We start from the raw sequence: 72,089 nt of genomic DNA, 5'->3' as shown, positions 1-72,089 counted from the left end.
TCTTCTGTGTACTCTTGCCATCTCTTCTTAATATCTTCTGCTTCTGTTAGGTCCATACCATTTCTGTCCTTTATCGAGCCCATCTTTGCATGAAATGTTCCCTTGGTATCTCTAATTTTCTTGAAGAGATCTCTAGTCTTTCCCATTCTGTTGTTTTCCCCCTATTTCTTTGCATTGATCACTGAGAAAGGCTTTCTTATCTCTCCCTGCTTTCCTTTGGAACTCTCCATTCAGCTGCTTATATCTTTCCTTTTCTCCTTTGCTTTTCGCTTCTCTTCTTTTCACAGCTATTTTACAAATACAGGTCTCCCCAGACAGCCATTTTGCTTTTTTTGCATTTCTTTTCCATGGGGATGGTCTTGATCCCTGTCTCCTGTACAATGTCATGAACCTCTGTCCATAGTTCATCAGGCACTCTATGACATTTAGTGCCTTAAATCTATTTCTCACTTCCACTGTATAATCATAAGGGATTTGATTTAAGTCATTCCTGAATGGTCTAGTAGTTTTCCCTACTTTCTTCAATTTCAGTCTGAATTTGGCAATAAGGAGTTCATGGTCTGAGCCACAGTCAGCTCCTGGTTTTGTTTTTTTTTTTGACTGTATAGAGTTTCTCCATCTTTGGCTGCAAAAAATATAATCAGTCTGATTTCAGTGTTGACCATCTGGTGATGTTCATGTGTAGAGTCTTCTCTTGCTTTGTTGGAAGAGGGTGTTTGCTATGACAGGTGCGTTCTCTTGGCAAAACTCTATTAGCCTTTGCCCTGCTTCATTCCGTATTCCAAGGCCAAATTTGCCTGTTACCCCAGGTGTTTCTTGACTTCCTACTTTTGCATTCCAGTCCCCTATAATGAAAAGGACATCTTTTTTGGGTGTTAGTTCTAAAAGGTCTTGTAGGTATTCATAGAACCGTTCAACTTCTTTGGCATTATGGGTCAGGGCATAGACTTGGATCACTGTGATATTGAATGGTTTGCCTTGGAAACGAACAGAGATCATTCTGTTGATTTGAGATTGCATCCAAGTTCTGCATTTTGGACTCTTTTGTTGACCATGATGGCTACTCCATTTCTTGTAAGGGATTCCTGCCTGCAGTAGTAGATACAATGGTCATCCGAGTTAAATTCACCCATTCCAGTCCATTTTAGTTAGCTGATTCCTAGAATGTTGACATTCACTCTTCCCATCTCTTTTTTGACCACTTTCAATTTGCCTTGATTCATGGACCTAACATTCCAGGTTCCTATGCAACATTGTTATTTATAGCATAGGACCTTGCTTCTATCACCAGTCACATTCACAACTGGGTATTGTTTATGCTTTGGCTCCATCCCTTCATTCTTTCTGGAGTTATTTCTCCACTGATCTCCAGTAGCATATTGGGCACCTACCGACCCGGGGAGTTCCTCTTTCAGTATCCTATCATTTTCCCTTTTCATACTGTTCATACCACGCCTGAGGTCAGGGGCGGCGGCCAAGAGGAACTACCCCAGGTCCAAGGAGCAGCGGTTGCACAGGCGCAGGAGGGCTGAGAGGAGCTACTCCACATTCAAGGTCAGGAGGGGTGGCTGTGAGGAGATACCCCTCGTCCAAGGTAAGGAGCAGTGGCTGCGCTTTGCTGGAGCAGCCGTGAATAGATACCCCATGTCCAAGATAAGAGAAACCCAAGTAAGATGGTAGGTGTTGTGAGAGGGCGTCAGAGGGCAGACACACTGAAACCACAATCACAGACAACTAGCCAATCTGATCACATGGACCACAGCCTTGTCTAACTCAATGAAACTAAGCCATGCTGTGTGGGGCCACCCAAGATGGACAGGTTATGGTGGAGAGGTCTGACAGAATGTGGTCCACTGGAGAAGGGAATGGCAAACCACTTCAGTATTCTTGCCTTGAGAACCCTTGAACAGCTACAGAATAGAAAATCTCATAGCTGCAATCTAGATTTTGTTCTGTGGCAACATATTATTCTACAACTTGTATTACAGTCATTCACCTCTTTTTGTTTCAGTGTTATTCTTTTCAATGTGTTGCTCAGGGAGTCAGGGAGCTGGCACCTTTGGCTCATTCTTTTTTCATGCTGTCCATGTAATTAATAAATTCCCTCCATCTAAAAGTGACTCATTGTATCTGTACTAGCTGAAATTGTCAGACTTCCCTTTGTTTTGTATTTGTGAACCTTTATGATGCTCTCTCAAATGTAATATTTTGTGTAAATCTATTTTTGTCAAAATTGGTGTTATTCCAAATGAATATACAACCAGATATAAATTCTATGTCATTAGTTTGTGTTTTTTATTAGAAATGCCTGTCATCCAGAATTGATATCCTTGTAATATAGAGAGTTTCAATCCATGGACATTGTTCCTCTTTCCTCGTATAGCCCTTCTTTAATTTCTTTTAATTGTAATTGTTGCTTTGAATGTAGAGGTCTTGCATTATTTAATCAAAATTTCCCACAGTACTTTGTATTTTGATGTTATTTAATTTTTTTTTTCAGTTTCCATCTGCTTATTTCTGTTATTTAGAAACATAATCTACTGTTTTATATTTGCTTTGTATTCAGCTACTGTACTACATCATGGCTTCCCTGGTGACTCAGTGGTAAAGAATCTTCCCTGGTGACTTAGTGGTAAAGAATGCAGGAAACGTGGGTTCCATCCCTGGGTCAGGAAGATCACCTGGAGAAGGAAATGGCAACCCACTCCAGTATTCTTGTTGAGAAATCCCATGGACAGTGGAGACTGGCAGGCTCTGGGTCACAAGAGGTGGACACAACTTAGTGATGAAAAAACAAACAAAAACTGCTACATCTAGCTACCTTGTTAAGAATCGGTATTTTCAGTGTACACAATCATGCCACTGATAGCTTAATTTCTTGCTTTGCAAACTAATGTTTTTTGTCCTTGATATTTTATATTACTAAGATTCTGATATTATGCTTTCTACAAGCAGTGATAGCATGCATCTATGTCCTGTCCTTGATTTCCAGCAAAAATACCTTTAAATAATTCAATAGTAATTATGATATATGCTGTCTTTTTAAAAATACACCCTTATTAGATTAAGAAAGTTTCTTTCTTTCTTTTTTTTTTTCACTTTACAATATTGTATTGGTTTTGCCATACATCAACATGAATCTGCCACAGGTGTACATGTGTTCCCTATCCTGAACTCCCCCCATTCCACTGACTACTATCTCATAATATAAATTTGAAAATACTAAACCTGTTATAATGATGGTAGGAAACCATTAAAGTGAATCTATGTATGTGCCTGTGTGACACAAAATATATATGTGTAAGACTGAAGCATAATGATTGTGAATTTATAATATGTTAAGCTTAACATGTCAAACTTTTAAAGTTTTATTGTTTTCATTTATTAAAATGTTATAAAAACTTCAATTAATTATAAAGATTGAATGAGACACTATGCCTGAAGTTTTAACATCAGTTTTGGCACATCATACATACCCAATAAAATTGATCTTTAATTTACTATTGAGTGTATTCTAAGCATGGCTTTAAATCCAAACATCAGAAAAAGGTTTTTCTTTTGTTGAATATGAAGAATTCTAATAACATGTAGCTTTCTCCAGAATGAGTAATGTTTGAATATAGACAGTATAATTAGTCATGGTAAAGTGTCTCTTTTCAGGTATAGGAAATGCACATTTAGTTGTGTTTCCAAAACTCAGACAGTCCCTCGATGAATCTCAGCTTAAGCTATAAAGGCTTTGGGAGGATCTGGGGAATTGAACTCAGAAATTTAGCCCTGTTTTTCTCTTTAGTGCCACTGGTCCAAATGTGAAGCATGGTTAGGAACAGAGTTGAAAAGGAGACAAAACCAGCAGAGAGACATTAACTTTTTTGTTACTGTCCACAGTATGGACAAAAAACAGAAGTGGTGTGGGTGTATAGACATTTAAAAATCAAAATATTATCTTCAAGTTTATTTAAATATATGGAGATATATTCATGTTCAATATTGTTCAATCACTAAGTTGTGTCTGACTCTTTTCGACCCCATGGACTGCAGCCCACCAGGCTTCCCTGTCCTTCACCATCTCCTGGAGCTTGCTCAAACTCATGTCCATTGAGTCAGTGATGCCATTCAGCCATCTCATCCTCTGTTGCACATCCTTCTACTCTGCCGTTTTAGAGGCAGCAGTCCATGTTCAATATAAATTATCTTTTTTTCTATATGCATCAGGTTTCATTGATTTTCTTAACTCTACCTTAAGGTAGATTGAATTCATTAAGCCCCAAATGGATTAGGGAATATGGTAAAGTGTTTGACGATAATAACTTTTCAGAGATTTCAATTTAAACATCACCTAGTCCCAACACCTGTGATGGTAAGTGAGGAAATGGTGGTACAGAGAGGTTAGCGCTTCTTGCAAGGTTGCATATCATTAACCACTAATAGAATCATTAGAAAAGAAAAGTCACCACTATTTTAAAAATCATACTTAGAAAATTGAAACCTGGATTTAGTCTTGGAAATTGTCTTGTCATCTCTTCTCATTTTATAGGTAAAATAACTAAGGTTCAGGGATTCCAGGGAGGTGGCTCAGACGGCAAAGAATCTGCCTGCAATGCGGGAGACCTGTGTGTGATCCCTGGGTTGGGAAGATCCCCTGGAGGAGGGCATGGCTATCCATTCCAGTGTTCTTGCCTGGCCTGGAGAATCCCCAGGGACAGAGGAGCCTGGTGGGTACAGTCTATAGTGTTGCAAAGAGCTGGACAGGACTGAAGCGACTTTCATTTTCAATTTTCAGCTGACCTGGGATCTGGAACCACACCTGTGACCACCAGTTCCCTCTTCCATCCATGCTGTGTTGCCCCGACTTCCTCAGATGTATCTGTGACACATCACTTTAACTGGAAATATAATTTTTTAGGGGGGAATATAATTTATTTGGTATAGTACATGACATAACTGTATATCCACAGTTGTTTTATTAGTATTATTGTTTTAGAGAATTAAATAGTAAACAGTATTTTATGAAGATATTTTAACTAAAGAACCACTTCTAAACTTACTTCTTTGATTGGCAAGTATATTCTCCTTTTTTGTCCAACCTTTTTAAAATATTTCTGTTCTTCACCTTACTCTTCCTTTGAGAAATTCCCCTTTATATGGTTACCATGGAAATTGCTCTCTTCCCCTTCAATTTTTCCAGTCATTTGAAGCAATTTATTTTATGGGATATATACTGAGCATCTTCAATACTTCAGAGAAAAATACACCTTATGTGTTAATAGTGAATTTCTATTTTCCTGTTTCCTGTTATTTTAATACATTTTCCTTAAACTAAAAGCTTACCACACCCAGAGAATCTTGATTTTAGCTATATATCATTCATTACACACAATCTCCGATAGATGTCAGCATACACCATATATTTTAAATGAGAACCCTTAAATGCCTTTTACTCAACAAATAGATTTTTTGACAAAAGTATGTTGCATTATGGCTCATCAGATATGACACTCTGTGGTTCCACAGATAATAAGGTCTAAGTTGATGTTGTAGAAAATTTGCAATGACATTAACAAAACAAATGACTAACGTGGCAATCCTCGCTGTCTAAGTAACGTATACACTGCCTTTTATCCTGATACTGTACAAGGCAGCCAAATTAGAGTAAAGAAATAAAGGAAGTTAAAAAACTATTTAAAACAGGGATGCTCAGTATTTGACTTCCAATGGGCATGTGCCTCTTTTATAATCTCACTGGATTATTTCAAAATAAGATTCTGAAAGCAAAGTGCTGGTCATGTCATTTTCAGTGACTGGTGAGTGTCCTATAGCTTTCATTCACGTTATAGATTTAAAAGAATGATTTCTACGTGAAATTGTGGAAGATATGTTGAAGATCTCATTTAGACACTTCATCATAGGATTGAGAAACTAATGTTAAAGATGACAAACAACCTGGCCAAAGCCACAATGGAGAATACTGCCAGAACTAAGATTTCTGTCTCATTAGTGCTTTCCTATTTGTCTGACAATTGAAGAGCTAAGCTGACTAGCTTTATTAAGAAGCTAGAACAGATAGGAAGGAAGATGTGCACAGCAAGCCTTGTACAACAATGATGTTGGCAAACAACACCATAAAAACATCTACCATTATGAAACACTTTATATGATTGCTGTATATGGATAATCTTTATATTTCATGCTCCTATTTTTCTACTTTAAGAATGAAGTTATGTGGTGGTAGTTACAAAGCATTGTTGCTATGGTAGTGAGAGAAATTATGAACGTTCAGAGAAACAGAATAATAATAATGATAATGGCATTGTGTGTACATGCTAAGTCACTTCAGTCGTGTCCAACTCTTTGTGAACCCATGGACTGTAGCCCACCAGACTCCTTTGTCCCTGGGATTCTCTAGGCAAGAATACTGGAGTGAGTTGCCATGCCCTCCTCCTGGGGATCTTCTCAACCCAGGGATTGGATCCATGTCTCCTGCATTGGCAGGCAGGTTATTTACCACTAGTGCCAACCAGGAAGCCCCAATAGAAGCACTAGTAATATTTATTGAACAGGCCATGGCTTAGCAGTAAAGAGTCTACCTGCAATGGAAGAGGCCTGGGAGACATGGATTCAAACCCTGAGTTGGGAAGATCCTCTGGAGGAGGAAATAGCAACCCACTCCAGTATTCTTGCAGAGATAATCTCATGAACAGAGGAAGCCTGGTGGGCTACCGCCTAGTGGGGTTGCAAAGAGTTGGACACAACTGAGTATGCATGCAGTATTTACTGAATACCTACTATAGGGCAGGCAAAAATAATAAGTAACATTTATTGAGCACATACTATATGCCAGATGTTGTGCTAGATCTTTACACAGTCACATATGTCTGTTATCCTTAAAGCTGCTCTGAAAAATAATACTATTAGTATTATTATATAGAGAGTATTAAACTGGGAGAAAAAAGAGAGTTAAGAAGGCAAGTAAATTGTGTAAAGTTAGGTAGCCACTAAGGGCTGGAGCTAACATTTTAATCCAAAATCTAGGATGGCACTAGGCTTTCAAGAAATGTGGGGCAGTGGGTATATATTAAACGCTGGGCTGGAAGAAGCACAAGCTGGAATCAAGATTGCCGGGAGAAATATCAATAACCTCAGATATGCAGATGATACCACCCTTATGGCAGAAAGTGAAGAGGAACTAAAAAGCCTCTGGATGAAAGTGAAAGAGGAGAGTGAAAAAGTTGGCTTAAAGCTCAACATTCAGAAAACGAAGATCATGGCATCTGGTCCCATCATTTCATGGCAAACAGATGGGGAAAGAGTGGAAACAGTGTCAGACTTTATTTTTGGGGGCTCCAAAATCACTGCAGATGGTGATTGCAGCCATGAAATTAAAAGACACTTACTCCTTGGAAGAAAAGTTATGACCAACCTAGATAGCATATTGAAAAGCAGAGACATTACTTTGCCAACAAAGGTCTGTCTGGTCAAGGCTATGGTTTTTCCAGTGGTCATGTATGGATGTGAGAGTTGGACTGTGAAGAAAGCTGAGCACCAAAGAACTGATGCTTTTGAACTGTGGTGTTGGAGAAGACTCTTGAGAGTCCCTTGGACTGCAAGGAGATCCAACCAGTCCATTCTGAAGGAGATCAGCCCTGGGATTTCTTTGGAAGGAATGATGCTAAAGCTGAAACTCCAGTACTTTGGCCACCTCATGCAAAGAGTTGACTCATTGGGAAAGACTCTGATGCTGGAAAGGATTGGGGGCAGGAGGAGAAGGGGACAAAAGAGGATGAGATGGCTGGATGGCATCACTGACTTGATGGACGTGAGTTTGAGTGAACTCCAGGAGATGGTGATGGACAGGGAGGCCTGGAGTGCTGTGATTAATGGGGTCACAAAGAGTTGGACACAACTGAGTGACTGCACTGACTGACTGACACATACACATGCCTCCCTTGTGGCTCTGCCTGCAATGCGGGAGACCTGGGTTCGATCCCTGGGTTGGGAAGATCCCCTGGAGAAGGGAAAGGCTACCCACTCCAGTATTCTGGCCTGGAGAATCCCATGGACTGTATAGTTCATGGGCTTGTAAACAGTCAGACAAGACTGAGCAGCTTTCATTACCAGTACTACTGCACATAGACATATACACACATAGAAAATGTATACATATACATATATTCACATGTATAAACACATACACACACATACTAGAAAACAAAATTTAATATGTAAGTTAATAATTCTAGAACCAGGGAGTGATTTGTTAGAAAAGAAGTACAAATTATCAACTAAGCATGTTAACCCAGAATTTCTGTCTTGGTTCTAGACATGAAACACTTTTAAAAAACAAAGTAAAGGAAGTAAAGAAAAGAATGATTCCTCCCTAAGAAATAATCTTGTAAAAGCCTTTCATCCCTCAGTGGAGGATAACAATGAATGTGGGAGGGGAAACAGGAATGGAGGAAGAGCTATCTCAAAGTCCATCTTTTACTCTGCTATAACAAAAGTGAGGATTCTAGAGCCTCTGGGCAAAAGTCAAAGTTGATTAAAGTTTAAAGGTTAACAAACAGTGACAAAGTGCTTATTTTATGTCAGCCATCTCAGTATCCTAGACTAAGTCAACTGTATCACAAATCACCCCACAGCACAAATGGTTAATGTCACTTAAAGCTACGTTTTGGAAAATCAGTCCTTTTCAGTTTTATGTTCCTTGATCAGTTTAGTTAATGTTCTTTTTAGGACTCCATTTCCTCATCCATAAAGTGAGGTTGAGGGATAAAATTTTCTCTAGTGTCTCTTCCAAACCTAGAATTTTAAATGGTATTGTTACAGCTGTTATTTAATGTAATGAAATTATGGCTATTGAAAGATTGATTTAAGCCACTGTCCTCCATTTGTCTAAATCCCAAAGCAACTGGTTCCTACTCCCTTTGAAGTATTGATTTGCAGGATTTTAAATGTTGTGAAGATGTGTCATTGTTTGGACTCGGTCATCAGAAACTACCACAGCACTGAAACAAAGGAGCGGATTAGGACAATTCAAAAGCACAGCAAAAGTTTTTGACAAACTTCATTGAAATGCTAATATGTAGCCTCAGAATACACTAAAGAAAAACTTTAGAACTCTGTACTTGGCTTACTTCTGAGTTCTGCTACTTATTAATTTTAATCACATCAACATTTTGTGCTTCCTTTTCCTCCTTATTAAAATGTTAATATTGAAAGTATCTAGTCCATAGAATTGTTGTTGACGATCTAGTTTGGTAAAGATTTAGAACAATGCCATGTGATCATCCTTAACATTATCATTATCTTAAATATTTTTTATCAATATTACTGCTGGCTAACTCATACTGCTTCTATCTGGATATGAAGTGGCTATTCTTAAAACTAATCTTTGATATCCAATAGCAACGATCTCATTTTGTCCTAGTGTGTTTGCTTTTTCTTTTTTCTTTTTCTTTGTTTCTTCTGGAGTCATAATCTCTAGCAACTGAAACTTTTAAAAATCTTATGGAAGCACATGCAAGAAAATGATGCTACACTTGATTAGATTTATTCTGTATTTTTAGACAGTACTTTATTTGTACTTTATGCTGCTAATACATATTCATTTTAATATAGTTCATTTGCGAAAGCCCATTATTCCTGTACTATGCCAAATTGATCTAAATATTTTAATATTTTTCTAGAAACACATTTCCTCACAGAAGTGGGCGTTATGGAAATCTCTGTCCTTTTTCTATTATTGTAAAGTGATTGTGCATCTCCAGTTTTTCTTCTCCCCTCTCTCCTATCTTTCTTCCTCTCCTGCTTCTCTTCTCCTCTTTTTTTCCTATCAAAGCTTATCACTATATTTGGGTCAAAGGCACATCTCCCACACTGCAGGCCATCTCATCAGAGGACAAATCAGGTAGCTGTTTCTATTTAATTTCTGGAGTTACCCCCCTCCCCCCACCAAAAAAAATGATCTCTATCCCCACCCAAGTAAATCTCTTTCCCTCTTCCTAAAGAAATTCCAGGATTAGAAATCCATTTCTCTGTGTAAATCAATAACCTCTCCAGGCAATCTCTTTCAAAATGAAGATACTCAAGGGAGTGTTCATCATTAAGCTTTTAACACCTCTGTGTGAAGGATTTTCATCAGCTTTTTCCCACTGTGAAAGGACAGCTTGACCCTGCAAGCCAGACTTGGGTTGTGTGGGGCCATACAGGCACCTAGGCTGGAAAGAAAGGGTGGGGGGGGTGGTCAGCTTTAGAAATGAAGGTGGGGACAGATTTGCATATAGTTCAAATGCTTCTAGAGCAGCCTCCAGAGAACACTCTTAGGCATACGGAGCATACCTCTTCTAACCAATGTGTACTAAGTGAAAGTCACAGTATTATTCACTCAGTTGTCCCACTCTTTGAGATCTCTTGGACTGTAGACGGCCAGGCTCCTCTCTCCGTGGGATTCTCCAGGCAAGAATACTGGAGTGGGTTGCCATTCCCTTCTCCAGGGAATCTTCCCAACCAGGAATGAACCCACATCTCCCACACTGCAGGCAGATTCTTTACCAGCTGAGCCACTAGGGAAGGCCAAAGCATCCTAAGGTGCAAACTAAAGAAAAAGTTAGAGAGTACAATTTGTCCCCACCAGCTGCTCCAATAGTTCCCTCAGGGCAAATAAATCAGGGGGCAAAAACTGGTGGTGACTGATGTATTGGGGCCAGATATGAAGACAGTAGGTGAGTGATGAGTCCCAGGTGTGGGTACCATATTGGGGATGGTGACTGGGTGAACAAACAGGAATCCAGGTTCCTGGATTCTAAATCTTCAGGAGATACTCAAGAGAGGAAAGTTTTAGCCACAAATGTGTAGATGGTTTTTAGAAACCAACAGGTGCAACCCAAACATAAGCTACTCTGAAAGCTGAGTGCCCACGCTGCAAGGGAACACTTAAAGAAATAGCCACAACTGTCTCTTTCTACCTCTACTGTATTCTAACATGACTGTATTCCTTTTCTGAATGCTACAAAACTCACCCTGTTTTCAGATTTTCACAAAAACAAGGTAGGAATACTAGCATTATAGTTTCTAGGAGATAACTTATCTATCTATTGTCCCCTTGTTTTCGCTCCAAGGAATCCAAAGTGCACAAACAACGAGCCACTCTGCTTTCCCTTTGATCTGCATCAACCATGCAAATCAGCATTCTCTCAATTTCTCAGGGCCTGAAACAAAGCCAAGCCAACGGGAGGCTGGAGGACTGTACATCTGCCTCTTTTTCCATTGTGCTCTTGGTTGTTTTTCCTGAGAACTTTGAGATAAGGCTGTTAGATGCAGACACATACCTCTGTTCTCTTAGCTGTTGCATGCAGAGAAATAAAACTGGGCAAAATAAGGAAACACCAGGTACATTTGATTTTCATCTGGTGAAAATATTCTCAAACCAACAAAACAAAAATTTTGCTTTTCGCATTTGTTCTAAATTCAAACATTTTAAGCCCTTGTTTGTTGTTGTTTAGTCACTAAGTGGAAGTGTTAGTCACTCAGTCATGTCCAACTCTTTTGTGACCCCATGAACTGTAGCCCACCAGGCTCCTCTTTCCATGGGATTCTCCAGGTAAGAATACTGGAGTGGGTGGCCATTCCCATCTCCAGCGTATCTTCCTGACCCAAGGGATTGAACCCGGGTCTCCCACATTGCAGGCAGATTCTTTACCATCTGAGCCACCAGGGAAGCCTTAGTCACTAAGTCATGTCCAAATCTTCTGTGACCCCATGGACTGTAGCCCAGGCTTACCAAGTGGCTCAGTGGTACAGAATATGACTGCCAATGCAGGAGATTCAGGAGATGTAAGTTTGATCTCTAGGTGGGAAGATCCCCTACAGAAGGAAATGGCGACCCACTCCAGTATTCTTGCCTGGAAAATCCCATGGACAGAGAAGCCTGGTAGGCTACAGTCCATGAAGTCGCAAGGAGTCAGACATGACTTAGTGACTGAACACGCATATATGGACTGTAGCCCACCAGACTCCTTGGTCCATGGGATTTCCCAGGCAAGAATACTGGAGTGGGTTGCCATTGCCTACTCCACAGGATCTTCCTGACCCAGAGATTGAACCCAGGTCTCCTGCATTGGCAGGCAGATTCTTTACCACTGAGCCACCAGGGAAGTCCAACCCCTTCTTTAGGATGTTACAATTTGAAGCAAGGTTAAAATCTTACCTCCAAGAGATACCATTTGTCTCCTAATGACATTTGTAATGACATTTGTGCACAAACTCTGTAGAAGCCATGCTAAGGGCTTATGCAAGTACTGTAGGAGTTCTTTTCATATATACTATCCATTTCTGAGTATTCATAGGAGGCTTTTCAGAAAAAAATAAGCTCATCATTTGAGATTTCAGCATCACTTGTGAGCCCAGTTTTGTTTTGTTTTGTTTTGGTCTCTCTATTGTGTGTAGATGAGTACTTTATATTATGGACCTAATCTTGCCCCATTTACCTTGAGTGTGTAATGTCCAAGAGGTTGGATCTCTGGGCAAATGAAACACCCCATTGAAACAATGAGAGTTACAGTCCAATCAACCTGTGCTGTCAAAGAATAAAAACACTGGGAAAAGACTGTATCCTGTAAGATTTTTTGAAATGCTGCAGCTGCTGCTGCTAAGTTGCTTCAGTTGTGTCCGACTCTTAGCAACCCCATAGACTGCAGCCCACCAGGCTCCTCAGTCCATGGGATTTTCCAGGCAAGAGTACTGGAGTGGGTTGCCATTGCCTTCTCCGTTTGAAATGCTACTTGAGCGTAAGTAATACAATAGTATCAAGTCATGTTCAAACGTACATTCCTCAATTCTGACTCTGAAAAGGTATGTGTGTGTGTGTGCTAAGTTGCTTCAGTCATGTCTGACTCTTTGCGACCCTATGGACCATGGACCATCAGGCTCTCCTGTCCATGGGATTCTCCAGGGATGGATACTGGAGTGGGTTCCCATGCCCTCCTCCAGGGGATCTTCCTGACCAAGGAACTGAACCCACGTGTCTTGTGTCTCCTGCATTGGCAGGCAGGTTCTTTACCAGTAGCGCCACCTGGGAAGCCCTAGCAAGAGTATAAAAATATTTCAAATTAAAGCTAGTCTCATTTTCCTGCTAGATTGGGCAAAATTTGGGCAAGAGAATCATTGGCAAGAGATGTTTTTAGATCGTCTCCTCCTTTGGGGCCTCTTTAAAAAAAAAGTTTAAGGGCAATAAATTTTTTTTTTTAATCTAATCACTAAGTCTAATTCATGTGGTCCAAAACTAAGAACAAATATTTTTTCCACATTTTTCTTTGGAGATTCACAAAAAGACTCTCATTCAAGCAGAAAGAAAATGGATAGTATGTCTGTGTATCACCAGATAGTTTGCCAATGACTTACATGCTATGTTTCTCAACTCTCTGAAGTTGGCAGGGTAGAATAGGTACAGCACTGTGTTCTCCAGCTTATAGCAGGAAATAAAACAGAGGTTCAAGGAGATGACATGACAGGCACAAGGACATGTAGCTAGTAACTGGCATGGTCAGACTTGAACGCTGTGTCTTGAATGTCTCCCAAGATCTGGTGAGTATGTAAATGCTGTTTCATTTAAAGAATATAAACATTCGTCTGAAAAAGCTGTCTCGCATTGAGCTGCTTTCTATAGCTAAGTTGCTAACTTTCAAATGTGACAACAGTGTCATGATTTTATCCTCTGGCTGGAAGACCAAAAGTATTTTATTCTACATAATGTAGAAGAGAGAGTACCTGGGAATTATGGTATTCCAGAGTAGTGGCACAGAGCTTGCTGAGACCTTTCAGTGAACTTGAGCCTGTGCAGCAGGTTGGGGAGCCCCAGAGTGGTCAGGTGACCACATTACCATCTGCAGTTCTGGACTGGTCATCTGGCCAGTGCTGACCTTTTGGAACATGATCCAGTGAAATTCAAACCCTGAGAGTGGCTGGCAGGCAAAATCTGCTCCTCAATGTCAGTTTCACTGCTGAGTCGTTTAATTGTCCACTACAACTTGTAGAGGGCCCATTAGGCTCAGGTCATGAACCTCCCATTTAGTATTAATGGATAATCAAATCCTATTCGATTATAAATGCTTTGGTCTTAACTGTATTTCCTTCATAATTATAAATACCTAACACTTTAGTAACATAAACATTAACAGAGCATAAAGTTTATAAGACTATTTTTGAAGCTGCTCCATCAAAAAATGTAATATTATTGTTTATATCCCCAAACTAAATAATAATAATATATATTGCAATGTTATTGCAGTATATTAATACAGTAGATTTTAATAATTTATTCATTGGAAATATTTTATGAAACAAAGTGTATATTGTTTTTCTCGCATGAAACAGATCTCTTTTATCTCAAATATCCTGAAAGTTTTCCAGACCTTTACACAATGGTAATGTATTCATGCATTCTTACCAGGTGCTATATAGTGCTAAGTACAGGACCACAAAGATGAATAAGGCCCTGTTCATGAGAAGCTTGAAATTTAGCTGGAATAAAAGACCTATAAAGGTATAATTATAAGACACTTTGCTGACAAAGCTCCATCAGTCAAACTTATGGTTTTTCCAGTAGTCTTATATGGATGTGAGAGTTACACCATAAAGAAAGCTGAGCACCAAAGAATTGATGTTTTTGAACTATGGTGTTGGAGAAGACTCTTGAGAGTCCCTTGGACTGCAAGGAGATCCAACCAGTCCATCCTAAAGGAAATCAGTCCTGAATATTCATTGGAAGGACTGATGCTGAAGCTGAAACTCCAATACTTTGGCCACCTGATGCGAAGAACTGACTCATAGGAAAAGACCCTGATGCTGTGAAAGATTGAAGGCAGGAGGAGAAGGGGACAAGAGAGGATGAGATGATTGGATCTCATCACCAAATCAATTGACATGAGTTTGAGCAAGCTTCGGGGTTGGTGATGGACAGGGAAGCCTGGCGTGCTGCAGTCCACGGGGTCAGAAAGAGTCAGACATGACTGAATGACTGAACCGAACTGAACTGATAAGACAATATGAAAAAGAAACAGACTCTGGGGTATTTAGGATAATATGGTGTATGAGGTTGATACCTTCAACGGTAAAGAAATTAAGGAAAGCTTAAAATAGTTGAATTTGAGCTGCTAATGAAAATCCAGGAAGAAATTACTAGAAGGTAAACCTCAGGAGTAAGGTTAAGCTATTGTTATGTATATAGGAATGAGCGTCACATAATCAATAACTGAAGCCATGGACGTTTATGACAGAAAGAAAGGAAGAAGTTCAAGAGGAGACCATTGAGGAAAACCTTCATTTAAGGTATATAAGGAGTTAGAAATAGAGTAATAAAATGCAAACCCTGACAGCACACTATCATTGCCACTAAGGGAGGGAAGAGATAAAATGTAGGGAAATGTAGCAAAGTTACTGTGATATTTGAATGGTTAATAGTAATAACATTAACCAAAAACCATGTATGTTGGAAAATCCATTGGTTTTGATTTGAAGCTGAGTAGCTGGGATAAAAAGTACTGTCCAATATGAATTTCCTTTGGGTCCAGAAGCAATAGTTAATTCAGTTCAGACCTAACCCCAGATCTAAAATCAAGATGGGATGTAAAAGTTATAACTACCTCCCTTTTCATGAGGTATCTGGGTAAGAGAAAACTGAAGTCTCCCTAAAAAAGCTTATTTGTAAATTTAAGATGTGTCATTTTTCTAAATGGCCCATATCTATAAGACTAAGACTATTGGAAGCTAAAATCCTTATCTAAATAGCCAGCAATTATTTAATTATGTGACAGTCTGTAAGTTATATATATCTGCACATAACATGTTCTTTAAAAACATGTGCCACATAACTCTAAGGTAATTCTACAAAGAGGCTATTATTCTGTTGTGTCACAGGATATTATGTTATTAATAATACACAGATGAAAGAAAATTGTCCAGTTAATGTGGTTAGCTAGAGCCACAAATTGAGAGTCAAGATTCATTGGTTCTATTTTGAGCTCCACCACTAACTCTGAGCTTTCATAAGTCACATATTCTTCAAAATAATATTGATCCCACACCAGCGTACAGGATTTTAAAACCAGATAATTTTAAAATTCTTTGAGAGCTTCTGAAGCAGCAGCATTATTATTTTTTCAATTAGCAAAGGATATTAAAAGTTTTCAAAAGTATATGTCAAGTGTGTTCTATTATGTACCCACATTGCAATGAAGGGCTTTGAAATATTTTACATTTAGACAGAGGAATTTTTAAAATATAAATTTACTAAATGAGCCATGAATTAAAATATCATGAACATGATCTAATTTGTACAAGGGCTAGGGTTTGAAGATATTTAAGCAACAGTTATATTAAAAGGTAATAAATACGAATATGTTTTAAAAGAAATGTGCATATTAAATTCAAACTTTTGTAAAATATGAAACTTGCTACTTTAATTTTGAGACAGCTTATAGTATTAGACTGGTGTCCTTATTTTCAAATTTAATCAGGAACGCAGTATATAGAACTTGAATGACTGACAAATTCCCTGTGAAGGCTGCCAATTAGAGTCTTGTACCAGTGGGCCAAGGCTCCAGGAGTTTTCGTTTTACTTCTGTTTCTCTGTTGGAGTTCCTTTCAAGCTGTCGGAGTTTGGGAAAGAACCTGAGCTCTAGTTTTTTTAAACACCTTTCATTTTCCTATATGTAGTCAAGTTTTGAAAATTTAAACATGATAAAACTCCATGGGACATGACATGATTCAGTTAATGTTTTGACTGGGTAATAATCTACAACTTAATACTAATAAGAAATTAAAATAGAAAAAATGATTATTACCAGGAAAAATATTACAGTGTGAGGTATGGATAGCCAAAGAATGACACCTCTCTTTATTTGTCTTAGGGTATCTTAAAATTGCTTCAGAGGAAATGGACGATAATCTATTTTGTGACTCATATTAGGGAGTGTTACCAACACTAATAGTGCACATAAAATTAAAATTATACATTACATAACATATAACAGATATATATATATATAGTTACATCTATATAACTATGCTGTTGCTAAGTCGCTTCAGTCGTGTCCAACTCTGTGTGACCCCATAGACGGCAGCCCACCAGGCTCCCCCATCCCTGGGATTCTCCAGGCAAGAACACTGGAGTGGGTTGCCATTTCCTTCTCCAATGCATGAAAGTGAAAAGTGAAAGTGAAGTTGCTCAGTCGTGTCCGACTCTTCACGACCGCATGGACTGCAGCCCACCAGGCCACTCCATCCATGGGATTTTCTATGCAAGAGTACTGGAGTGGGGCACCATTGCCTTCTCCATATAACTATATATAGATGTTTTATATAATCATAATCATAATTCATAACAATGTATAATGTTTTATATAACCATATATAAAATTATAGGTGAATAAATAGATCACAATTGTCTTTTCTCTTGAACCAAAAATGATTTACATATTATTAGGTTTAGAGTCTATCAAGAAAGTTTGGTGAGAAAAGACAAGCAATATGAACACAATATCATCTACAAGATTATTATGGCAGCAATGCTAGTGATACATTGGATATAACCTGTATCCATCTATATGAGATGGGTTAAACAATGGCATAGACTGGAATACTATTCAATTTTAAATGGAATTCTCATAATATGGAATTAAGGTAAAGACTGGTATATATAATATGTGACTTTTTATATACTAAAAGGGCTGTGACTTTTTATATACTAAAAGGGTTAAACTCTTAAATCACATTAATATTTTCTTGCATTTGCATAAATGAGAAGGTAAGAAACAAACTAATAAAATCAATCATTTAAGGGAGTAGATAGGGATGGCACAGTAGTGAGAATAACTTATTTTTGAGCCATGTGAATATATTACCTTTTAATAAAAATACAGAGAAGAACTTAACAAATTCTTGTTGAATGAATAAATGGTTGAATGAATTAAATTAAAAAACTCAAAGTGAGTTAGCTATGTTGACAAATTAAAAATAGCTTATTTAATTTCCCTAGCTATCACCACTGTACTCTGAATCATTACTTCCTTAAAACTCATTGCACCAAGTTCACATTAAAATACACTGTGCATTCAGAGTTTTACCTGGTTCTGAAGCATCTTTAATGCCTGTACTTTATTTGTATTCTTTAAATAGAACTGAAGCTACTGCAGAGTGGAGATAATCACTTGTGTTTATTTTTATTCTTTCTCCATCATCTCATCTGAGGCCATGATGATAACTAACATTCAATAAATCATCACCCTCTATAAATTCCACTAATGTGTCATATAAGTGATGCTTATTATAGGACATAAAATTTAGACCTCTTTTATCTTCATTCAAATTAATTTAGTCATATCATTTTACAATGATATGAGTCTTGGTGATATGTCATATATTCAGAAATAGTGGCTTTTGGATGTGTTCCAGGTTACAATAAATCCCTAAGTTCCTTTAGATGACCAATTCAAATATGTGGAGATAATTAATAGTACTTTGGTGTGTCTTAGAGTCCTCATACATCTGTTATGGATTTTCTTTAAGAGTTATGTGCTTTAATTTTCCTTCCTTTCTCTTCATGAGACTTCAAGTGTTTCCCTGTCACCTAGAAGCTTCACTTCACCACTCATCATGACCAAAAACACCTAAGCAAAAAACAAAAAACTTGACTACCTCTCGCCAACTACTGAAATTCCTTACTCATATAAAATGTAGTATTTATTTTATGAAAAGTTTCTGCTGGGTTTCTCTTTAAGTTCTTTGCTCTGCCACTTGTCCCAGGGGCTTTCTTTCAAGCTTAGGATCCAGATTCATGAGAACACCTCATCATAAGGTTTTGTTTTAATTTTATCATTGGCAAAGTTCCTTTTTTTATTCACTTACTTTAAACATTCTGACTATGGCTCTAAAATTAAGAGAGATGCACACAGTACTTGCTTTTAATAACAGTAATGTTAAACAAGTAATAGGCACTCAATAATGAATAAATAATAAGGTTTAAATATTTCAATTTATATATGAAGGCTATGCTATGCTATGCTATGCTATGCTATGCTATGCTAAGTCTCTTAAGTCGTGTCCGACTCTGTGTGACCCCATAGACGGCAGCCCACCAGGCTCCCCGGTCCCTGGGATTCTCCAGGCAAAAACACTGGAGTGTGTTGCCATTTCCTTTTCCAGGGCATGAAAGTGAAAAGTGAAAGTGAAGTTTCTCAGTCGTGTCCAACTCCTAGAGACCCCATGGACTGCAGCCTACCAGGCTCCTCTGTCCATGGGATTTTCCAGGCAAGAGTACTGGAGTGGGGTGCCATTGCCTTCTCTGATATGAAGGCTAATTGTATATAATACACTTAGTGATAAACAAAATTATTATTGAAAGTGTTATCTTCATTTATTTAAGCTAAAGCCTTAATAGAAATATGTTAAGAACATGAAAAATGTCTTTAGTAATGTGTTAAATATATGGAGATGGGAAGCTGTTTGGGAGAAGTACCTGAAAAGAGTACATTTTCAGACATTTGGAGAATAAAATTCTCAAATGCTTTACGAGAGACAAGATTTTGACAAATCTTATAAGAATTTGACAAATTTTATAAGGATATGACAACAGGAAATATAAAATGACAGTTATATAGGGTTTTCTGTAGGTTCATCTGACCTTTTAAATGAGTCAAATGGAAAGCCGCACTGGAGCTGACAAACAGAAGCATGAGACAGAGGGCACACATGAGAACCATATATAAAATAGACGATATAAACCTGAAGCCACTGGTGTTTCATTAGGCTCACAGTGCATTAGCTCCAAGCCCTACAAACTGGAGATTTCACATATGAACCCTATTTCATCTTCTTTTTACAAAGCACTGGGCAGCCTGGGCGGAGAAGGCGATGGCACCCGACTCCAGTACTCTTGGCGTAGAAAATCTCACGGACGGAGGAGCCTGGTGGGCTGCTGTCTATGGGGTCGCACAGAGTCGGACACGACTGAAGTGATTTAGCAGCAGCAGCAGCAGCAGGGCAGCCTGGGAAGCTTCCCTCCTGACAACTACAGCTGATTAAAGGCTATCTATTTCACATGGGCAGAGGTGGGGGCGGGGGTGGGGGGGCTTCCCTGGTGACTCAGTGGTAAAGAATCTACCTGCCAATGCGGAAGTGACAGGTTTATCTTGGGTCTCAAAGATCCTCTGGAGAAGGAAACGGCAACCCACTCCAGTATTCTTCCTGGAAAATCCCATGGACAGAGAACTCTAGGGGGCTATAGTCCATGGGGTCTCAAAAGAGTTGGACATGACTTAGCAACTAAAACAAAAATAAACGCATTTTACGATGGGGTGTGTTTGCTAGAGTTCCTCTTAATTCCTATTTGGCCAATTTTTAAAATTTACATTACTTGTGTGTGCCCTATAGACACTTGAGTTTACCAGTCCTGATGTGAAAGACTTTATTTTTCATCAACTAGATTGTACCAATATCCCTTTCTGTGTGAATCTATATAATTTCTGAGTCATGATAGTAAGCAGTTTCTAAACCAAGATAAATATCATTACCACCAGGAGAGCTTGTTAAAAATGTGGATTCCAGTCTTTCCCTTCAGTAGATTTAGTGGGGAGTATGAGAAAGACATAATTTAACAAGTGTCCAGATGATTCTAATGAGTCTATTTCCTGACACTTTGGAAATCACTGAATAGGGTAAAACAGCAGGTACATTTAGTCAGTTCTTGAGTGTGAGAAACTGAGCCTAAGCTGTTTCTAATTTATTCACAAATGTGACTGTAATAGCTTTGGCTCCTTGCCAGTGGCCCTGGGAATCTTGAGTTATCCCATTGGGTACTCTGATAATGGATGTTATATGAATACTAAATATAAATTTAAAAAACCTTTATTATCATTTTTAAAAATACCTATCCTCTTTGCACTTAAAGACAAATATCAGAGGAGAGGCATATCATTGTAATTAACCACCACTGTCTATTAAGTCCCTGTCATTAAGAATTTTCAAGATGGAGGAGATCTAGTCTCAGTTTTTCAAGTGAGGAAATTAAGGCCCAAGGAATTAAAGAACTGATTCAGGGTCACACAATTCCATAGTGGTACGGCTGGTCTAGAACTCCAAGCTTCCAGTCTTTTGTTATTTGTTACACCACAGTATACACTGGGTACATAGGATAAATGATGACATGTATGTTCTAGGGAGGACCAGGGTTGTTTAGGGAGGATTGAGTTCAGTTACAGTGGTGTGCATGACAGGTGCTTTAATGCTTTCTTCTGCCTTCCACCCCTTTCAGGCATAAGAAGAACCCAGGTTTGCAACTTAGCCAACTTTTACTAACTGAAAATATGAACTTAAAACTTGTATATGTTAGGCAATAAAACATATAACATATTAGTTTTCTCCATAAGGCATTATTTGAATATATGAGCAAATATTGAAAATAATTAGGACTAATTTACTAGTACAGAGGCAACAGTGTTACTAAAATACAAATATATTTAAAGGTTAAAACTGGTAGATTACTGTAACATACTTGGGCCACCTGATGCCAAGAACTGCCTCATTGGAAAAGACCCTGATGTTGGGGAAAACTGAAGGTAGGAGGATAAGGGGACGACAGAGGACAAGATGGTTGGATGGCATCACCGACTCGATGGATATGAGTTTGAGCAAGCTCAGGGAGTTGGTGATGGACAAGGAAGCCTGGTGTGCTGCAGTCCATGGGGTCGCAAAGAGTTGGACATGACTGAGTGACTGAACTGAACTGAACTGTAACATTCCCTATGAGCCACCAGATGTCACTCTTATAGGCATTATGCATCAGCTTATAGTAAGATTAGCTTCAAATAATACTAACAATTTTGTGTTCATGATCATTGAGTATATTTTGCAAAATATTTTCCTATTTTTATAAAGTACATTCCATTATTGCTTTATAACTCTTGATATATAGAAAGAAACTGAAATCACAAAATAAAAAAGATTGTCCTCAGTCTATATACATATGAACCTGTGTAAAATCATTTGAGAAAGATAAAACTCCTGTGAAAGTCCATTCTATCCCCCAAAACTGATAACTTAAAAAAAGTATGTCTTATTTCAGAACTGGAACTCTAATGCAGTGTTATTTTACAATGATTAATTCAATTACAATTTTACAATTGGTCATAATTTGCAGGAGTGTAAGTGTTCGCTAAAATGAATAAATATGAACAGGACATGAAAGACTCTATTGAGTTGAAAATCTACTGGAGACACAAAAGCTAAACTAAGGTAAACTTTTAAGAATATGGAAATGGAAGGAAGGTGCATCATTTAAGTCTGTGCATCCATCATAAGAGCCTTTATAAGTTAGATAATGAAAAATTGGAGTTTTTTTTTTTTTTTTTAAGAAAAACAAGGTAAGGAAGAAAAAGAACATTAAAAAGATACTGTTGTGCAAGTTCACATTACGTTCAAGCAGGCAACTGTATGACTGAAGAGTAGGAAGTGTGCTGAGCAGTAGTAGGTCCTGAGTCTGGGAAGGTAACCTAGGTCTCATTGATGATTTTAAAAGGACATACTGGTCTTTAATTTTCAAATCATAGGGATCTACCTTATTAACAATTTTTGATAGAGGGAATCATATGATCTAATTATTATTTTGCAGTCTCTGGCCATATGACTGTACATGCACACATTTGGAGGCATGAGAGATCAGAGTTAGGGAAGTCATTATTACAATAATGAATGTCCTGGGTGGGAAAAAAAGGGAATATAGAGAAAGTGTATCCCAATAAGAGTTATAGAGGCTATGGAACCATTGTGCAAATTTTTAAAACTTTTGTCACCAGTCATTTTGGGAGGGAGTTTTCAGTAAGCTTGCTAAAGAGAGAGATGGAACTGGGGACTTTTTTTAATTAAAAAAGTCTAGGTATTTAAAGGGCTTAAATCCTCTAAAGACATATGTGATTATTATTGCTACTGTTTTATTAATGAAATATCTGCAGTTTTAGAACATCTAAAACTGTCCTATAGAGATAGTATTAGAGCACTGTGATTCTAATAAAGTGGCACCAAATGCTACGAATCAATTACAGCCAGCATCCAAATGCAGTCAACAAAGTTGATTGATGCCAATTCTTAGGGAAAAAGTGAAATACCTCTCTTCCTCAAAACCTATCCAGCTGTCCTTCCACCATGCCTGAAATACCCACTTCCCACCCCATTAAAGATTTGGTTTCTTAATTAAGGTATTACATTTCTAGGACTGCATTCATCCGTGCAACAAACATTGATTGCTGACTGTGTGTCAGGACTCTGCAGGTTCCTGGGAATACAAAGACAAATGAAATGAGATCCCTGTATTCAAGGACCCCACAGCTTTATGAGATAGACATTTAAATAAATAATTTTCATACCACATGAAGTAGACTCCTGTTTCTTTGGGAACACAAAGGAAGAACGTACTAACTTTGGAGGAATGAGGCAACTAGGAAAAGGTACCAGGAAAAGTGATGCTTAAGATATCTTGAAAAATGAAGCAAATCCTCAAAATTAGGATAAGCCTAGTGAGCTGGCACCATATAAGGGGACCATATAAGTAAGGGGACCATAAGAAGCTATGAAAGCAGCTCACTAGTTTATTGCTGAGATAAATAGACTGACTATCCATTAGTTTCCCTGAGACTTTATGCCCCCCTTTCACTTTTAAAAAAGTGCTCATTTTTATAATACCTTTACTTGTATGACAAAATATACAAATAAAGCCATAGCAAAGGCAGCTGTGATTGTCACCAATTGTCATCAAGGCTGGTAGGGCAGGTAGATTCAAGAGGTATGACACCATTATAATGACAGAATTGGCAAAGAACCAGTGGCTAGGAAAGCCAAAAGAAATGGAATAAGGATCAAGGTACTGAAAATAACCACTCACCTGAAACATGAAGGAAGTGTTGGCATATTTTTCTAATGATATACAGAGAAAAAAGAAAGATTTTTAAGTAATAAAATGCAGTGTTTAAGTTTGGAGAGGGCCTTAGATACCTTCCTAGGATTATAAAATAATAGATAATATTCACTCAGTGTCTACTGTGCCCAACGTATTGTACAACCACTTGATAAGAAATAACTTCATTAATACTTACAATGACCACATGAGGCATATGGTAATCATTAGGATGCTTCACTGAATATTTCAGATTCCCCAACTTCTGGACACAGGGTAAGGTTTTCTTTTATTATCTCCTGGGGTCAAGTAGGGTCATAAGACCAGTTACGGCCAAGAACTTTTATGCAGAATTATAGTTGTTACTTGTGGACTTAGTGTTGAATCCCATGTGTAAGACTCCAGAGCTCTCTTTTCCCTCCATCTCAGCAGTCAGGAATCTATATGGTGGTCAGTGGTCAGTTTATCAACCTAGGCCATGCAGTGCAGATGAAAGCAACATGGAGCAAAGCTCGCAGCTGAACTGAGAAACATTAGCTTGAACAAAAGATCTCTTCAATGGTTTTAATCTCTCAAGATTTGCGGTTGATTTGTGATAGCAACTCAGTATAACCTCTCTGGATTAGTAAAAGAAAGGTATTTTGTGTGTATTCATATTACAGATGAAGTAACCAATGCTCACAAGGTGAAATAACTTTCCTAAATTTAGAGATAGTGAGTGGATTAGCCAAGATTAGCGCTCAGCAGGGGGCTTCCCAGGCAAAGAATCTGACTGCCAATGCAGAAATCACAAGACACAAGGATTCGATCCCTCCTGAGTCAGGAAGATCTCTTGGAGCAGGTAATGGCACCCCACTCCAGTATTCTTGCCTGGAGAATCCCATAGGCAGAGAAGCCTGGCAGGCTACAGACCATGGGGTCACACAGAGTCACACATGACTGAGTATCTGAGCAAACACTCGCATAGCACTCAGCAGGTCCAGAGAGATGAAAGCCTGTGGACCAATATCATTACTATACAGTATTGAATCTAAAAGACTTTAGTTTTAATCTTGTTTATTGCAAATGACTTAGAATTCTGATCACACCCTTTCTCCTTTTGTTTTTATCCTTAAATTAGGTCATCATATTCCCTTTATCCAGCACAGACACAGAAAAACATCTCCAAGAGCAAACAGAAAAAGAAGAAAGAAACTTTAGGGTATTTATTTTTCTTTACTCAGAAGTGAAACTCAGACCTCTAATAAATAGGCAAATGTGGTAGGTATACATCAAGAGCATTTTGGAACAGTTAAAAATAATGAGCAGGTGCTATACCTAAAAAAAAAAAAAAAAGGATTGATGCTAGAAACATAGAAGATTCAAGTAGAAAACAGAGTTATGTAGTGGTATCAGTTATATTAAAATACATGCACATAACAGAATACACAGTTTGCAAGAACACAATATAATAAAAAGTTACACATCCATATGGTTGCCCATTCAGGGAGTGATGGGAGTGATTAAGGGATTAAAAAAAAGAAATTTTTTAAAAATCAACAAATCAACAACCAACCAATTTACCAAGATAGGGGATTTGTTTACACACAGGATGATAATGTTTTGTGAACTGGTAATATGAATGGCTCAGCTTTGTTTAAATCTCAAGTTTAAAAACAGAAACAAAAGGAACACTTTCTAAGATCTGGAACACTAACCCTCCCCACACCCACCAGTTTCTTCTTCACACAACAATTATTTTGGAATAATTTCAAAGTAGTGTCAGGGGAGTGTGTAATTTCCTCAATTCTGTCTCGTCACAACAAAAATTTTAAACAACTGACGTTAAAGCCCTCAGCGTGTCACGGCTCTCGGACAAACTGTGTCTCAGCTCTCGGACAGACCATGTCACAGCTCTCAGACAGATCAGCATTACAGCTCCGTGTTACAGCTCAGTTTTATTTAGAAAATAAAGGAAAATACATCCTCAAGGTGTGAGGGCATACAGACGCGAAGAGAAGAGAGAGAGATACCCGGCCCTTTGGCTCCTCTTTTTATGTTTTTCCTCCTCCCCCCTGGGCCGGCCCTATGTAAATTGGGCTAGCCAGGAGTGCTGTTTGTTCTACCTGAGGTCCTCACTCTGGTCCTCGAACCTTCCTTTGTCTTATTTTCACGGGCTTTCCCCTTCCTTGTCTTTTAGCCACCGCCATTCTGGACTCCTTTTTCCTGTTCTAATTACCTAACAGTAGCATACTATTTTACAAATACAACATTTCTATGAGAACAAGAAGCATAGATACACAGAACAAAGAGTGGAAAATCTTGGCAAGTTCAAACTACCTCTCCAACTTTTCAAACTGGCTGGGACCCTAGTTGCCTTCTTACAGATCAGACGGTCTGAAGAGCATAAGAAGCTCCAAAGAAGTCATTATTTAATCCCAGAAATGAATGCATCCATTCCTTCTGCCTTAGTGTGCTTCATTTATGTCCATAATTTGTCTTTCTTTTGATGTTAATTATTTGAGGTTCTGTAGGAGTCTGGCAAATTTAAACATCAGGGAATTGAAGTGAAGAGTCTCAGTGGCATTGGGGAGTTTTTGCTTTAAGGGGATACGAAACTTTGACAGGAGCTGTGACTCAGGCTGTTTGTCTGGCCAAACCTGGAGATTTGGGAGGCTGGTACCTGCTTTTATTTATTCATATGGAGGGTTATGGAATACAGATGCCTGTGCTGACTCTGAGTTAAAGAGAAGAGAGGATAAGAGCTTTGGCTTAACCTATAGGGGACCTGAGGAATAAAGAGCCCCAGAGTCCAGTGTGGAGAAGAGAGAAGAAAGGGGAGGAAGAAAAAAGACTGAGAGAGATCAGGCTTAATGAACCTTTTCCTCAAGTCAATGAAAATGAGGGAAGTGAAGCCTCAGAGAGCAAGACCATCCCCAAACAAAGCAGGGATAAAGTGGATCAGCCACAGTGTCACCAAATTTGTTAAGAGTTCAGAAACCAGAAAATAAAGATCTGCAGTGAGAAAAACACTCATGTGGAGCCATACAGTATCGTTATCATCAAGGTGAGGTTGTGATAGGAAGTACATGGCCCGTACACATGCACACACATAGACTTATATTTGATGCTCACTCTGAGAAATCTGAGTACAGATTTTATTATACTGAGGGGAGATAGTCTAACCTTATGTAAAAAAGAAAATGTGGCCAGATATTTTCTTTTTATTTCTATGACTGAAGAAGCTGAAAATGATGAAAAGACTTTATCCTATTATGAAGGAGTTAACAATAAAACCAGAGGCCCATTGATAGCCTTCTTTCCTGGAAAGTGTTGAGGAGTCAAGTTACAGAAACTGTCAGGCTTGGGAGTTACCTCAGGAGAGCAGAAGCTGAAGGGAACTTGGGTAGTACAAGTAAAAAAGCTCAATATTTACTGTAAGTGTGAAGTAAATGTATTCATTCACCAAAAGCTAGCTCAAACGACCTTACTTCCTGTGAAATTTTGATTATTGGGAATTGCCAGCATACCACAAGCAATTTTACTTCGGGTAAGTGTATCTTCTTGTCATATTTTATTTGTAAGCAAACATTGTTTGGCTTTTTTATGAATATAGCATTATGACTGAATAACTTATCTTCCAGCTACATTTGTATTGTAAAAACAAAAAAAATGACCGTTTGACTCTCCACACTCTTACTCTACAAAGTATGACTCACTGTGGAAATAAAATGCCTTTTGCTTTTTTCCCCTACAGTCTCCTTTTCCTAAATTGTTTCTCTAAGTCTTTACATCTGATTAAATGTTGTGCTGGCCAAGAATGACACATTTTTAAAAAATATAAACTAGAATTAAAATGTTTCCTCTTAGAAATATTCTAATATCAAAGAGGCACACAACTTTAAAACACACACAGTGTTGCATCAATAATGGCTTATGTGAATCTGTTGGGAGACAGAACAGAAGCAGCAAGCCCGGTCACACAGACGCCAAGAGAGATTTTGGAGATGCCCATATCTGAGTTGAACTTTCCCTGAGTTACTTGCTCTCTCAAGTCACACTAATCCTGGAGGACAATGAGTTTTATTTGCTTCACAGTTATGTGCTTAAATATAGCCCAGCTGAAGACACCTAGTGCAGTATAAAGGAAGACCTATATTCCAATCCTCACCATTTTCATTTCGCAAATCAGCTGAAGGAAATCACCCCATCCCTTGAAAATTGTTATCTCAACTATGAAATGATTTCTAACAATGGTCATTTTTAGATTTAATAGTCAATGGTTTTAGTTCTCCTCTATTTCTTTGCATGTCGATGATAATTTCAAAAGTTTAAATTTATATTAAGAAAATTTTCAAAAATCATGCCAAAGTAATCTGTCTCCTGTGATTCCGTGTGTTAGAAAATGGAAGTTTGTGATTGCATTGGTGCCCTGGATATCACACACTTTGAATTAAATACTTGGACTTTTATATTTGGTAGAAATCACCTTTATGTTGTATACCATTCCTTCTCCCCATCCCATCATAACATTTTCCTAGTGTAAGAGAAGCCTGTCATAAATTTCAATGGGAAAGAGAATAGAAGAGAGAGGAAATTTCCCATCATAGGCAGAGACATTCAGAAAAATGCCTGGTGCAGTCTTCAGCCAGTTCTCTTCCATCTGCATGAAAATCCTTAAGTGTATGGAGACCAGAAATACTAATGGTATCCCAGGAAGTCTGTGCATTCATCATAAGAGCCTTTATATTTGGAGGCTAAAAGAATCCTTGTACCTTAGGAAAGTAAACATCTATTTGTAGCTGCTATTGTTTAAAGAGCTAAATAATATTTGGAATAACTGAATTAGAAAATGGAAATGGGGGATTGATAAATTGGCTTTGAGTATTTGCTATGATGATAGTAAAAAATATGATGATCATAGCTGCCATTTAATAGCTTCTATATGCAGGATCTCCAGAGAAGGAAATGGCAACCCACTCCAATACTTTTGCTTGGAAAATCCCATGGATGAAGGAGCCTGGTAGGCTACAGTCCATGGGGTTGCAAAGAGTTGGACACGACTGAGCAACTTCACTTCACTCACTTCCACTCACTGCATACTTTATCACTGGAGAAGGAAATGGCAACCCACTCCAGTATTTTTGCCTGGAGAATCCCATGGACAGAGGAACCTGGCGGGCCATGGTCCACAGGGTCGCAGAGAGTCGGACATGACAGAAGTAACTGAGCATGAGCATATGCAGGATCTAGACTCTTCAGAAATATTATTTTAGAAATATTTAATAATATTTAGCAATATTATTTCTATCCTCATTGAAACCCAATAAGACATAAATTTTGCCCATTTTATAAAAGGCAAACCTGAAACTCAGAGAAATTCAATAACTTGCCCAAGTTTACAGAGTTGATAGAAATTAAACCTGGATTTAAATCTGCTTTTTTCTGATTCTGGAGTCTATCCATGGTTTTTCTATTATTCCACATTTCCTTCTCCACACAAAATTACAACTATATTTTATGAATAATACCTTTGTGGCAGAACCTTAATAATCTAATGTTAATATGATAGATCATCACTTCAATTTTTTTTTACTAGTACAGATTAGCTGCCTTCAAAATAATAGCAAGTGCATTTCATTTATTTCTTCACTTATTCAACTAATAGTGACTACCTGCTCTGTGCAATATGCTACTATAGCCATAGTGGGAATATCAAATAGGAAGTGAGCAGAGCCTGGAGTATTGCAATAAAAACTAAACATTATTACAGCAGTTATAAATAATAGGTAGGAGGTTATATGGAATTTCATAAAAATGAGCAAACAAAAAATCAAAATAGGAATTTAGGGGAAAATGCCTCAATACAAAAGATAAACAGCAGGGTTCTGAGGATGGGTAAATTACTAACATGGATTGACTAAAATAAACTAAATTACTCACTTTCAATTAAATAGTACAAACTATGCTCTGAGATACAGTACTTTGAGAAGAAAATGTTAGGAAGAGACTACCAAAAACACAATAGACAAACTAAAACCACAATTGGAGCAATAATTAGATGGCTAGCATATACCTAGCTGCAATGTTAACTAACCTCTTTCATCAAAAATATTTTTATAGTTATTGCTAATTGCTTTCCATGAAAACTGATGGGAAAATATAAAAACTAAAAATCATATTTTTGTAGCTTTTTCTATTTTTGTAAATTAAGATGCCATCACTTTTCCTTCTTTGGAGTATTCTAATGGTATGTAGAAATTTTTTATTTTATATGCATAAATACAAATATCAAATCTAAATATTACATTCAAGAGGTATGAAACAAACATTTCCTAATAAGAGCTAAATGTTCTCATGTTACTAGATAGACAAGGGAAATTTCTATAACCAACCACTTCTCTTGACTATCTCCGCACTTCTATTGTGTGAATGCCATTTCTGTAAGTATTAGTTAGTACGAATTATAGCAAACAAAATGATTATTTTCAAAAGGAATAAATGAGTACTTAGGATGTGGTTTAGAGGCACAGGCACTTCTCTTGTTGTATGCCACAATAGAGAGAAAGAATGTTTCAAAATTTGGAAGATTTAGAAAGCTGTTAGAACCCAGGGGTGTAGGTAGAGAAAGGCATCGCCTGCATTTTAGGTTATAATGTTCTGACATCTACAAGCATCTGACTTAGCAGACTTTTTAAAGTGGTGCTTAAAAGTGTTGGTGTGGAACATAAGTAGATAATGCAAATATGTTACCGACCCCTACCAATAGTTGCAATTATGCAAATTTTAAAACCTTCATCTTTTATAATTAGGTGTAGTGGGCTTATGTAGTTAAGTTCTCCACTGGCTAGTTCAAATTCCCTAATCTGTTGAGCAGCTTTCCTCCTAAAAATAATGTATTTCAAACAGACAATAATATGTATTCTGCAAAGGAATGACAGAAATGTTTATGATGAAAAGGAAAGACGTGACACCCTGAATAATTGTTAGTGACAAATGCCTTGTTTGTCATTTAAAAAATGTACTTTTATAAAGAGCTAAGACTCGTTGACAATAATTAAGTGTATTGTTGAATTGGTCATAAGAGTAATGATTTTTTAATTAATACACTCCAACTCACTAAAAATAAAACATTTTTGATGAGTGCTAGAGGGAAGAATGTTGCCTATAGTAAAACTTACATAGAATCAAAAATTATCCTTATTAGACAGATAATATGCTTTAGTTATTTCCTAGTGGACACTATAAAAATGTCATTATCCATGCTGCTGAAGATATAGAATGTATAATACGATTATCTATACATCCTGAAACCACAGAAGTACAAAATTTTCAGTAGAATTATATACATATGTTATATACATGTCTATATATACTTTATACATACACTAAAACCTAACATTTTAAGTTTACATGTCATTAAACATTGTAATATATATCGTGTACATGTACTTTGTGCTCAGTCGTGTCCGACTCTTTGTGACCTCATGGACTGTAGCCTGCCAGGCTCTTCAGTCTGTGGGATTTCCCAGCAAGAATATTAGAGTGGGCTGCCATTTCCCCCTCCAGGGGATTTTCCTGACCCAGGGATCGAACCCACGTCTCCTGCATTGTCAGGCAGATTTTTTTTTAATCACTGAGCCACTTTTGTGTGTATTATTGGCTTCTCTGGTGGTTCTGACAGTAAAGAATCTACTTGCAATACAGGAGACCAGGGTTCGATCCCTGGGTTGAGAAGATCCCCTGGAGAAGGTAATGGCTACCCACTCCAGTATTCTTGCCTGGAGAATCCCATGAATGAAGGAGTCTGGTGCCCAGTTCATAGGGTCACAAAGAGTTGGAAAAGACTGAACGGCTAGGTACACACACAATACCACACACATATGTGTATGTATGTGTGTGTGTATACATGACATTAACCCTTTTGTTTCTCTATAAAAAATAAAAGACTCCAGAGTCATGTTGATTGTGTCTAAGTTTGTAATTAAGTGGTTTAAGTGAATTAAGTTAGAATCTGAGGAGTCTACTTTTTTTTTTTTCAGGGACAGGTCTTGTATTTTGATAGATTACATTCTAAATAAATTACATATGCTACCTTTATTTCCTAATTTAATAACAGGCTTTGTTTAAGGACATAAAGGTCACCCCACAAGAGGAAAAAGAAAGTACAAAAAGCCAATTCAAGCTTATTTTCCCTTAAATGAATCAGTCATTGTGACAGGGAAGATAGGAAAGAAACAATTGCTATGCTATTCTAGGAAGAAAAAGTGTTCAATGGAAGGCATCCCCAGACTTGTAGGCCATGAGACAATTCTGGAGAGTAGCTTTAGAAACAGGGCTTGCAGTTTATTGTTCATAATCTTCCTCAAGTGTTTTATATACTAGGTCCCCAGAAATTCATGGAAGATCTCTCATTTGGACAGCGATTAAAAAATAGTACTCAACCGTTGGTTCAAATAATGAAGGCTGAGATGAAATGAGACTTGCTAAAGACAGATTTGATCAGTCGCTATTTCAATTATTTCCAAAACAGTGAATTCAAAGTTTTTTTAATTACAGTTATCAGTAGCCTGTAACCATTAAAAAAAGAGTTAAAAAAATAGAAACTACCCAATGAAAATTAATTACAGTGTTTTGTTAGATGTGCATACCCTCATCATGTACCTTCTTTGGTTGCAAATTCTTTAAAACAACACACTTTGATTAGTTCTGCCCTTAGATTCTGTACAGAATCCATCTGTTCCCAATACTCCTTTCTAAGACCCCAGTGGATTGACCACATTTTAGTAAAAAAAAAACAAAACAAAGCAATAATTTGTGACAGTGCAGGCAGAGAAGTTGACTAGTAGACAAGAATTATTTTTAAGTATGTATTTGCTACATATTTCAGTAATTTGCTAATCTGAAATTAGGGCAAAATCACCCATATTAACTTCTGTATGTGGTTTAGCACCAAGAAGTCTTTAAAAACAAATACAAAAGCATGTATAATCATTATAGGATTGATTTACGAATTACAAAATACCCAAAGTAGAATTTCTGTAATACCTAGTGGGGTTTGGGTTTTGTTTTTAATGACTACTTGCAAGCTGTCACTGTTAAATTCACACACATCAGATTAATCTGAAAAACCATGTTATTCTTGGTTATAGTAGGACTCCTGCTATGGTTTGCAATAAGTGATGTAATCTCTGCCTGAGTTTTAGTTTGTAAAATAAATACTAATATTAACCTACCTCAAAACTTGTTGAGGATCTGTGAAATACTGAGTAAGTGCCCAAAATAAAATATTGTTGTCTTTTTATTAAAAGTAAGTTTCCTCATTAAACCAGCCTGCCTTCTGTAAAGTCACAATGATTGAAATCTCAGGATTTTCCATCAGGAGAGACCGGTCATGTAGGACTTGTAGGTTTAAGTAATTGCTTAGTCTCCATTATTGGTGCTTGGGATAGAGGTCATACATTTTTATATTTCTGTTCTGCTTCTTAGCTCAGTTTATTGAAGGTATAGTTGCAGGCTGTGTCACCATTGCTTGAGTGAAGATTTTTGAATAAGATGGGCTTCATCAAACATTTCTATGGTTTCAGAATTGTGGTTTGAGAAATGACCAATTTAAATCATTGTCCTTATTGTAAATGTATGTTGGCATAAACAAGTTGGAGAAAAATACTTAAATGAAAACCAGCTAAAATAAATTACCTGTTTCATGTCCAGTAGCTCCTATTTGATAGTACAGTTCTTAGAAACATTTCATTTTTAAAGACTGTATCTGAGTAAAACAATTCTAGTTATTGGCATGTTGGGATAGAATTGTTGGATTGTTTGGATGAACTGGAAGGCGCATGTTTGCAGTCTCTTTACAAGTTACTCAATATTCTTGTGCTGCTCACCTAAAAAAACATTTTAACTGTTCATCAAGGCCTGTATATGTTCTTACTTCACTTGGAATTTGTTCCTCATTTTATTTGATGTAACAGAACTATACCTCTAAATGTTTATTGATACTTTTTACTAAATCAGACAGGTATTCTTTCTCAGTCCAAATTAGTGAAGTCTCATCAACACTGAAATGTGAGCTCTACTTGAATTGTGCCCCAAACTCTGGTGATTCAGGGGCAGGTATCCTGTAGGAAGGGCATGTCTGAGTGGCAACAAAGAGTTTCCCTGGTGGCCTTTCTATGTTTCCCCAACATTCAGACACATTTCTTCATTTTTCATTTTCCTTTTCCACCTCATTTTCCTTCACTTCTCCCCCATTTCCATCCCTGCTTATCTCTTAAGCCCCCTCATGGCCTTCAGTAAATGATTTTTGATAAATTATCAGTCCTTTGATATTCTCCCCAATATACCACAACTATAGACCCATTTAAAATTTTCTAAAACACTATCCTTATCTGGAAGTGACAGCTTTGAGCCACTGTCCTACTTCTGCAATTCAGCATGCACTGCCAGCCTTCCCCCATGTCCCTTCTCCCACCTTATCCCTTCTCCTCCTGACACACCACACCATACCTTGTAAAATTGGGATCAAAGAAGTTTCATTCTGAGATTGATAATCTAAGGATAAAAATGCTGATTTTAATAACTTTCACTAGTTCCTGCCTTTTAAAGTAGGTAGGCCTATGGGTTTTATTCTGGAAATCACTGATGGGTCACACCATTATGTTTGTATTATGTTATTTATCAACTAAACAGCATTTGAAAGAAAAATCCAATTTCTTTAATATGCCCTCTGATCTTTTACAGCATCTCTTATTTGTGATGCAATAGGACACTTGCCTGTATTAAAAGGGCCAAAAGTAAATGCCTTTTTTTGTTGAACATGTCTATAGAGTTGGCAGTTAATGCTGAAATTTGTCAAGTAGCCCTTCCAAAATTAAACTTGTAAAATACACAAAAAATAAATGTCTACCTAGTATCGAAAAAAAAAAATAAATAAATAAAAATAAAAACAAATACAAAAAAACCCAAACAGGTTATCAACACAAGGTGGCGCTGTGGGCCAGCCTCTTCGGGGTGTTTGTGTTTAAGTATTTTTCTCTCTTACTTCTTCAAGATTGATTTATATAATTCACCTTCTTATAAAAATTTTGTATCTAATTTTTTTCTTACAATCTGGTAATTAAGTATGGAATAACGCTTCCTTAATTTGAAGAAAATGCAAATTTGGAGCCTACTGACTAATGGTTGTTGTTTAGTCGCTAAGTCGTGTCCGACTCTTTTGTGACCCCATGGAGTGCAGGCCGCCAAGCTCCTCTCTCAATGGATATTTGTATATAATTAGTTATTATAAATTAAACCTCTAAGCTATCCCTATTGTCCTGACAACATATACACTTTTGTCCAAGATGGACACCCTACACCTATTCCTCTTATCATCTCGTGAATGGACTGCATTATACTGATATGACCATCTCCCTATACTGTTTCACCAAGGATCTGATTTCTTCCTATTTTAGTTCATATACACCCAGTCAAAGGAATCATTTTACTTAAGGCCATTTTCATGTCATCACCATTTCTGTAAAGTATTTTCTATCAATCAACATTTTCCATGGACATCCCATTATGTATTAGTTTAAATATAAATCTTAATTTGATATTCAAATCCATCCCCATCTTAATTTCAAGACACTGGCATATGTACACACACACGCACAGTGACTTCTTTTCTCTCCACCCAAACAAGTGCCTTTATTTATCATATAAAGACATTACGGGAATTCCTGTTACTTGCAAGCCCCTTTTCCTAATACTTGTAATATCTGCCCCTCGAGAACGATTGTTCATGGGTGTTAATCAATTTCTTTAAATTCTTTCCCAGGAATTATCCTCTTGAATGAGTCTAAATCTATGTTCTTCCATCACATAAGTCTGTATTTTGTGGCACATTCATAAACACTAGTTTTACACAAAATATTTGTAAAATATCTAATGATAAGGTTGTTATTTACAAAGCATGGTCTACAGTTGCTGAGGGACCTGTTTTTCTTTTTATAAGAATATTAGAGCTTTATTATTTAGTGCTTTCCAAACATTTCAAGCCTATGGTGTAACACGTTTATTATTTGACACAAGTTCAGAGAACAAATGTGTGAGCCCAATTCTTCTAAGAGCTTAAAACTGGGAATACTGAAGAATATACACACACAACTACAAACATATATTATATATATATGCACACACATATGAAAAATCTTAATTGTGAAATAAGTATACATTAATATAAATAAATGTATACTCATTTAATGCAAGTTTCAAAAGTATATTTAAAGGTAGAGTACAAGAGTCAATATTATCACTTATTATTTATTAAGGTTCTTAAAATATAAGCAGTACTCAGTGGAACAGAGAATGAGATAAAAATATAGTGGAGCAAATTTCCTAATTTCATTTCTACTGTTCAAACAATGAGAGCAGCAGCTAAAGATAATAACTTCTAAGTGTTAAATATTTAAGATCATACACACAATTCTACATATCATAAACTATATAATAAACACATATAAGAAGAAAAAATTTTGGATATAAGCTTTTAAGATTACAAATAGAAAGTCAGATGTCTATTTGCAGTCTTTTTAAAAAATATTTAATTATGGATATGATTTAATTCCACATGCTGAAAACAATATTTTAACTTAGAAACATCTTCCACTCTAACATTCCACAAAACAATTTTCTTATGCATCTTGTGCATCTTCAAGATCGATTACTTTGTTGCCAGTTGAGTTGGATCTTTGTCACCTGTAAAGATCTCCTAGAACGTTCTATCTTTTTGTTTAGGTAGTTTATATGATGTAGAGAGTTTTGAATCAATGTGTGATGCTGTCTTTGGAGCTTTCATCCTGTTATAACTTCCTATTTGTATAACATTTGGAAAGTTTCTGATTTCTGTGTTGCTGTCATTATGTTACATTTTTTTTTCAGTAATGGATTTTTATAGTACTTGATCTCTGTAACACAGTCAGGCACTATCTTGATTTTGAAAGTGAGCTGTAAAATATTTATATAAAATGGAATCTAAAAAAACTGGGAGATTTTAGTCCCAAGGATAATAAGTAAACTTGTATTTAACTCCTTGAAAAAGTCTAGAGATTATAGGTAAGCTCTGTAATTATCCAAAACTAACACTGATAATGAAGGAACTCAATTATAAGGTATGCTCTCTCTTCTAAAGGTAAAAAATGGGGGAAAAATATTTTTGCTTTGGGACACACATGATCTTATTCAACAAATGGAACGACAATTTCTCAATTATATTCAGGTAACCCTGGTTCAATTTCTCGGTCGGGAAGATCCACTGAAGACTACCCACTCCAGTATTCTCAGGCTTCCCTTGTGGCTTAGCTGGTAAAGAATCTACCTGCAATGTCGGGGACCTGGGTTCAATCCCTGGATTGGGAAGACCCCCTGGAGAAGGGAAAGGCTACCCACTCCTGTATTCTGGCTAGGGGAATTCCATGGACTGTATAGTCCACTGGATCACACAGAGTTGGACATGACTGAGCAACTTTCACTTTTACTTTTCAACATTCCAAAACAAATAGCATGAAACTTATTTTGACTGAGAAGTTCAGTTTAATATTATACATCAGTTCAGTTCAGTTCAGTCGGTCAGTCGTGTCCGACTCTTTGCAACCACATGAATCGCAGGATGCCAGGCCACCCTGTCCATCACCAACTCCCGGAGTTCACTGACTCATGTCCATCGATGATGGACATGATGATGATCACGTCCATCAGTGATGCCATCCAGCCATCTCATCCTCTGTCGTCCCCTTCTCCTCCTGCCCCCAATCCCTCCCAGCATCAGGGTCTTTTCCAATGAGTCAACTCTTCGCATGAGGTGGCCAAAGTACTGGAGTTTCAGCTTTAGCATCATTCCTTCCCAAGAAATCCCAGGGCTGATCTTCTTCAGAATGGACTGGTTGGATCTCCTTGCAGTCCAAGGGACTCTCAAGAGTCTTCTCCAACACCACAGTTCAAAAGCATCAATAAGCAGAGTGACAATATACAGCCTTGGCGTACTCCTTTTCCTTTTTGGAACCATGTTGTTGTTGTTGTTGGAACCAGTCTGTTGTTCCGTGCCCAGTTCTAACTGCTGCTTCCTGACCTGCATCTAGGTTTCTCAAGAGGCAGGTCAGGTGGTCTGGTATTCCCATCTCTTTCAGAATTTTCCACAGTTTATCATGATCCACACAGTCAAAGGCTTTGGCATAGTTAATAAAGCAGAAATAGATGTTTTTCTGGAACTCTCTTGCTTTTTCCATGATCCAACAGATGTTGGCAATTTGATCTCTGGTTCCTCTGCCTTTTCCAAAACCAGCTTGAACATCAGGGAGTTCACGGTTCACGTATTGCTGAAGCCTGGCTTGGAGAATTTTGAGCATTACTTTACTAGCGTGTGAGATGATTGCAATTGTGCAGTAGTTTGAACATTCTTTGGCATTGCCTTTCTTTGGGATTGGAATGCAAATTGACCTTTTCCAGTCCTGTGGCCACTGCTGAGTTTTCCAAATTTGCTGGCATATTGAGTGCAGCACTTTCACAGCATCATCTTTCAGGATTTGAATAGCTCAACTGGAATTTCATCACCTCCACTAGCTTTGTTCGTAGTGATGCTTTCTAAGGCCCACTTGACTTCACATTCCAGGATGTCTGGCTCTAGGTGAGTGATCACACCATCATGATTATCTGGGTTGTGAAGATCTTTTTGTACAGTTCTTCTTTGTATTCTTGCCACCACTTATTAATATCTTCTGCTTTTGTTAGGTCCATACCATTTCTGTCCTTTATTGAGCCCTTCTTTGTGTGAAATATTCCCTTGGTAACTCTAATTTTCTTGAATAGATCTCTAGTCTTTCCCATTCTATTGTTTTCCTCTATTTGTTTGCATTGATCACTGAGGAAGGCTTTCCTATCTCCCCTTGCTATTCTTTGGAACTCTGCATTCAAATGAGTATATATTTCCTTTTCTCCTTTGCTTTTTGCTTCTCTTCTTTTCAGAGCTATTTGTAAGGCCTCCCCAGAGAGCCATTTTGCTTATTTGAATTTATTTTTCTTGGGGATGGTCTTGCTCCCTGTCTCCTGTACAATGTCACAAACCTCCATCCATAGGTCATCAGGCACTCTGTCTTCAGATCTAGTCCCTTAAATGTATTTCTCACTTCCACTCTATAATCATAAGGGATTTGATTTAGGTCATACCCGAATGGTCTAGTGGTTTTCTCCACTTTCTTCAATTTAAGTCTGAATTTGGCAACAAGGAGTTCATGATCTGAGCCAAAGCCAGCTCCTGGTCTTGTTTTTGCTGACTATTTAGAGCTTCTCCATCTTTGGCTGCAAAGAATGTAACCAATCTGATTTCGGTGTTGACCATCTGGTGATGTCCATGTGGAGAGTCTTCTCTTGTTGGAAGAGGGTGTTTGCTATGACCAGTGTGTTCTCTTGGCAAAACTCTATTAGCCTTTGCCCTGCTTCATTCTGTACTCCAAGGCCAAATTTGCCTGTTACTCCAGGTGTTTCTTGACTTCCTACTTTTTCATTCTATACCCCTGTAATGAAAAGGTCAGGAGCTACCCCACGTCCAAGGTCAGGCTTGGCGGCCTAGAGGAGCTGCGCTTTACTGGATCAGCCATGGAGAGATACCCCACATCCAAGGTAAGAGAAACACAATTAAGACAGTAGGCATTAAGAGAGAGCATCAGAAGGCAGACAGACTGAAACCACAATCACAGACAACTAGCCAATCTGATCACACAGACCACAGCTTGTCTAACTCAATGAAACTATGCCATGCTGTGTGGGGCCACCCAAGATGGACGGGTCATGGTGGAGAGGTCTGACAGAAGAATGGCAAACCACTTCAGTATTCTTGCCTTGAGAAAGCCATGAACGGCATGAAAAGGCAAAAAGATAGGACACTGAAAGATGAACTCCCCAGGTCAGTAGGTGCCCAATATGAGACTAGAGATCAGTGGAGAAATAACTTCAGAAAGAATGAAGGGATAGAGCCAAAGCAAAAACAATACCCAGTTGTGGATGTGACTGGTGATAGAAACAAGGTCCGATACTGTAAAGAGCAATATTGCATAGGAACCTGGAATGTTAGGTCCATGAATCAAGGCAAATTGGAAGTGGTCAAACAAGAGATGGCAAGAGTGAACATCAACATTCTAGGAATCAGCGAACTAAGATGGACTGGAATGGTTGAATTTAACTCAGATGACCATTATATCTACTACTGTGGGCAGGAATCCCTTAGAAGAAATGGAGTAGCCATCACGGTCAACAAAAGGGTCCAAAATGCAGAACTTGGATGCAATCTCAAAAACAACAGAATGATCTCTGTTCGTTTCCATGACAAACCATTTAATATCATGGTAATCCAAGTCTACACCCCAACCAGTAACGCTGAAGAAGAGTTACATAGAAAGTTACAAAAATTGATGCCATAAAATACTTAGCTAGTGGCTATAACCTGTTTATAGTGAGGGCTTCAAAAGTGTGTGCTGAAAACAAAACAAAAAAAGAATAATTAGATGAGCAATGCAATCATGCTTTCTTTTTAAATTCTGTATAGTAGAAAAGATGTCTATTTTGGAGACTTCTGGAGAGTGGCCTCTTTACTCTCATATACTTTGTATCTTATCACTGTGTAATGTAGATGTTGCTCTCTTTTTGTGTTTTAATTTCTAAGACTTTTGTGCTTTTTTTAGTCACGTGACCATCTTTCTAATGTGACTTTATGCTGACTTTGCTATTTGGGGCATTTTATCTTTTCCTATTTCTACGATTAATATAGAGTTGCAAAATTTTCACTTTAAATTTAATATGCAATTTTCTTGAAATACTGGCCACAGAGGCATGCTCTCTTTTAAGAACTTGGTAAATATTAATTTAAACGTTTTAAAATTTATTTAAAGCATAATTCTGATTCAACTTGATCACTGACAAAATATTTTAAAATTGTGCTTTAAGTTAATGTTAAGGAAAATTAATTAATTAAGGAAAATTTTAAATATGAAATATTAAATTCATGTTTCCCAGGCTTAAGGTAACTTTAAAAATTTTCTAAAAATATATCTCTGCATGAAATTCCCACTGAGAATCCTTTATACTCTAGTATATTCTAAAACTCATCAAACTTGTTTTTGAAATAGTTGAAATGGTAGAACAGGTTTGAGCTAAAGAAAAAATATCCTGGAGCTATAAAAGTGGTTCTACAGGTCCTTGTTAAAATAAATTCAGCATATGGACAATGAATAATGGTTCTTCTCTTGATGTAACAAAAACTTGAAGGGATTTTTTGTGTGTCTATATTGTAATTACTACTGTCCTGTTTACAAACATCTAATCAGAACAATATGTACTTTAGATACTCAGATAAAAAAGACCACCTTTGCTTAGTTTCATTACGATATAGCATACTTTCTAACTAGCTTCTGAAAAGCTTCCATAATAACTCTCTCCCAGCTGTTTCCTAGTTGTTCCTTTGTTCATAGTGTTGTCTGGATTCCATAGATTTTAAAAAAACAATGGCACTTTTGATTTATTATCTAACAACAAACACGGCTTTCAAACAACTAAAGGAAACCAATGACATTCTTCTCTGACATGCTTAGATTTAAATAGTTTGATATGATTTATAACAAAGCCACTAAATATTCAATGTTGGATTACATTTGTAAATGGGCTATTAAAGTGACAGGAACATTCAATAAACAAAACCAGTGAATTAGTGATATCCAGTCTTACAGTTCTTTTTCAAGTAACTCAAAGTGTTTACTTTGTTTCTTACTAGTTAGATGCTAAGAATTTTCTTTTATTTTACCCTTTGTTATGGGGTAAGTAGCCAGACTCCTAGAGCAAGAGAACTGCATCAGACAAGAGTATTTTTCACCTGAGGTCAACTGGCCTTTTAAAGGCACTAAGGCCACTGATGGCCTGTACCCTATGAAGCTGCTGAAAGAGAACTAGAGCCGCGGCAACGTGTCCTGAGTTCACAGTAGTGCAAATTGGCTGCCTTCACTGTTTTGGTCTATCCTTCCAGGCATGTCCTCAGATGGACCAATTTCCCCACAGCGATGCCTGGTTGTCTAGCTAAGAACCGTTCTCGTGTCTGACTCATCATAATTAAACCCTTAATGGCAATCATGAAAATCTCCTTTCACTGGTTAGGTAATTGCAGACACAGAGAATAAAAGCTTAACTATAATTGTAGGCCTTGTTGCCAGCTGAATGTTGAAACGTGTTAGTATTGTGATTACTTAATGTCCCAATGTGGCTTGTAGCCAATGCTTAAAGTACACTCTAGAAAACCGTAACAAAAAGCATAAACAAAGCTTCATTCTCTAATACCATTTTAATTCTGCTTGCATTGAGAGTATATAAACTTTGCCATTTGGAACTTAAGCCATGGCATAGGGTATTTTCCCATAGAAACTAAGTTTGAACTGAAGGTAATGTTCTAAAGCTTACCTACCTGGAAATAAAATCATCCTATTATATACCCCGGCTCTTGATTTTGGCAAGTAACTTTTATGAGAGTCCATTTTGTTACCTGTTTAGTGATGTATCAATCAACTATTCCTGCTTGAGAAAACATCCTATAATTCAGTGGCCTAAAACAGCCATCATTTATTCTTTTCCCTGCGTCTGCCAAGTAAAGTGCCACCTGCCTTTACCAACAATTCTCTTTGAGAATGGAGCAGGGGTTGTGGCAAGCAAGAGATAGCTAGAGGTTCCCAGGTTCCAGGACTGTGATATTTGAACAATGAAATGTGAAAGGAAGTCATACGAAAGTGGAGAGATGGAACTATATTATTGCTGTACACTTTTCTGTTCTAATATTAGAAATGAGCTGAGCTAAGGAAGAGGTGATAGTAACAGACAATTTTAACAAACACTACATTTTTATCCTTTTCATTAAGTAATTTGTAGGCTTGTGACAGAGTTTCTGGGTTCTTCTTCTCCCTGGGAATACATCTAGGATACATTCCCCAGAGTCTACTGCAGTTATCCCAGTGGTGCAGTGGGTTTCTAGTCAATGGGCTGTGAATAGAGGTGATTGGTATCATTTTGGGGATCAAGGCAATTAAAAATATGTGTACTTTCTGTTCACTCTATTTCCCCATCCATCTATTCAGCACAGAAAAGAACAACGTCCTAGAAAATGGTTGAGCCACATAAGCCTTCTATTTTTGTGAAGCAGAGCTCTAGTGCCAACCATATTGGATTTTGATATTTGAAAAATAAAGCTTTATTGATTTAAGATAGTAAAAATTTGGAGTTGTTATTGCCATTAACATATGCTGACCAAGAGAGAAGATAATAGGAAAAGAAGGATGTTAATATAAAATCTCCAAAAATACTCAGCAATAGGCTTAGTGAGTGTGCCATGTGTAATGAAGAACCAATCACTATTGGAGGCCAATAGGCTGCAAAGCTTTGCTATTCTTTGGCAAAATATTTGGTAAAACTGCCTGAATAATACTCTGGAAGGTAGGTCTTGCGCCATTGAACAGACAGCTCTGGGAAAAATTGGAAAGAAGCACTGTATTAGTGTTTATTAGATGGTTATTGGTGACTTTGGCCAGGTAGTAAATGAAATTGATGAGCTATAGAAATAATTAATTGACAGAAATGAAATGGAGCTGAGAAGATCAGAAGTTTTGGAACTGGATTCTAGGCAGCCAATAACAAGAGATAATATGGGGAAAGACTGAATAATGAAGATTTAGAAGTATTAGCAGTTGAAGGCAGTCATTCAGCAATGTGGCAAAGATGAGAGTTTAATTTTAGATGATCTCAAGTTAGCATTGTTGAGGCACAGAAGAAGGAGAGGGGGGAAAAAGGCAAGAAATAAATCAAGCTGAAGAACTGTCTAGGAAGGAATATAGTTACTGGAACATGGATCATATTAGAAGCCAATTTTGTCAAAACTCTCTAACAGTAACAATAAAACCATGAGCCCAGGCTAAACAGAGCCTTGAATTGTTCAAACTGTCAAACAAATTTTGGGCACCCAAGCTCACTCCACTAAAAATAATTGGAAAAAATACTGCACAGTCTCCAAGGTGGACACACTCCCAAATGTCCACCTCAGATGTGGTATGGAGAATAACTGATGAAGAAAAAACTTTCAGAAGTAAAGGAGAAGGGACACCAATAGTAATGGGTGAGTGAGTCCCTTCCAGAGAGTAGCATGAGCCTAACTAAAGCACTAACATCTTGATTACTAGGGTAGGTAACATTAAGCACGCCTGCCCATTGGGTATGGAAAGAGTAGGAAACTTATCTGTTTAGTGCATAGGTTTAGAGCCATAATTGAACTGATACAGAGTGCTGCCCATCCTATAGATGGCTTAGGCTTTGCAATGGGGACAAAGACTGGATTCAGTGTTTAGTATTGGAATGTGCTCATCATGTTGAGAAAAAGAGATAATATTTCATGGTCATAATGGCTGACTATGGCATGGGTGGCTAGTTCTTACCATTAAATGTGTTTGTTCACTTGGCCCCTCATTAGTATCTATTTTCCAGATTCCCTTGCAGTTACATAGTACCATAAAACTGAGGAAAAGTTGAAAGGAAAAGAAAAGAAAGATGAGAAGTAATATGTCATCCCCAGGTTTAGGTGGAAAAGAGTGGGTACGCCTTCTCCTACATCTTTTTCTCATCCATACTATTAAATGCAGAGAAAAATGAAGACCTAGAAGATGTTGGATATATAGGACGTAAGGACCCTGAGTCTCTCAATGACAGCAAGGAACAACTCCACATTGAATGATGACATAGAGAGCAGTAAATTTTAACTGTATTAAGACACTGAAAATCTGGTTTCTTTTGTTACAATGGCTTGGACACCTTGCTTTATTATTTATAAAGCATTATTTTTATATGTTAGGTTGATGTCTTTAAAATTATAAATGTGCTTTAAATATTGGATTTTAACCATGTTTAACCATTTTAACCACATTTTGTTTTACATAAAATACATTTTGTAGCCTCTTACTAGCTATGTTTATTTTGCAACTCTTTTTTTGGTTACTTATGACTTCCTTCCATCAGATTAATTTCTATATACTGGAATTCTGTATAAGATATCATAGGAACAGTGGGGTTATGTTATTATAAACCAAGCCAGTCAAAATCAGGATGCTTGTTTGATATGTATAATATGCATAGCCATTCTGCTTGAAATTAGGTAATCTATTTGTATAGCAAGCATAATTTTCTAATACATAGTAATTTCTATCCATTTCTATGGAATATATCTTTACCTAGAAGAGAAGTGTTAAAATTGGAGAAGGAGTGGTTGTTGAACTAAGATGGTATTCCGAAGAAGCCAGTGGGCAGAAGACAACTATTTTTAATAATATCAATGTTCATTATATTCACAGTTTGGAATGGAACTCATTGACCATTCTAATGCCATGTGTTGTACAACCTCTTCAGTATTCCAATAAAGAAACTGAGCCATAGAGCAGTCTATTAATTTTCCCAGGTTCACAAAGGCAGAAAATCCCAGGAACAAGATCTCCTATGCCTAACCCACTATTCTTTCAACTACAATAAACTTCAATCCTCTATATATTATACTTTACAGAATCACAAATTCTGGCTTTTGTAAATTCTGTTAACTATTAAAAGATATTATTATAATATCCTTCTAAAATCAATGTATATATTTAATAAAAATCCAACAAAAATCCCAAAGGGATGATTTTAGAGACTGATATATTTTATTAGAAAGATTAAATAAACATGAATAGTTAGGAAAATGGTAAAAAGAAAATAATGGTAGTGAATTTACCATAGAAGATTTTTAACCTTAACTATAAAATTATACAATAAAAAATGTGATAATAATATTAGAATAAATCTCAGGTTAATAAGATAGAATAAAATAGTCTAGAAACAGACCCTGCAAAGGAGCTAATGTAAGAGACAGTATTATGAATCAGATGAAATAAACAATCTGTGACTATCATCCACTTTTCATAAACAAGTTTGCCCAAGATTTAGATGCTGCTTTTCTAAGTAGTAGACTGCATTTATGGGAGAGAGAACAACCTCTATCTAATCTAATGTTCAAATCTTCTTTGTTTACATGTACTGCAGGTTACTCTCTTGGATTCTGTGAAAGGCTAGAGAAAACTTTGGTTGCACTGAAAAGTTGAGAATCTTCATGAGATGTTACCATAGAGCATTAAGTTCAGAAAACCTCTTCCCCATCTCCAAAAAAAAAAGTTCTAAGAAATAAGCAATAAGACCTATTTATTAGTCTCTCTGTATGCATTCAGAAAATTCTCTCTTGCAGCAAGTATAAGAGCCTAAAGAGAGGATTCATCCCTAATTTGCATAAGTTCTAGGACAATTAGATATACTAAGCTTATAAGGAAATAAAATATAGAAATATCAATAGCTTTTAAAACATAATCACCAATATTATATATATTAAAGTAACATAAAAGCAAATAATCTAAGAAAATATTTAGCAATACTTTTATTTAATATGCAAAATAAGAGTTGTATGAAAAAACTTCATATAAAACCAACAAGAAAAATGCAAAGCCAATAGGTGGGTGGAGAAAGGATGTGAATAAGAAATTCACAAAGAGTAAATGTAAAGGTCCTAATATGTTATAGAAAAGAATGTTAAATTTTACAAGAGTTATAACAAAACATTTGAAATACATATTTCAAGTTTTTGAAACATTGAAACATTTGACCCATTAATCTCTTTGATGGAATCTACCCCAAAGTAAGTATTTTTTAAGGAAAAAAAGATTTACACAGTTCACAGTATTATTGGTAAAACATATTTTAAATTATTCAGACAGAAATCAACCTGAATTAACCAATGCTAGTGCAATGGCACCCCACTCCAGTACTCTCACCTAGAAAATCCTATGGACGGAGGAGTCTGGTAGGCTGTAGTCCATGGGGTCACTAGAGTCAGACATGACTGAGCGACTTCACTTTCACTTTTCACTTTCATGCATTGGAGAAGGAAATGGCAACCCACTCCAGTGTTCTTGCCTGGAGAATCCCAGGGACGGGGGAGCCTGGTGGGCTGCGGTCTATGGGGTCGCACAGAGTCGGACACGACTGAAGCGACTTAGCAGCAGCAGCAACCAATGCTAGATAAACGTTAAATAAATTACAATGTACTATTATGTAACTCTTAAGATGAGGATTGGAGAGTTTTTGATAATCTTTATTTGGTTAAGTTGTATAAAAATGTGGAAATATTGATAAAATAATAGCACAGGCAAAACTGGAAAATTATGTAGTCAACATCTCAAGTTTGTAAAAGGTTACATTCATGAAAAAAGACTAGAAGAAAATACTTGCCAAATAGAAAAGAATCAATAATGCTAAACACTATAATTATGAGTGGCAAATTCTTTTTTATGCTGCTCCAAATTTTCAAAATGTACATTTGTTATTTCAACAGTCAGAAAAATTTAATATTCTTGCCTTCCCTGACACAACTCTACATGTAAATATTATTAGATTTAAAAGCTACTGGATTATATAAAAATTGCCTGTAACTATATTTTACTGACCATTCTATTTTTAGAGTTATTAAAGAGATACCACAAAGTTTTATAACTGATTTTCTACTTTCACATTACTAAAAATATTATTTATATTAAACCAATAACTGCTTTTACAATTAAAATTCTTTTCTCTTCCTTTTTTCCCCTTAATTAGACTGATTAAAATAGTGTTAATTACCATCTTCTTTACTGAAATGTTAAATTTGGATATTTTACCTTTTGTGTCAAATTGCATACCTCAGAATACCCAGTATTTTAATATCTTGTGACAAGTAGTATTTAAATCCAATAATAGCCACATAAGGGCTATGAAATATGTGTTTATCTAATCCCTATTTTTCCCTTTAGTCTTTATCACGTTGTTTCAAAGAGCTTAAGAAGACTATATTCACATCTTGTTCTTACTGCTCTTCCAATTTTCTCAGGTTAGAAAGTTTACCTACAAAACCTTTAAATTGCACTAACAATCCACAAAGGAAATCTCCTTCTACTACATAAAACCAGAGGGTGGGTTGGAAGAGACAGAAAGAAATTTTTCACACTGGTATTTATAGAAATTTCAATAACCAATATACCTTTAGTATTATTTCTAAGACCTCTTGCATGACATCAGAAGCAATAAAAATTTCAAAGTTTAGAATAATTCACAGCTAAGTTCAATCTCAAAGACAGCTATCTTTTTATAAGATGTAATATATTAAGATCATTTATATAAACTGAAGTTTTAAAAACTGCATACCACAGAAAAAATAATTTGGTGAGATACTATCTGTTGCTCTATGAAAAGGTAGGTTAAACAGAAGTGATATTCGTTCTTCATTGCAAGACTTTACAGAGCTTTTAGTAGGCTAATATACATGCTAAATCTTTTCCAAACTTAACAGACTACCCTCATTCTAAACTCTCATTATTAAGAATTGCCTCAATACATGTCCCTCAGGAAACAGCTGGGAAATACATACCCTGACAATTCTTTTACTACCATTTTTAATGTAAACAATTTTTTGGCCAGATCTGTAACTTTCCTCAATAATATGACTGCAAGTAATCTAAGCTAGGGATCATCTACACTCCTTCCCTCACAGCAAAAGTGACTATGACTATATGCTAGTTTTTCCAGTCTCCTAAGAATATTCATACCCTCTGACCATTTTTTGTTTTTGCTTTTTTTTTTTTTGAGAAGATAAATTGGGAAACGTGGAAGAGCAATATAGATGCCTAACTTGGTTGATGGTGGCAGAAACAACTGTCAGAATAACCACAACCACACAGCCGGGTCCCATGGAGAACTGGACGATCATTTAGAGTAAAACTAGCTCTAGAGAAGCAAGCTTTCTCCTCAGCACAAGTCACCTCTCCTCCCGGTTTCACTGTTGCACATGATGCCAACTCACTCATTCTCTCTCTGCATCTACAGCCCCTGCTGTCACTTGCAAGCTGACCCTCATTATTCTTTTCTCTATTGAGGCATTTTCTTAACCCTGAGTCCTACATCCCCATAGTTTCTGCTTACTGCTTCCTTTCTGTGTATCTCTCAGCAACTTTACCCCCCTATTGTCTTCAGCCTTTCTTTGAATGTCCCATTCAAACTTCACAAAAGAGATGAAAATCTGATTGGGTCTGTCAGTCTCATCCATTTTAAGGCAACCCAGTTGGTAAAAATGCTCTCGCCAGGACAACGTACACTCTGCTGACCAGACTCTATGTGGGTGTCTTTGTGTCCAGTACACACTCTGGGGCTAATTGTATATGGTAAAAGCGGTGATGTCACCTGCAGAAGGAACCCCTCTGAAGGAATGCAGGAGTAGCAGGGACCTTGGAATCCCCAAGGAAAACCATGAAACTGACAGATGGCTTAGGGTGCCCCCTTTGAGTATTGTTTACAACCTCTTTTTATTGCCTTTAGTATATCCCAAGAAGTTTATAGTTTTCATTTGTGCATCCTTATGAGGTATTAGAAAATGTTCCTGCTTATATCTGTATAGAGTATTGATAATTAATAAGGGAAGAATAAGCATAGGAGCTGGAATCCTCATTGAAACTTCAGGAAAAAATAAATGTAAAACTGATTTGAGACATCTGTGATGAAAGAAATTAAAACTGTCTCCAAGGAAGATCCAGTTTAGTGAACAAATGTGAGTGATGAAATTGGATGGTCAACTAGTTGCTTGAAATAATGCATTGATGAGGTATTCTTATTAATAAGGGAGGAGATGTTATACCACTAGTAGTATTTTGACTGTTGTGAACTGGAGATGTAGAAAGCTGGGTCTCAGGAAGATTGCTTCTTTCCATAATCCTTATGGAAGAGTAGACCAGAGATGTTGAGGCTGAGAAGAGGCATGGCCCGCCAACGCAGGGCATCAATAAGCCATGTGCACTGAAATGGGTTGGGAGACATCTAAGGCCAAGAAAATGACAAGCAGGGAATGTAAAGAGCCTTGTGCTCTGTCATCAATAATTTGAATGCTCAAGAGAGGTCAAGACCCATAAGATTAGCCCCTTCTTCTTCTGTCACACAAAAATTGAAAGGCTGGTTTAAACTGTGCTTTTATAAGAGCACTAAAGAGTACAGTCATTCTTCCATGTAAGCCAATAAGAACACTCACATCTGCAGCAATTTGTACTATGGTAAACTACAGGAGCGAAAGAAAGAGCACTTGGTCATATATATTCTTAAGGAAACCAAGTGCCCAGAATCAATGAAACAGGAAAGTCACTGAGTGAGCAAGACCATGTCTTGAAAAAGTGGTTGTGGCATTGAAATCATGTTAATTGAGTTACTTCTCTAGCTTAATTTGTACCACTGATAGTAACATTTCCTCTCGGTACCAGTGATCAATAAGGTGACTGACGATGGTAAGCAAAAGAAGTGTTTCTCTCCTAGTGGCATTAGAGTTGCCTCTGTGACATTGGTGCTTACTGGCTCTGTTTCTCTGAAGAATGTCAATTCCACACTCCCTCTGACCTGAACATAGTCCAGGCACTGTACAGACCCTGATGTGAATTTAAAATGGTAAGTAGTCTTATCAGTCTACCATTGTCATCAAATCAGATGAAATTGATATTCATGGAAAATAAAAAAAAATAAATGTTAATGCAACTCTGAGTAATTATAATTCCAAATGCAACAACCCTAGTTATCTAAATTTGGTAATTTATTTATATATCAACCAATGGACGAATGTACTTGGATATATCCCAAAATACATAATGCTTCTGGTTATCAGGCTTATTTGGAATTAGTCTATATTTGTGACAAATTTAACAGACTTTCAGTGCCTAAATTAACTAGCACATTTTCAGATGCCAACACTTCTTATACATAAACCTAGAAAGAAATATACAAAATATTCTTTCAAGAGCTGAGAAGGAGTTCTCCATAAATTTATTTAAGACATGGTCTGGTAATTTCTTGAACTCAAAACAGTTTATCTGAAATAGCTTTCACATGAGGCATGACTAGGAGACATTTTGGGAGCCTAACAAGTTATCATTCCCATTATATTGGGTTATATTGGAGTCATATTGGAGTGAAGTTTGTAAAGGAAGCAAAAAGTTGACATTTTCAAATTGTTTTCCAGATGACTCTTTATAAAATGAGTTGGCAGCTTTAGCATAATTTGAGCTCAACAGGTATGAAGAACACAAAACAATCCAAAACAAGCAGCATTGTTCTTCGGGATAACAGTCTTTTAAGGAAATCAAAGCAGTTCTGATGAATTGTAAAGAAAAGAAAAGAAAAAAAAAAAAAACCCTTCCAGTGATCAGAACACTGAGGGTTGTGGTTCACTGGCTCTGTCTCAAAGGACTCAGGAAACTGGGAGGGGCCACCACTTTCCACACTCCACAGGACTCAGGGAAACTTGGCGGATGAAGAAAAATCCCTAGGGCTAGTGACTGGTCAATTATGAATTGTAATTCAACTGTCTCTACAGTTCCCAGAGAAACCAACTTGGGAACTGTGGTACCTTTTGAGACATGACTAAAGAATGGCCATGGCTGGTAGAATACAGTGCTAAGAATGGTGTTTGATCCTTGTGCTTAACAGTACAATATAGATAATTCCTTACACTTACCAACTGTTTTATTAGAAAAAAGGGAGCAAAAACTTGTGGGTATATCAGCATACCACTGCTTCCTAATACAGAACTGACTGCATCTGGTGTTAAACTGAAAAACTGATACTTCAGATACATGAATCTGCCACATTTCAAGGATATGACATCTATTGAGAACAAAAATGTGAAACAAAACAATTTTATAGAGCTGGTAAACACCTTGACAAATATGAAGACTCAATCATGTCAAACTGTTTTTAACATGTCCACTTTGCCATCTCTCTCCAGATACTTAACGTTTCCTAACACAAGAATAGAATAAATACAAGAGAGAAATCAATACCCTGCACATCCAAAGTGTTCTAGCTTGCCGTTGCAAACTTTCTTTTTCTCTGCAAAGAGCTCAGAGGTAGTCTCTCAGTTCAAGGATGAAACATTCTCACTGCTCCTTCTCCAAATATAAATATAGATAACAGATACATTAATTTCCTTAGAATTTAGCTGAAGAATTGTTTTTAGTTATGTTCTCAGCAGTGGTTTCTCTGGCTAGATTGAATGATTCTTTTATAAATGACCTTGTCAGGAAAGCCCCTAATAATTGGTAACTTTTTAATACTTAGTAATTGGTAGACAAGGCCTTTCTCATAATTTAGTGAGAAATCACTTAATGTACAGTTTTTTAAAAAGGATTATTTTCCTTGAACTCTAATACTTACAAAAGCTGCTAAATTAGCAGCCCTGGAGGCTGGAAACTTTCATTTAGCCTCAAAACCTGTAGAGCAGGAAAAGCCTTTTTAAAAGAAGCCCTTGGGAATGGCAATGAGAGACTTCTATCTCCAATCCCAGCTAGTGTAGGAGAGAGGGTTTTAACAGATTCAGTTTGGGTAATAACTTCGGGTTTGGACAGGAGTATATAAGTCCAGAACAAGGGTCATCCATTAAGTCATTTCCAAGAGACTATCTAATTATTTTCTGGTACCAAGTAGTCTTCTGAATAAAATAGAGGTCTCCTCCAATCTGCTGCCCAAATCACCGATGTTTTCCACATTTCCTCACCTCTCCTACACTATAAAAAGATTTCATTAAAATCAAGCTGGGTTCTTTTTCTCTCTTTGATGATCAGTGCTTCTTAGCATAATATTCAGGACCTTTATCCTCAGACATCCTTACAGTCTTTCGATGGTTCCCTCCCAGAACACGCATGAATTCCATGGCGGCTCTTGAAGGCTTGAAAGTCTGAAGACAATGTTCATGGCTGGATGGCCAGAAACTATTGGTCTTTTGAAAAGAATTTCTTAATATTTACTGATTTCTAACAATGCCAAAATGGGAAGCTAGAAACATCAGTAATTTGATTTTTGATGGGGAAAAAAAAAAAACAAACAAGAATGCAATGTCTAAAGACTCAGATCGTCAGTTTTTGCTATCAATAATTGAGAAAATTATTCTTTGGTAGACTTAAAATATGTCATTTTTTTCTGAATATTTATTATTCTGAAGAAATGGCTCCTGAATTATATTTTAGCAAACTGCAAACTAATTAATGTAAGGGGAAAACATTATTAGCTATATTCAGTAACTCCTTGATTCTCCTTCTGGAGTTATATACAGCACATAAAATTTGGAGATCATAAAACATAATACATATATTGTTGTTGTTTAGTCCCTAGGTCATGTCTGACTCATGTGACCCCATGGACTGTAGCCCATCAAGTTCCTCTGTCCATGGGATTTCCCAGGCAAGAATACTGGAATGGTTGCCATTTCCTCCTCTAGGGGATCTTCCAGACCTAAGGATGGACCCTGCATCTCCTGCATTGGCAGGCAGATTCTTTACCTCTGAACCACTAGGGAAGCCCATATGAAAACTAATACATATATTTCTCTTCATGAAAACACTACTACAATTTTTGCTATTGCTTTCATCAAGTTAAAAGTTTGAATGATTTAATTTTCCTTTAAAATATTCTTTACTGAAAACTCCTTATCATGTGAGAAAAGAATATGGAGATTTTTTAATTTGATTAAACATTTTTAATGGGTCCATTATATGACTTTACATAGTCAGATTTCTCCCAGAAAGTCAAATAAAATTGAGGAAAACATGTTGAACTAATTTACTCTATTCATCAAAGTCTTATATGCATATTGCAGGGAGAATGATGATGATAAAAATTATAAGTAAGGCCTAAACAAGAACATGTAGTTTAATAAACAATGGATCATATATATTAAAAAGGCACACAAATATTATGATCTAAGACAATCATCCTTTCCTTAGTGTGATTATTACTGAAAAAAAATCCTCCTTTCCCCCCATTTCTATTTAGGCTTATAGTTTATATTTAAATCTCAAAATCTGGTAAGTGATAGAAAGTATGGCTGATATCGTATATAGTAATATAGTATTTTGGATTAAGGAATTCTTATTACATTTCATCAGCATTCATGAAAATATTATGAAAGGAAGTTACATACCTATATTTTTGCTTTGGAAATATAATTCTGGAGTCAACATGAAAGGTTGATTAGCATGAGAGGCAAAAGGAAGTAGAAGTCCTCCTACTAAAGAAGATAATAATCTAAATCATAGATTTAAGATTTATAATAATTAAGTCTAACCTAATTGAAGCAAGAGATGATGAAGCCTTGCAATGGAGAATCAGGTATGGTAAGGAAGTGTTTAGAGATATTTGAGGAATGTCCTCAGATTTGATGATCTAATAGATATGGGGCTAAAGTAAAAACATGTCTCAAGGTTAAGCTCAGGTTTTGACTTGAGTGACTGGATGCATGAGCCACGGAACATGATGAGAGAATCAGCAAGAAGAACAGACTCAGTTGGGGGAAGATAATAGCACTGTTACGGAGGTTTCAGCATGCGATACTGGTGGGATAACCAGATGACAGCCATTACAATACTTTGAATAAAACCTTCCTTCTTCATTAGAGAATGAACACATTACTAGAGAGAACTTTATTGAAATATCTCTCAACAAGAGTTCAATTTTCCTCCAGCTCAATGCTGGGACATGGTAAAATCTCAACAAGTGTGCATTGGAATTGGAAAATGAGTGAATGTACAAACAGATAAATACATTCTCTTTGACATCTCCCACATTGACAGCAATTACTTCTGCATGTCTGTGTCTTTTGCTGGCTCTGAATTACTTGAGAAGCTATCCTTATTCCAGAATTTAGCAAGTGACCGGTGGATAGAATATAATCAATTAGTGTTTATTTGTTGAAAGTATGAATTAATTAGTGAATTATTGGGGGAGTTAAACAACTAGATTGTCTATTATTATTATTATTTATTTTGGGGGGAATATGCAAGGCAACTGGGGGAAGACATTACCTCTTTCTAATCCCTGGAGTACTTTGTTAGTTTGCTAAGGCTCCCATAACAAAGAACTACAGAATGAGTGGTTTAAAAAATAGAAATTTATTTTCTCACAGTTATAGAGGTTATAAATTATGGAATCAAGGTATTGTCAAGGCTGGTTTCTTCTGAAGCTTCTACCCTTTGCTTGTAGATGACTGTCTTCTCCCTGGGTTTTCACATGGTCTTCCCTCTGTATGTGTCTGTGTTTAAATTTCCTCTTCTCATAAGGACACCAGTTAGATTAAGGTGGATTAAGGTCCATTCTAATAACCATATTTTAAACTAATTACCTTTTTAAGACCTTGTCTCCAAATCCAGTCACATTCTGAGGTAGTCAGGGGTGGAGGTAGGACTTCAGCATAGGGATTTAGGAAAGACACAGTTCAGTCCCTAAGAGGAGACATATGAAACTCCTGGAGTCTATATGACCTTCACGCATCTTGAGTTACAGATTTCCTCAGATATCATTAAACTATCTGACTTGTAATCATCATAGTGTTTATATCCTTCAAAATTCACTAATTCCTTGGTATTCTATCATTATATATATCATTCAGTTGGAGAATATAATACAGTTCATTAATATTATTACATATTATACCCCAATAGAAAATAAAAAATTAAAAAAGATTACTACCTGAATTTCTAAATACTTTTCCAAATATAAAGTACCAAAAGATGCAAAATGTAAATTGTGAGGAATGTGTATTCTAATATTCTAATATTTTGGAGAATCAAATATATGAGAATACTCTAATTCTTCAAAGAATCAACATAATTATGAGACTTGTTTTCTGTATTTCAATAAGAAAAGAACTTATATTTAAAAAAGCAACAAACATAGAGTAATTAAAAACACCTCTGTTTTTACAGTATTTTCATGTTAATGATGAAATTATGTAGGGACCAAGTGTTTATTTGGAAGAACTCATGCCATTTTTTTTAACATTAACCTCAGGGCAGACATTTTTATTTTTAATTAAGTTGAAGTTTCAGATGCCAAGCTATTGTGCTACTTCTGCAACAAAGGTGAGGCAGGAAGGGAAGAGGAAAATCAGCCTCAGTGTGTTTGGGGAAGGCAGGAAGCCAAAGGAAGGATATGACAGATTGGGTGAGTCTACTCTCCTCACTGTTCACACCTTGCTCTTTGGAGGATGTTCCACTTCTCAGCAGAGGAAACCTATGGGGCTCAGGAGAGTCATGAAATTCAATTTCCAAACTTAGGTTGCATTTTGTCCTTAGTTGCTGATGATTTTTTTTCTTTTCCCTCAAATGAAGCACTATAGACTCTTGGAACCCAGAGTTTTTCCTATTATGGAATCATCCTACTGTAACTTGTAAATTCCTTATATCTCTGTAATGAAGAGCTCAAACTTAATTTTTCATTAATGTAAGATTTTTGCATCTAATTTTATGAGCAATGTAAGCTTTGGGAGAAATATTCTCTCCTCTTATTCTAGTTTAACCTGCTCACTGGGCCAACCTAAGTTTTTTTTTTTTTTTAATCCTTACCCATTTTACATAAACTACACTCCGTGTAGCAGCAAGACTGATCTAAATCAACATGTATGTCAGATAAGAGAATATCTACGTAGAGTAATTTATACAGTGAGCCAATTTAAATGTCTCATTTAAATTTTATGGAAATGGTCTTGCTTGTCCAGCAACTGGCTATGGAATCGATTAGGAGAAACTTATTTCCTAGCCTCTCATTTTCTCTGGCTCTCTGACACTGTCTAAAATCTAGCCACTAACACTCCTCTAACCAAACAACACAAAACAAAAATTATTTTCAGACTAATGTAACTTCTTCAAGCCAATACATTTCTCTTGCAGGTCAACTGACATCTGTTAGAGTAGGTGTGGTGTAATATGACTCAAGTCAACTTGTAGGCAGTTTGACATTGAAGGTCACATTGCCATTCTCTGTCCATAGGCAGTATTAAGAACTCAGTCTATTGGGTGCTGCAGGTCCTAACCAGCAGTCACTGGTTGTGCACAAAGGTCTGGTCAAGATTTACAAAGCATGAATTTATTTGTTTGTGTGCTAAGTAGCTTCAGTTGTGTCCAACTGCAAACCTATGAACCATAGCCCACAAGGTTTCTCTGTCAGTGGGCTGCTCCAGGCAAGAATACTGGCGTAGGTTGTCATTTCCTTCTCAGGTGATCTTCCCAACCCAGGGATTGAACCCGAGTCTCTTATGTCTCTTGCATTGGCAGGTGAGTTCTTTACCACTAGCTTTACCTGGGAAGCCCTTATTTCTGTTTATCTTAGACTTTATCTGGCTTTAAAACATCTAGTTTTAATTGAAAGCAGAGGGGAAAAGTTTTGAGGTTCATTTAAATCTCTGCAGTGTACCAATCCCAACATTGATTTTATAGCTTAATAATAACAGTGATTTCCTCCTCAATTTTTACAGTTTCCATATTCACACAGCTCTTTGCAATGGCCTTTTTGAAATCTTTAAAATGGTAAAACATAAAAACTTCTTAATAATGAATTTTTATGAAGTATAGAATAATCTCTGCTTTGCCCAACATTGGGCTTCCCTGTGGCTCAGATAGTAAAGTCTATCTGCAATGCGGGAGACCCAAGTTCAATCCCTGGGTTGGGAAGATCCCCTGGAGAAGGAAATGGCAACCCACTCCAGTATTCTGGCCTGGAAAATCTCATGGACAGAGGAGCCTGGCGGGCTATAGTCCACAGGGTCGCAAAGAGTTGGACATGACTGAGAGACTTCACTTTCTTTCTTTCTTTTGCCCAATATAATCATAGGGACCCGTGGCATGCAGAGAAGAGGTGTGTAGGTAGCATTTGGTCACTAAAAAGTGGGCTCATTGGGAAGTCCCTCTGACTCCTGAGACTCAATCAAAAATGTGACTCACTGCTGAACTTGAAAACATCAGCTAGGTCATCCCCATGCTGTAATAAGGAAGTCTTTATATTCTGATGACCATCCTGTTAAGCCTTGTTTGTATTTGGTTTCCCTTACAACATTGTCCCAATTCATCTTACTAAATGGTCAGGCCACATTTAGCTCTACACCCTCTTTCTCCAGACCACAGTGTTTGATCATAGATTCATAGATCATTTAACACAAGCAACAGCCATTTCACCAACAGCCTTGCTGTCATTAAGCAGCAGCTACTGTCAAAAGTTCAGGAACAGGCTCAGCAGGATGATGAAAAGAATCAAGACACAGTGCTTTCCCAACTGTCACAACAGCAGAGAGAAGCATCTGGTGTCCAGAACAGCAGGGAGAAAGGGCACCAGCCATGGCGGGTCTGATTCTGCAGGCTTTTTGGAATAGCTCTGCCTACCTCCCAACTCTGTCTCAAGGGACAAGCCAAGGAAGTCCATAAAGCTCCACAAGACACAAACTAATTATTTTGCCAGAAGTCACATAGCATTATCAGTTTCAATCAAAGTAAGCTTTCCTGAACACCAAAAATAAATAAATAAATACAATTGCTTACCTAACAAAAGTGTTCACTTTAAAAATAAATATCTTTGGTTCTTGAAATTCATATTCATAATGGAAATGAATAAGTCTCTTTTGTCATGTAATCATTTGTTATCCAGGTTTGCATCATCTTTGACACTAGTTCCTAATATAGTGATATTGTGAAGAATAACATACAGAATACATGCAGAGTGTGTTGAATTGAAATTCGAACAAAATTAACCCTTCCTAAGTGGTAATTTTCTTTACTCTGAATAGTAAATAATAAGTTCCCATCAATCTGACTTAAATGGTATTAAACTGGCAAATACCAAAATTCTAGGTGATAGAGTCAATCTTGCTACCAAAGAAATAAACTCCCCAAACTTATTTATGAGTCAGTCAGTTGGAATGGATTCTTTCAAAGATATATTAGTAGTGATGAAGGTTCCAGGTCAACCCACAAAATCATTAGCTTTTATGAATTTAAAATAGTGCAATCTTTCAGGGATAAAAGTAAATTCCTCTTAAAAATATAGTATCTTTTAGATATCACCAAAAAAATAAATTTTGCTTTTAGTACTAAGTCTCTTTAATTTTGATTCTTGAGTAAAACAGCAAGATTAATTAAAAATAACTGACCAGGAAATGAAATCTCTTGTGAAAATTTTACATGGAATACATTTAAGGATTTGGTGGTGGACTGCTTTATTTCTATTTCACTGTGACACATTATTTTCCTAGTTTCATGTATTTCTTTTCCTTTTATCAAAATTTATATTTGGGTTTCCTCAAAAAAGAGATGAGTTGTTTAATAACATAAGGGAAGACTAGCATCTTGATTACAAGTAAGATCCACGTCTTATTTAATTTTTAATGGCAGTGCTAGCATACATTTGTAGGTTTTATATTATACAAAAATATGCAGTTGTTTAGTCACCAAGTCATATCCAATTCTTCTGCTACCCCATGACTGCAGCCCACTAGGCTCCTCTGTCCATAGTATTTCCCAGGCAAAAATACTAGAGTGGGTTGCCATTTGGTTTTCCAGGGGATCTTTCCAACCTACATTGCCGACAGATCCACTGGGGAAACCCAAATAAATATATAATCCATTACATATTTAATATATTCTTATATGAACATAGTTTATAATATATGTATTTATATTATATATATGTGTGTGTATGTGTATATATATAACACACGTGTATATGAGCCACAAATAATGAAAATTATTTAAAGAATGAGGAAGGCAAAGAAAGATGCAAAGAAAGGAAAATCATCAGATGGTCAATATTGAAACCACCAGATGGTCAATACTGAAATCAGATTGATCATACTCTTTGCAGCCAAAGATGGAGAAGCTATATACAATCAGCAAAAACAAGACCAGGAGCTGACTGTGGATCAGATCATGAATTCCTTAGGGCAAAATTCAGACTTAAATTGAAGAAAGTGTAGAAAAACCACTAGACCATTCATGTATGACCTAAATCAAATCCCTTACGATTATACAGTGGAAGTGACAAATAAATTCAAGGGATTAGATCTGATAGACAGAGTGCCTGAAGAACTATGGATGGAGATTCATGACACTGTACAGGAGGCAGGGATCAAGACCATCCCCAAGAAAAAGAAATGCAAAAAGGCGAAATGGCTGTCTGAGGAGGCCTTAGCTGAAAAACAGCTGAAAAAAGAAGAGAAACTAAATGCAAAGGAGAAAAGAAAATATATACCCATTTGAATGTAGAGTTCCAAAGAATAGCAAGGAGAGATAAGAAAGCCTTCCTCAGTGATCAATACAGAGAAATAGAGGAAAACAATAGAATGGGAAAAACTAGAAATCTCTTCAAGAAAATTAAAGATACCAAAGGAAAATTTTATGCAAAAATGGGCCTAATAAAGGACAGAAATGGTATGGACCTCAGAGAAGTAGAAAATATTAAGAAGAGGTGGCAAGAATACACAGAAGAACAATGTAAAAAAGATCTTCATGACCCAGATAACCACGATGGTATGATCACTTCCTAGAGAAAGACATCCTGGAATGCGAAGTCAAGTGGGCCTTAGGCAGCATCAGTATGAACAAAGATAGTGGAGTGATGGAATTCCAGTTGAGCTATTTCAAATCCTAAAAGATGATGCTGTGAAAGTGCTGCACTCAATATGCTAGCAAATTTGGAAAACTCAGCAGTGGCCACAGGACTGGAAAATGTCAGTTTTCATTCCAATCCCAAAGAAAGGCAATGCTAAAGAATGTTCGAACTACCACATAATTGCAGTCATCTCACATGCTGGCAAAGTAACGCTTAAAATTCTTCAAGCCACGCTTCAACAGTACTTGAACTGTGAACTTCCAGATGTTCAAACAGGATTTAGAAAAAGCAGAGGAACCAGAGATCAAATTGCCAATATCTGTTGGATGATCAAAAAGCAAGAGAGTTCCAGAAAAACATCTACTTCTGCTTTATTGAATACACTAAAGCCTTTGATTGTGTGGATCACAATAAACTGAGGAAAGTTCTTCAAGAGATGGGAATACCAGACTACCTTCCTTGTCTCCTGAGAAATCTGTATGCAGGTCAAGAAGCAACAGTTATAACCAGAAATGGAAAAATGGACGGGTTCCAAATTGGAAAAGGAGTACGTCAAGGCTGTATACTGCCACCCTGCTTATTTAACTTATATGCAGAATACATCATGCAAAATGCTGGGCTGGATGAAGCACAAGCTGGAATCAAGATTGCCAGGAGAAATATCAACAACCTCAGACACGCAGATGACACCACCCTTATGGCAGAAAGCAAAGAAGAACTAAAGATCCTCTTGATGAAAGTGAAAGAAGAGATTGAAAAAGTTGGCTTAAAACTCAACATTCAAAAAACTAAGATCATGACCTCTGGTCCCATCACTTTATGGCAAATAGATGTGGAAACAATGGAAACAGTGACAGACTTTATTTGGGCTCCAAAACCACTGCAGATGGTGATTGCAGTCATGAAATTAAAAGACACTTGTTCATTGGAAAAAAAGTTATGACCACCCTGCTGTGGCTGCTAAGTCACTTTAGTCATGTCTGACTCTGTGTGACCCCATAGACGGCAGCCCACCAGGCTCCCCCATCCCTGGAATTCTCCAGGCAAGAACATTGGAGTGGGTTGCCATTTCCTTCTCCAATGCATGAAAATGAAAAGTGAAAGTGAAGTCGCTCAGTTGTGTCCAACCCTCAGCGACTCCATGGGCTGCATGGGGAAAATCCATGGGATTTTCCAGGCAAGAGTACTGGAGTGGGGTGCCATTGCCTTCTCCATATGACCAGCCTAGACAGCATATTAAAAAGCAGAGACATTATTTTGTCAACAAAGATCCATCTGGTCAAAGCTATCATTTTTCCAGTAGTCATATATGGATGTGAAAGTTGGACCATAAAGAAGACTGAGCACTGAAGAATTGATGCTTTTGAACTGTGGTGTTGGAGAAGACTCTTTAGAGTCCCTTGGACTGCAAGCAGATCCAACCAGTCAATCCTATAAGAAATCAGTCCTGAATATTCATTGGAAGGACTGATGCTGAAGCTGAAACTCTAATACTGTGGTCACCTGATGTGAAAAACTGACTCATTTGAAAAGACCTTGATGCTGGGAAAGATTGAAGGTGAGAGGAAAAGGGGATGACAGAGGATGAGATGGTTGGATGGCATCACTGACTTGATGAACATGAGTTTGAGCAAATTTCAGGAATTAGGATAGACAGGGAAGCCTGGTGTGCTTGGTCCATTGGGTCACAAAGAGTCAGACACGACTGAGTGACTGAACTGAACAGAACTGAAAGAAAGATGGAGTGAAAGCTTTTTTCTTCTAGTAAGCAGGAAGAAGCAAAAGAAAATAGAGAAGAAAGAAAAGCTAAAATTATATGTATCCTTTACTGTGAAAAACTGAGAACCACAAAAGTATACTATTTCTTTGATTCTAACATGGGAAAATAGAAGTGTTAAAGTGTGGTGTGGAACCCAGGTTCTATGTATTGCAGGCAGGTTTTTTACAGTTTGAGCCACCAGGGATGTCCAAAATGTGGTGTACCCTATACTAAATGGGCTTTGCTGGTGGCTCAGACAGTAAAGAATCTGCTTGCAATGCAGGAAATCTGGGTTCAATCCCTGGGTTGGGACGATTCCCTGGAGGAGAGTATGGCAACCCACTCTTGTATTCTTGCCTAGAGAATCGCCATGGATGGGATCCTGGAGGGCTACAGCACATGTGGTTACAAAGAGTCAGACAACTGAGCGACTAAGTGCACACATACATATACTAAGTAGAGAGGACCACAGGACCTTGGCAATTCAGCAGTTCTGTCACTTAAAGTAACTTGCAACTGCAAGTAATATCATGGACACTTTGTGTGTGTGTGTGTGTGTGTGTGTTAGATCAGTCGTGTCCGACTCTTTGTGACATCATGGACTACAGCCCACCAGGCTCCTCTTTCCATAGGATTTTCCAGGCAAGAATACTGGAGTGAGTTGCCAGTTCCTTCTCCAGGGGATTTTCCTGAACCAGGGATCAAACCCAGGTCTCTCACATTACAGCCAGATTCTCTATCATGGCCACATTTCAGGGGCTTACATCAGAGCTTCTTAAACTTGAATGTGCATACAAATCACCTGGATATCTTATTAAACTGTTTTTCTGATTCAGTAGGTCTGGGGAGGTTATGGATAGTCTACATTTTACATATTCCTAGATGATGTTGATGATGACTACACTTTAGCAGCAAGACTTTCCGAACTGTTGTATACAGAAATTTGGTGTTTATTGTTGACTGGATGATCAGTCTGGAGTCAGGCTATACCAGGGTTACTTAATGAGCTCAAACTAATACAATTATGTAAAGTTTAAAAATAAAATTAAAAAAAAGAAAATGAGCTCAATGTTATCATCAAAAACCCAGAAACTTTATATCCATCTTTAATACACTCGATTTTTTATGTATTCCTTTTTTTAAATAACTACAGCTCTAATTATTATCATACAACCACATCCAAAACTGGGAAGTAGAGTGACATACATGAGACCTTTACAGGAGGGCCTCTCTTTTTTCATCAAGGAAGAAAACTCATTTCAGAAGGTTTAGAGCACAAGTCCTTGAATAGCTTAATGGCCAGAACTGATCATATGACTATTTCTAGTCTACAAGAGATTGGGAAAGAAACTAGCTAGACCTTTCAGTCTCTGTAGTGAGGCATAGAACAGGGAGAAGGGAGTTGAGAAAGGAGTTAGGGAAACAGTAAACAAGTCATCTATAGAAGCTTTCATATGATTACCCCTTGTGAGAGGTAGACAATTTAATCCTCTGAGTGGAGGAAAGAAAGGCAGAGCATCAACTAATTGATTTTATTAATACATTTTCATTAGGCCATTCTTCACATTTCAAGAATTGTCTGCAGCATATTTCTGGCAGAAGGTGACAGGTGATTTAGAATCATCTATTTTAAGTTGCAGTGTCTAATGAATTATAGGTTTAAATGAGGTTTATTTAAAATAAATTGGATTTTCCTTGCTTTTATCTAAAGATCTTTATTCTTTCTCCTTAATCTGTCAATGCACCTTACTGGGTTACCCATTTGACACAGTTGTACATAGGGAGTATGAGCTGTTCTATAGCTTATTTATTCACAAGACACATAACAAAAGTTGAAATTAAGGCATGATGAGGGTGCACAGTTGTTGAAATAAATAGAACAGATGGTGAGAACAAATTACTTGCTGTTTCACTTGATTTCATCTTTTTAGGTATTTGTTGAGCAAAAATATGCAATGCCTAAAATGTTTCAAATAATTTATTTAATTCTGCGGTTGATAATTTTCTCATCACAAATGGGAAACTGCAAAGAGAATAACTTTATACCTGACTGATATCTTTTAAGGAGAAGTTCGATGTACGATACTGGATGCTTGGGGCTGGTGCACTGGGACGACCGAGAGGGAGGGTATGGGGAGGGAGGAGGGAGGAGGGTTCAGGATGAGGAACACAGGTATACCTGTGGTGGATTCATTTTGATATTTGGCAAAACTAATACAATATTGTAAAGTTTAAAAATAAAATAAAATTAAAAAAAAAGAAAAACATAAGTTATCTAAATAAAAGTGGTAAAAACTTCGAAGCATAACAAAGTATCATTTTTTTCATGTAAATAGTGTCACAGAATAGTTTTACATAATAGTTAAGGATTTAACATTATTTTCTGAAATAATTTTGTTTGAAGAATTTTGAAACATTTTAGTGGGACAACCTGGAAGAAATGGACATATTCTTAGAAAAGTCCAACCTTCCAAGACTGAACCAGGAAGAAATAGAAATTATGAACAAGCCAGTCACAAGCACTGAAATCAAAACTGTGATAAACAAATCTCCTAAAAAAACAAAAGCCCAGGTCCAGTTGGCTTCACTGGTAAGTTCTATCAAACATTTAAATATGAGCTAACTCCTATCCTTCTCAAACTGTTCCAAAATATTGCAGAGGAAGGACACTTCCAAACCCATTCTATGAGGCCACCATCGCCCTGATAGCAAAACAGACAAAGACAAAAAAAGAAAATTACAGGTCAATATCACAGATAAACATAGATGCAAAATCTTCAACAAAATTCTAAGAAATGAAATTCAACAACACATTAAAAGGATCATGTGCTATGTACTGAGTCATTCAGTTGCTTCCAACTTTTTCCAACCCATGAACTGTAGCCTGCCAGGCTCCTTTGTCCATGGGGATTCTTGAGGCAAGAATACTAGAGTGGGTTGCCATACCTTCCTACAGATGATCTTCTCAACTCAGGGTTCAAACCCAGGTCATTGCAGATGTATTCATTACTGTTTGAGCAACCGGGAAAGCCCAAGTTGGGTTTATCCAAGGGATGCAAGTATTCTTCAATATATGCAAATCAATCAATGTGATACATCATATTAACAAATTAAAAAATAAAAATCATATGATAATCTCAAAAGATGCAGGAAAAGCTTTCAGCAAAATTCAGTATCCATTTATGATAAAAAATATTCTGCAGAAAATGGGCATAGAAAAAAACTAACTCAATGTAATTAAGACCATATAAAATAAAGTCACAGCAAACACTATTCTCAATGGCAAAAAACTAAAAGTATTTCCTCTAAGATCAGGAAGAAGATAAGGATGCCCACTCTTGCCACTATTATTCAATATAGTTTTAGAAGTCCTAGCCTTGGCAATCAGAGAAGAAAAATAATGAAAGGAATCCAGATTGGAAAAGAATAAGTAGAATTCTCAGTGTTTGCAGATGATATGGTACTATACATAGAAAACCTGAAAGATGCTATGAGAAAATGACTAGACGTAATCAGTGAGTTTGATAAAGTTGCTGGGTACAAAATGAATACACAGAAATTCCTTGCATTCTTATACACTAACAATTAAGAATCAGAGAGAGAGAAGTTAAGGAATCAATCCCATTCACCATTGCAAAAAAAAAAAAAAATACCTAGGGATAAACTTATCTAAGGAGACAAAAGAGCTGTATACAGAAAACTACAAGACACTGATGAAAGCAATCAAAAACATCATAAACAGATGGAGACACATACAATTTCCTGGATTGGAAGAATCAATATTATGAAAATGACTATACTACCCAAAGCAATCTACAGATTCAATGCCATCTCTATCAACTTAAAAATAGCACTTTTCATAGAACTAGTAGAAAAATTTCACAAATTTGTGAGACAAAAAAAAAGACCCAGATAGCCACAGCAATCTTGAGAAAGAAGAATGGAGCTGGAAGGATCAATCTGCCTGACTTCAGGCTATACTACAAAGCTACAGTCATCAAGTCAGTATGGTACAGGTTAAAAAAAAAAAAAAAACCCGGAAATATAGACCAATGGAACAAGATAGAAAGCCCAGAGATAAACCCATGCACCTATGGGCACCTTATCTTTGACAAAGGAGGCAAGAATATACAATGGAGAAAAGATAGTCTCTTCAATAAGTGGTGCTGGGAAAACTGAAGAGCATCATAAATAAGAATGAAATGAGAACACTTCCTAACACCACACACACACACACAAAGATAAACTCAAAATGGATTAAAGACCTAAATTTAAGACCAGAAAATATAAACTCTTAGAGGAAAGCATAAACAAAACACTTTTGACACAAATCACAGGAAGATCCTTTATGACCCACCTCCTAAAGTAATGGAAATAACAACAAAAATAAACAAGTGGGACCTACGGAAAAGCTTTTGCACAGCTAAAGAAACCATAAACAAGATGAAAAGACAACCCTCAGAATGGGAAAAAATAATTGCAAATAAAACAAATCATAAAGGATTAATCTCCAAAATATCCAAGCAACTCAGGCAGCTCAATATCGGAAAAACAAACAACCCAATAAAAAATGGGCAGAAGACCTAAACAGACATTTCTCCAAAGAAGACATCATTCAGCTCAGTTCAGTCATTCATTTGTGTCCGACTCTATGCGACCCCATGGACTGCAGGACACCAGGCTTCCCTGTCTATCGCCAAATCCCAGAGTTTACTCAAACTCATGTCCATTGAGTTGGTGATGCCATCCAGCTGTCTCATCCTCTGTCGTCCCCTTCTCCTCCCGCCTTCAGTCTTTCCCAGCATCGGGATCTTTTCAAAAGAGTCAGCTCTTCGCATAAGTGGCCAAAGTACTGGAGTTTCAGCTTCAACATCAGTCCTTCCAATGAACACCCAGGACTGATCTCCTTTAGAATGGATTGGTTGGATCTCCTTGCAGTCCAAGGGACACTCAAGAGTCTTCTCCAACACCACAGTTCAAAAGCATCAATTCTTCAGCGCTCAGCTTTCTTCACAGTCCAACTCTCACATCCATACATGACTATTGGAAAGACTATAGCTTTGACTACATGAACCTTTGTTGGCAAAGTAATGTCTCTGCTTTTTAATATGCTGTCTAGGTTGGTCATAACTATTCTTCCAAGGAGCAAGCATCTTTTAATTTCATGGCTGTAGTTACCATCTGCAGTGATTTTGGAGCCCCAAAAAACAAAGACTGTCACTGTTTCCACTGTTTCCCCATTTATTTGTCATGAAGTGATAGGACCAGATGCTATTATCTTAGTTTTCTGAATGTTGAGTTTTAAGCCAACTTTTTCAATCTCCTCTTTCACTTTCATCAAGAGGCTCTTCTCTGTCTGCCATAAGGATGGTGTCATCTGGATATCTGAGGTTATTGATATTTCTCCTGGCAATCTTGATTCCAGCTTTTGCTTCATCCCGCCCAGCGTTCCTCATGATGTACTCTGCATATAAGTTGAACAAACAGGGTGACAATATACAGCCTTGACATACTCCTTTCCCTATTTGGAACCAGTCTGTTGTTCCATGTCCTGTTCTAACTGTTGCTTCCTGACCTGCATGTAGGTTTCTCAAGAGGCAGGTCAGGTGGTCTGGTATTCCCATCTCTTTAAAAAATTTCCAGAGTTTTTTGTGGTCCAACAATCAAAAGCTTTGGCATAGTCAATAAAGCAGAAGTAGATATTTTTCTGACATAGAGATGGCTAATAAAAACACGTGAAAAACTGTTCAACATCACTTATTATTAGAGAAACACAAAATAAAACTACAATGAGATATCACCTCCCACTGGTCAGAATGACTGTCATCAAAAATCTACAAATAATATATAAATGCTGGAGAGAATGTGGGGGAAAAGGAACTCTCTTGCACTGTTGGTGGGAATGTAAATTAATACAGGCACTATGGAGAACAGTATGGAGATTTCTTTTAAAAACTAGGAATAAAACAACCATACGACCCAGCAATCCCACTACTGGAAATATACCCCAAGAAAACCACAATCTGAAAAGATACATGTACCCCAATGTTCACTGCAGCACTGTTTACATAGCCAGGACACGGAAGCAACATAGATGCCCATCAGCAGATGAACGGATAAAGAAGTTGTGGTATATACATATGATGAAATATTACTCAGCCACAAAAAGGAATGAATTTTGAGTCAGTTCTAGTGAAGTGGATGAACCTAGAGACTGTTGTACAGAATGAAGTAAGTCAGAGAGAGAAAAAAAGTATATATTAATTCAGATATATGGAGTCTTGAAAAATGGCACCGATGAACTAATTTGTAAGGCAGCAGTAGAGATGCAAACATAGAGACCAGACTTGTGGACATAGCAGGAGGAGAGGGTGGGACGAATTGAGAGAGTAGCATTGGAACATACACATTGCAAGCATGCTAAGTCGTTTCAGTAATGTTTGACTCTTTGTGGCCCTATGGACTGTAGCCTGCTAGGTTCCTCTGTTCATGGGATTCTCCAGGCACGTATACTGGAATGCATTGCCATACTCTCCTCCAGGGGATCTTCCCAACCCGGGATTAAACCTGAGTTTCACGTCTTCTGCATTGGCAGGCAGGTTCTTTACCACTAGAGCCACCTGGGAAGCCCAAATATATATATTACCATATGTAAAACAGACAGCCAGTGGGAATTTGCTCTATGACACAGGGAGCTCAACCCAGAGCTCTGTGACAACTTAGAGGAGTGGGATGGAATGGGAGGTGGGAGTGAGGTTCAAGAGGGAGGGGACATATGTATACTTAGGGCTGATTCATATTGATAAATGGCAGAAACCAACATAACACTGTAAAGCAATTACCCTCTAATTAAAAATAAATGATCCCTCCAATAGAGAACTTTGGAGATATTAAATTGGTCTGAGGGCTTTTAACCCTGGGGAGAAAAAGGTTTTGGTATTGTTTATAGAATAAGTCAAGGTTGGAAAGATCAATTGGGAGCCTGTAACCAAAACTAGAAGGTAACTCCTGGAATGGACGGAGGTTCTCTTGAAACAGTTCCAACCTAAAGCTACCTCAGGTTAGTAGTTAGAGGAATGTTTTCAAGATTTCAGACCAAACAAAGCACTTGTATTTAGTCAGTATATTCCTATCCTTTTTATTTAAGAATTAAGGGGGAAAATGAAAACATTGTTCTGAAAACTCAAAAATATATAAATGAAATTTTTAAGAAAAAGACAGCCAAAAAATTTAAAAAACAGTGGCTAAACAGCTACTCAAATAGGAATTCTCAGTAGAAGCAGAGCCTCTCAAAGTGGTAGTATCAAGGGCGATACATTCTGATCTTTTCTCAATCTTTCAGGTCAATGAAGCCTCTTTACTAACTGATGAGATTCTAAGAAATTTACTTATAAGAGAGTGACATAAAAAGAACGTTTTGATTGAAAATTTTAACTTTCCACCATCTAAAATACTTATTATACCAATATAGGTTTACTGATAAGGCAGATATGATGGTTAGACTAGAATAAAAGCAATGATATTTTATTTTCATGGAGACTAGTATTATGCCTATGGAAAAACCTCATTAATTATCCTTATGTTTTAGGATAAATCACTTTTCTGGATAATGGAATTGTTTCCTTAATTTCTCTTTCTGCTTTCTCATTGTTTGTTAGTGTATAGGAATGCAAGGGATTTCTGTGTGTTAATTTGATATCCTGCAACCTTACTATATTCGTTGATTAGCTCTAGTAATCTTCTGGTGGTATCTTTAGGGTTTTCCATATAGGGGATCATGTCATCTGAAAACAGTGAGAGTTTTACTTCTTTTCCAATCTGGGTTCCTTTTATTCCTTTTTCTTCTCTGACTGCTGTGGCTAAAGCTTTCAAATCTATGTTGAATAGTAGTGGTGAGAGTGGGCACCCTTGTCTTTTTCCTGACTTTAGGGGAAATGCTTTGAATTTTTCATCATTGAGGATAATATTTCCTGTGGGTTTATCATATATGGTTTTTATTATGCTGAGGTATTTTCCTTCTATGCCTGCTTTCTGGAGGATTTTTATCATAAATAGATGTTGAATTTTGTCAAAGGCTTTCTCTGCATCTATTAAGATAATCAAATGGTTTTTAACTTTCAATTTGTTAATATGGTGTATCACATTGACTGATTTGCGAATACTAAAGAATCCTTGCATCCCTGGGATAAAGCCCACGTGGTCATGATGTATGATCTTTTTAATATGTTGTTGGATTCTGTTTGCTAGAATTTTGTTGAGAAATTTTGGTGTGTGTTCATCAGTGATATTGGCCTGTAGTTTTCTTTTTATGTGGCATCATTGTCTGGTTTTGGTGTTAGGGTGATGTTGGCCTCATAGAATGAGTTTGGAAGTTTATCTTCCTCTTCAATTTTCTGGAAGAGTTTGAATAGGATAGGTGTTAGCTCTTCTCTAAATTTTTGGTAGAATTCACCTGTGAAGCCATCTGGTCCTGGGCTTTTGTTCGTTGGAAATTTTTGATAACAGTTTTGATTTCTGTGCTTGTGATGGGTCTGTTAAGATTTACTATTTCTTCCTGGTTCAGTTTTGGAAATTTATACTTTTCTAAGAATTCATCCATTTCTTCCAATTTGTCCATTTTATTGGCATATAGTTGCTGATAGTAGTCTCATGATCCTTTGCATTTCTGTGTTGTCTGCTGTGATTTCTCCATTTTCATTTCTAATCTGTTGATTCAATTCTTCTCCCTTTTATTCTTGATTAGTCTGGCTAATGGTTTGTTTATTTATCTTCTCAAAGAACCAGCTTTTGGTTTTGTTGATTTTTGCTATAGTCTCCTTTGTTTCTCTTTCATTTATTTCTGCCCTAATTTTTATGATTTCTTTCCTTCTACTAACCCTTTGGTACTTCTTCTTTTTCTACTTGCTTTAGCGTAAAGTTAGGTTATTTATTTGATTTTTCTCTTATTTCCTGAGGTAAGCTTGTATTGCTATGAACCTTCCCCTTAGCACTACTTTTACTGAATCCCATAGGTTTTGGGTTGTCGTGTTTTCATTGTCATTTATTTTTATGCATATTTTGATTTCTTTTTTTATTTCTTCTGTGATTTGTTGGTTATTCAAAAGCGTGTTGTTTAGTCTCCATATGTTTGTATTTTTTTCCTTGTAGTTGACATCTAATCTTACTGCATTGTGATCAGAAGAGATGCTTGAAAAGATTTCAAATTTTTTAATTTACCAAGCCTAGATTTACGGCCCAGGATGTGATCTATCCTGGAGAATGTTCCATGTACACTTGAGAAAAAGGTGAAATTCATTGTTTTGGGGTTAAACGTCCTATAGATATCAATTAGGTCTAATTGGTCCATTGCATCTTTTAAAATTTGTGTTTCCTTGCTAATTGTCTGTTTAGTTGATGTATCCATAAGTGTGAGTTGGGTATTAAAGGCTCCCACAATTATTGTGTTACTGTTAATTTTCCCTTTCATATGTGTTCAGATCCAATCAGATCAGATCAGTCGCTCAGTCGTGTCTGACTCTTTGCGACCCCATGAATCGCAGCACGCCAGGCCTCCCTGTCCATCACCAACTCCCAGAGTTCACTGAGACTCACGTCCATCGAGTCAGTGATGCAATCCAGCCATCTCATCCTCTGTCGTCCCCTTCTCCTCTTGCCCCCAATCCTTCCCAGCATCAGAGTCTTTTCCAATGAGTCAACTCTTCACATGAGGTGACCAAAGTACTGGAGTTTCAGCTTTAGCATCATTCCTTCCAAAGAAATCCCAGGGCTGATCTCCTTCAGAATGGACTGGTTGGATCTCCTTGCAGTCCAAGCATTTGCCTTACTTATTGTGGTGCTCCTATGTTGTGTACATCA

This window comes from Bos javanicus, chromosome 2 (assembly GCF_032452875.1).
Source record: "Bos javanicus breed banteng chromosome 2, ARS-OSU_banteng_1.0, whole genome shotgun sequence".
NCBI classification, from domain to species: domain Eukaryota; kingdom Metazoa; phylum Chordata; class Mammalia; order Artiodactyla; family Bovidae; genus Bos; species Bos javanicus.
This window is presented reverse-complemented; position numbering follows the sequence as displayed.